The sequence below is a fragment of the Adelges cooleyi genome, unplaced genomic scaffold, assembly GCF_023614345.1.
Source record: "Adelges cooleyi isolate 19-005CV unplaced genomic scaffold, UGA_ACOO_1.1 ACOO_flye_CR_arks_rails_tigmint_CR_PRNA_30, whole genome shotgun sequence".
In the NCBI taxonomy this organism is placed as follows: Eukaryota; Metazoa; Arthropoda; class Insecta; order Hemiptera; family Adelgidae; genus Adelges; species Adelges cooleyi.
In genome coordinates this window covers 10,833,318-10,898,466 of record NW_026095971.1, presented here as the reverse complement: position 1 = coordinate 10,898,466, position 65,149 = coordinate 10,833,318, and the positions used below count along the sequence as shown (strand labels likewise).

Genomic DNA, 65,149 nt, shown 5'->3' with positions numbered 1-65,149 from the left:
TAAAACATTTAACCAAAACGCACTTAGTCGTTGATTTAAAATCCTACTTATTAGAAAAAACGTTACCTACTAACTCGAATCCTATAAGTACTTACTGGCCGAGAATGGTTTTTTATTTTCATATTTTACCTATTCTTTGTTTTTACATTTAAAATCGATAATCATTTGCGCTTTTGTTTAACGGTCTAAATTATGTTTTTATGTGTTCTTGTGAATGATGATAATAACCATATAATAAGTTTTCTTCGATATACTTAAAAAATAAATGATAAGTTATGATACCAGCACAGACAGCAGTACAGTGCAAATCTTTATATATTTCGAGTTAGGTCTACGGAAATGGTTTTAAAGGTTGATTGTCCAGGGACCTTTTAACTTCCAAGTTAACGCTTAATGTCAGATCAGTGTACATCATATATTGTATCCTATTTACAGGCCACAACTGACATATTACAATTTACACGTAAATTATTGGGAAATTTGGAAGCGTCGTTGTGATCGGTTTCCATTAACATTTGTCGTTTTCCTAATGCTGATAATAATCCGAATGTCGCATTAAATTTGTGCAGCGAGACCTTGACAGTTTGTTTGTGCTGTTGTTGTGTGACCATCACCTTGCTATGTCATGGCATGGCATCGCGAATGAACTGTAGACAACATACTATATTTTTCAACCGATCAAATGCAAAACTCGCATGTATAATAATAATATTATTGTTATCGATCATCGACTGTAGCAAATCGTATTACGCTGACTCTCATATTTTAGGTAGGTACCTACTACCTACCATGTATTATATTTTTCTTCAATTTACTATACTAGGCAGTAGGCTAAATATTATTTTATACAATGCACCGATTTCTGGGTCATAAAATGAAATAAAAATCAAACAATTACATATCATAAAAAATAGTAAATATCTGTTGGCGTGTTCGATCGATTCTGATGTGATAAAAGTCCAGAAATCGGACATTACTTAAGGAACCGGGTGTCGGCTTTCTAAAGGAGGTAAGAAACGAAAATCTTTTTAAAAAAAATATAAATATATATATATATATATATATATACAACATATATATTCATACATATATATATATATATTTTTAAAATAAATTTGAAATGTATACAATATGTTGTATACCTATTTAAAACTTAATTATTGCATTAGCTGGAGAGTAGAGGGTATAACTTTCAACGTAATTACTTGTTTATACGAGTGTTAGGTATTTTAGTAGCGAAAAAGATTACCAAAACTATAAATGAGAAATAATATATTATACGATGTACTGTAGGAACGGGGATGACACCTAGTAGAACTATTTTTTGTTTTATTCAAAACACTCCCTAGAGAACATATCGACATCCGATTATGTTATTAACTACTGTCCATTTTAAGTAGGTACTAACTAGTAGTTAGTACCTACCTAAGATTAAAAAAAAAAATAGAAATCTAGAACAAAAGCTGATTCAATTTTTCAACTTATATTAAAAACAATTAATTCATAACTAAATAAAAATAATAAATAAATAAATACTAATAAAAATATAAGTGATCAATAATTTTTAAATTAAATATAATTTTACCAATGGGTAGTCCATTTTATAATTTGTCTAAAATAGACCCTATTATTTATCTAGATAACGTTTTTTCGGAGTATAAAAATTAAAATGCAGTAATAATAATAACGATTACCTAATGGCTAATAGTAATCACAATAGACTTATTTCAACGTGTAAAGTCCTAGCACATTTTTTAAACGTTTAGTAAAAATAATTATATTTTAAATTTGAGGGTGGCCGGCCCTGGGCCAGAGTAGGTTTAAGGAGGGCCTGGCCTCCTTAAATTATATTATTATTGCCGACAATTAATCTTATTGCGATCCTATGTTAAATATGTCTCCTACATATTTGAAATATACACAAAATTATAATATTGCTATGTTGATGTCTTTATATACTTAACTAATCAGACGATTTTAACTTTTAACATGTCAATATTGGCAATAAATTATTAGCCTTCACCACAAGTGCGTTAAGTTCGCACTGACCAATAACGAATTCCTATTTTGTTTTGACAACCAAATGCTGAGACGGGTAATATGCGGCTAAACCTCTGTACAAGGTAATTTTGTCGCAAGCCTTTGGAATCTTCAAAATAATATTTTTCATAAACCATTTTTCATCGTGCAAATATTTGATACCCATTTTGTACTTGTATATCCGTTAACGACCCCAACAACATTATTTGACAAACGAACTATATTTTTGTACGCTGCGTACAACTATCTGCAGCTGGGAAAAACATAAATTACCTTATTACCTGCGTGCTTATTAATAAACATAATTGTTAGCCTGGTAGTTAACAAGTCAAAGGACGCTCAAACGATTCCTGCTATCGGTATTACACGCTGTAGTACAACATATGCCTGTTTTGTCAAAATCAAAAATATTAATAGGTAATGTTAGTGATTATTCAAATTTGTGTAAACAATTATTGATGACTATTAAGATTACTCATTAGTCATTATTATATAAGAAAACAAATTACATATGCTACTAAAACTTTGTTTTCCCCGTTTAAATTACAACATATGATTTGAAAAAAAACTAGTTACAATTACTTAAGAGATTTTTTTATAACTTGGAATTCAGCCATTATGACGTATTTTAATTATGCGTAAAATTGTACACTAAATGACAAATGATAAAGTACACTATACTTGTTATTTTAATGCAATTTACTTATTGATAACTGGTATATTTACAACACTAAGTTTTTTGTGGAATAATTAATTCAAAATGATATAAGCTCCACGATATCAGCTAATACACAAATTGTTGAAGTATTAAACTGGGGAATTGGTATACATGCTTAATAAACAAATAAAATGACGCAGTTCTGTTTTTATGAACGATTTTTACAATTTGTAAAAATGTAATTTGTACTGTTTTTATTGTTCATTATTAACCGACATTAATATTGTAATTATAAAAAATTGTGTTTTATTTTACTGTTTATTTGCTCCCGCGCATAGTATTCGCCTTAATAATGTATTATATCACTCGGCGCGATCATCATTGAATTATAGGACATTAGGGCAGTTTTAAAAATTATTAGCCTAGGCTTTTTGTGTTGATTTACTTAATTACAAAAACTAAATCGTTGACAAACATTTATGGTACTGGTTTAATAAATTATTCAATGTTAAAGGGGTTTTTAGACGATTGGGACTAGCAAGGTGGTAAGGTAAGGGAGAGTAACTAAACGTTAATTTGGAGTACAAGTGTGCTAAGCGTGCTATTGCTCTGAAATTATTAGAACATAAAATATATGTTTAGTTCTGTTATTTTTAAATGACTATCCCGTTGTAATGCTATTAGGTATGTCTGGTTCAGACATTTATCCGGCGCCTTTTTTTTGGGAGAGTCCAAAATAAAGAATAAAACCATGAGGTTTTTTTAAAAAAAAATTGAAAGCTATTGAACAAAATTCTGGAGGGGTCCGGACTCCATATACCCTCCCCCTCCGCAGATATGACCTTGGTTCTGATTACCTGTACATAATTTTTACTGTATTTGTAGAACTTATGTAAAGGCGATTTCAGCGTCGGTATACTCTTTTGATGCAATTAATATTAATAAACATTGCAAGTAGGCGTGCTCAACAAGCTTACAATTTACATACTACGGACACGTTAAGAAGGTACAGGTCTGCCGCCGCCGCGTAGCTTGTATCTGTATGCACAGTAGGCCGTGACGAACTATGAAGATGTTGCGGGGTGGAAACCAGACGCCGCCGACTCGACGAGGTACCTTCTTAAAGTGTCCGGAGCGCGGCTGTAGGTAAACTGGTTGCATATCGAGCTATGAAAAAGTGGCCACAAGAGTTCTATTCTAAAAATATGAAAAAGTGAGTGACTGCTAGCGCTCCTTGTGGACAAATCGTGGAAGTTATTATCTTTCACTGAATATCCTGTGAATAAATTGTGGATCCTTGGGATTGCTACCACTTTTCCCAAATTGCATAAATTACCAATGTCAATGACGAGTTTCTTATCAGTGAGCGGACTTCAAACTGATAAGGACAGCAGGTCACCGGATGTTGGCAGTTGGGCACTCACCACTCGCCCGGCTCCGCTAAACCAAAAAAGGTTTGCAGGCTACAGTCTATGATGAGGTTACAGGTTTAAAGTTTAGTTAAAAACACTAAAGTTAAAAAGATCTGATGAGAAACTTGTCATTGGAAAAAAGTGTATAATGGAAAAATGGTCCTTGATAACGCATGCAATTTGGGAAAAGTGTTGCTATCCCGGATTTTTCACTGTGAAACCGGCTGTCATCATAAACGCGACTGAATATAACAAGGATCATCAGGGAAAAATGATAAGTTCGACGATTTATCCACGAGGAGCGCTAACAGTCAATCACTTTTTCATATTTTTAAAAAAGAACTTTGTAGCCACCGATCGAATATTGCGGCGAGGTATAGGCCGATATGCAACCATTTTTTTACAGCCGTGGTCCGGAGTATAGCCGTGAACGTTTGCAACTACCTAGTCTGTGTCGTTTCGTGATTGTTGTTACTTGTTATTGTTACTCTTTCAGTCGACCGCGATAGATGTAGGTATAGGTCATCTGTCGTGTAGAAATGTATAAAAAAATACAAAATTGGACTACTTCCGCACTTAACTTGACTTTTTTTTTTTATTAAATTAATAATAAATATTTTTTTTAAATTTAACATTGTGATAAATTTACCAATGAGAAACGCACACCGTTGTTACCGTAGATAATCATAATATTATTATTACTGCAGTATTTGTTTATTTTATTCTAGGCCAAAGCGATGCCGTCTAAAAAAGGTAAGTCGCCGGTATCTCTTGTGTGACCATATATATATGAGGCAAAACGACAAACACGAAAGAACGTTTAAGCGTCCTCCTGCGAGATTGTTCTCAAATTTAAAAAAAATTTTTTTTAATATTTAGGCCATTGGACGTAAAAAGTATTTTTAGTGTTTTTCTCGACAATTCTTTATTATAATTTTTTTTATAGTATCTTCAGTCATAAAAAAAAATGATTAAAAATCAGTTTTTATGTAAAATATATTATCTCAGCTTTCTGAAAAAAATTAATTTAATTTAATTTTTCGAGTAACAGAAAGTCATAAAATTTAGTATATAATCTAAAAACTTGGTTTTTTCATGTTGCCAAAATTTGAGACTTTTTCTAATATTTTTTTCAGAAAGCTGAGATTATTTTACATTAGAAACTGATTTTTAATACATTTTTTTTGCCGATGATCCTATAAAAAAATGATAAAAATGACTAGTCAAGAAAAAAACTCAAAATACTTTTTACGACTATGACTAAAAAAATCGAAAAAAAATCAAAACAATTTGAGAATAATCTTTTCATGATAAAAATGCATTGTAATTTTCAAAAAAAAATTCGGGGGTCTCTTCAAACGTTCGTTCGTATTTGGTGTTTTGATTCATATACATTTATATTGCGCTTGATCTGCTTTTTAAATTCGATAAATAAAGCTAATTTAAATTTATAGAATAGTCCGTGATTAAAGAATATAGTCTATTTAGTAATTTTTAAATCTATAACTACTAAATTATAATCGTTACATATTTTTTGATTTGATAAACGTTTCTATTACTATCATCTTTTATTACGATTATATTTACTCTAGTAAAACGTAAGTTGTTTGCTTCTGTTGCAAAAATAAAAAAAGGTTTTAAATAATCTTTTAGCACTTGTGTATACATATTATGCATTGACGCTTTATACCTACTCATACTCTTTACCAGTTGTACTTTGTATTTTACTCACTTTTTCTGTGAAGTTGTATTTGGCGTACTCAACTAAATCTGTTATAGAAAAATAGAGAACAAGCAGTAGAAGTTTATAACTAAGTAAATATATAAAAAACATGTAAACGAAATTTAATTGAATATATTTACGGTTAAATTGTTTGCGTACAATGAGATTAAAAAATGCTTGTATTACTCGTAGTAAAAAGTACTGTGATATTTATTTGTCCAAATTCCAATGTTGCTCGTTGTTAGTTTTCCTTTATTATAATAAGTACACGCAATTTAAAAAAATAAAAAACACTATAGATAGGTATGGTTTTACAATTTTATCAAAGCAATAATATCTGTGCGGATTAGCCATGGTTATATACTTATGAGTTTTTACTATTTTTTAACAGCCTAATCTAGTGGATATTGTACTACCTTTAATATATGCACAAGCATTCAATGTGCTCGGAAATCTTGAATAGATGTCAAATTATAAGTAAAAACGTATGTTTTTCGACAATAATTGTTATGTTTATCGACTCAAATTTTTACTTCAATAGTGGTTTTGAGAGGTATTAACAATTAAATGCTAATTTTAGCTTTTGTTTCTGGTTAACAAACTCTAATATTGATAATGTATTGAATTATTCCTACTCTTGGTAGGTATTTTTTTGGGAATGTTATAATAGGTGTACCATAGCCACGAGATTTGAGAAGCTAGCTTTAAAATGCATGGTACTTAGCACTCCTGCGACTTGTGTCAATATTCATTAGAATAGTATTCCTAATCAGCTATTTTAGTCATATAGTAAAATCATTATTTTATTTCGTTGTATTACTTTAGCTTATTAAATATCATTTTTGTTTGATACCAATATTGTCAAACTGTAGAAAACGTATAACCCTTTAATTTAAAAAAAAATTCCTAGGTTAACATAATATTAAAATGTACTATGTATTATGGAATAAATTTGGTAAGAATTCTATGTACAAATTGTTTTTTATAACAAACTGCAATTGTTTTAACGTTATTAATTAATGTTATTAGACTTCATAACACTTCTGCATACATAATGGATTACGGATGTTATTAATAAAATTAAAGACCACGCAGACGGCAAATTATAAAATCTAAAAAAATTTGAAATTTAAAAAAGAATACAAAATTTAAAAGATATGCTATAAATTTGGAATTTTTTTGTATCATAAAACATTGTAATATATTATTTATTATTATTACTATACTTAAAAATTATAAAAATTATATAGAAATATATAAACGATATAGAAGTGACGATTATGGTAGTAAACTATAATAGGTAAATTCAAGTTTTACAACATAATTAATATTGTTGCCGTTAAGTTATATCGTACCTACATTTACATAAAGTTAAAAAATTGCAGATCGCTGCGACTATTTTCGTTATATTCACGTTTTGATATACACGGGAAACCTTTATAAACATTACCCACTAAATATTTGTACAGCTAATTTTGGGTTAAAAGTCCAATATTAACAAATAATTATGTTTTCTATACGCGTCAAACCTAATATAATTAGTATGGAAAATAACAAAAAAAAAAATTACTTATCAATTATCAGTATCTTATAAGATTAGTTGTTTACATTTGTTTTTAAACAAGTAATACTTGATTATCTAATCATAGGTCAGATACGTCACAGGTTTTATTTTGATAATCACATCAATTTATAATAATCATTCAAAAGTGAACACGTGATTTTAAGTTGTTATTAAACATATTGTAGGCTTTTGTATAATATTAGTGTCGATGTTAAAAAATTAATATTTTTCAAAGAATCTAATAATTGTGATTACATAACTATACTAATCAGCTAAAATTGTTTAACATGTACATACATATAGTACAAAAAACTATGTTCATATGTAGTAAAAAAAACTTAGAGAATATTAGGTATTATGTTATTTTGAAAACCGATTTATGATGTACCAACAAAAATGTTTTTATACAAACAGACATGAAAAAGTGTGAAGTAAAAACTTGGTGATGGATGGATTCTTACGCGTTCAATCGACGAAATAAAAAATATTTATTAATTAATTAATTTGTGTTGGTTTTAGGAAAGGCTGGCTTCGTACAGCAGAGGTATCTACTAAGTGTATTGGGTTTCATAGCATTAGCCATCAGCTATGTCCAACGGTTTTGTTTGAGCTTAGCAATCACAGAAATGGCCGATGGACACCATCACACTTTGTCAAATGTTTCCGGAATATGTGTAACTGAAACACTCAATCGTAACGTTACTGTACCCGAAAAAGTATGTAAAAATTGTATTGAATGCATAATTTAATAAAGAAAAAAAATAGGGGTATACTAAAACTAAAACGAGAAGTCATTTTCTGAAGTGTTTACGGAATCGATTTCAACATTTGTTGTTATAAAGTTTAATATTTTCCTAAGAGGCTAACATGTAGATTTTTTTTATTATTTTCAAAATCGTATAATACGAGTTTATATGTTTACTTTTTTCTAATATATCTAACTAACTTACGCCTATACTTTTTTATTTATTCGTATGGAATTGTCAGAGGGGGTAATAGAACTACACGACTACACTAAACTTGGCTAAATAAAAATCTACCTTTTAGCGGCCATTAAGAAAATAGGAAGCTTCACCCGACAAAAAAAAATTCCGTCTAATAGAAATGCATGCTGCACCCTTTGAACGGGCGAGACCATTAAGGTACTCAGTTGATTGTTCGTATTCAGCGTCGTATCCCCTTGAACGTGCAAGGCCATTGATGTGATGTACTTGGTTGATGGTCCGTATTTAGCGTCACATCTCCTTGAACTTACAAGGTCATTGATTTATTCCTGTAGAGCTAATGCCCATCGCGTGGATTCGGCCAATAAGTAGTTCGCTGCGTTCTATAAGGCCTGGCGCACACCAAAGCAGTGAGGTTGTAGTAAGTGGCCAAGAAGTGTATGAGAAAAAGCATATTCATGCCGCGAAGCACACCAAAGCAGTGCATCGAGACGCGTAAAAACGCTCGAAATTTTTTATCATAACCATTAACAATTTAACAACTATATAATAACGACAACCATATAAATCAAGATATATAATAATCGAAAATTGAGTTATAAATCGGGTTATAGTTTTCATAGACAGTAGGAATTCTTTATTATCTACTTAAAGTGCTAATTTATTATTCACGTGTATTATGCACTTCACAACACAGTAAGCGCTCTACGGTTCCTACGACCACCAAGAAACTAATATAATAAAACTGTTTTTAATAGTTAGCACATTGTAGGCCGTATAGTGCAATAACAATAACTCGTACACAAAAAAGTCAAAAGACTTTTTTGTAGATAAATATCTCTTCAATAATTTTTTATTTGAAACTTTTTATCGTTAAACCTAACCTCGAATAACCTTTGAAGCGCACATGGTATCGATGGGGACTTTCCATACGTTGTTTATAACGGCGTTATAAAAGTGTATGCCAAAATTCAGCTTGATATGGAAAGATTCCTTCGACATTTTGTAAAAAGCTATAAACTTTCTATCAATCTGAGACACTTCTTTTGCTGCCACAAACAGCCACATTTCCCCATTTGTACCCCATGCTCCCACTGTACCCTGCGGTATTGATAATAATCCATGATGTATTCCTCGTCCAAATCTGAATTCGACATAGTAAAAACCGTAAAACCAACTACATTGTTTTAAACAATTTGTTTGAGTAGATAACACCAACTGATACACAAACAGTCTTGTCAGTGTGCGGACACAAGTTTTGTTCTGGTTGTAAACTAGTTGTATAGTAAAACTGGTTTGCAACCTTCGTTCTAAAACAGTCGCACCGTGTTGGTGTAGGGTCTTATACTTATAGTTTTCATAGACAATAAAAATTCTTATTATCTACCGATGTTCTAATATTATAATTTCTTAAAATCTTAATTTATTATTTACGTTGGACAATAGTTACCGACTCGGTTAAAATGTTAGTGCATGCTGATCAGTAAATACAATAACTGGATAATTATAATAGTGACTTTTTCGACAGGCATACAGCGAGGGCATCGAGTTTAGTGGTACAGTATCGTGTTTTAGTGGAGTTGAGCACCGGTAAAATAGAGTGTCTTATGTCCACCATCGTTGTTTTCTAAGAATAATTCAGTGGCAAGGACCACAAACAACGGTTTTGAAAAATCTGGGTATTGAAGTATTATGTTTTTGAGAAATAATCCTTGAGATTTTATGAATACTTTTTGTTCCTCAGGGCCCCACTTGAATGGTTGTTGCCCACGGCCACGGGTCAAATCACTGAGGCGTACTACGGTATTTAAGCGGTCCATTTATATATGTTCAATGGTTATTTAGGAACCCAAGATGTTATTGACATCTTGTCAGGGGGTCCTGATAATCTGGCACTGCCCTCACTTTTTCAGGATCCATTTTGATCCCATTTGAATTGATAATATGCAAGATGAACTTTACTTCTTGCATACAAAATTGCGACGTCTCCAAGTTCACTGTTTTTTTGCGTGACATAGGCACGGTGTAAGGGCGTTGTCGAATATTTATATGCTCGTGCTCAAATATGGGCTGTATAAGTCCGGGTTCGGGATGTAGTAACACTTTATTTATAGAACCTTTTAGCTCGCTGTTGCTAATTGTCGCGCTTATAAGTCGCCAATATGAGTTTTTTACAGGGGGGTGTCTGAATCGTCTCCCGTGATCCGGCACCGATTGATTGTATTTGAACGAATGTTGGGTGGGTTGCCATTTTTCCTAAAGACGGCGTTATTACTTTTTCTTTGTTTATTATTGACACAAATAAGTGTGCACTTCTGAATTTGCACAGGGCATGATTGCTATCTAAGAAATCGGCCCCTATAATTCTGGCTTCTTTAAATTTTTCCTCTATTATGGGCACGTTGTTTTCGTTGTTTATTGAAGATATCACTTTCAAATTGGTAACGGAAGACTGAATTTTTGCTTCTACTATTGAATGACTTTCCTGCTGTTATTTAATAGCGTCTTCAATTTGTTTGTTTATTTGTTTTTTGTATTCTTCATAATTCGTATTTATGTTAGTTGTTGTTTTTTCGTTATTGGCTCTGGTTGTTTTCTCAAAACTGATTTGTTGTTGTTTGTTTTACTGGACTTCTTTCTTGATTGTCTCAAATGTTAGTGTGACACCGTGTACAATTTCTCGAGTTGTTTCGTAAGTACACATTAGTTGGTCAAAAAATCTTCCATATTTTTTTGCAACTGTTCTTTTGATATTGACATTGTGATTGTACGTGATTGATTGGCGTTGATTGTTTATGTGTATTCAAAATCGTGCCAGAATAGAGAATCTGAGGACAAATTTGGATTTACCGTGAAATATATTGATGATAGTACTACTATAATTCTTGTTCCAAAATCCAAAAATTATTATATCCACGATCGACTTATTACAATTTTATTTGATTTCCTCCGGGTAATTATTAAAGCTATTTGATCGATGCGGATACAATATAAGTTAACTGCGTTATTGAACATCAAAACGGGTTTAATAATGAAGATAATACTTAATTAGCAATTGTCTTTTACTATCCGACTGTCAAGGACGTTCGGTTTCAAACTGTTAGGGGCCTTATTTATGAAAATAGATACTGAAGACAACCTAGTCTTTAAATTAAATTAAGTCGTATTTAAATTTTATAATAACAATTAAAAGAAAAAGTTTCTTTCATACGAGTCTTAAAATCCGTGTTTAGTTGCTACCAAACAAATTATAATAACTGTAACGTATCGGTTTTGCTACTCTAACACGTTTACCTTCCCTAACTTTCAGGGGTATGGGGATATAATAGGGTAATTTTTTATATCCTAAAGCAGACAGGGCTGGGGTAAGGGGAGGTTTTGACAGTCGGACACTATAGTATAAACTGTCAACGGGGCTTCTCTACGCTTTTGAGGAGGATGGTCGAGGGTATGGGATTTGGGAAACATCATGCAACATAACGATAGTGGGGTTTCTTTAGGGCTGTGTGCCTTAAAAATCCAAGTTCCTCAGGCGTAACCGTCGGGTACGTCGGCCGTCCCGGATCGTTGCACTATCTGCCGAGCGCCTCGTCGATTACTCGTCCCGAAACGCTACCCATAACCGCCAATACGCGGTACTGATTTATAAGTCATTACCACCTTGAATCATACTAAATTCCTTTAAAAAATTGTCGTCGAAAAAAATCAATTCTCGTAGGCAAAAAGTTAAAAATATGAATGAATTGTATCTTAGCTTCTAGATAGTCATTTATCCTCGTTAAATTATAATTAATTAATTAAATAGAATTTTTTTAGTTATTATTTTATATTGCTTTATAAAAACTCGCCACTTGTACGACTACTTATTGTAGAAAAAAAAAATGTACAGATTGTACAATTTCTAAAATAAAAAATATAGAATATAGAATATCATCTTGTCTTTTTACTCGCTCAGCGCTTAATAATTTTTAACGCTGTGCGAAATTAAAAATATTGACGTACTAAATAATTATTAATAGTTGATGGTCATATCATGACCGACTTTGTAATTGAAAGTGCCGGCGGCGATGGCCTTCCGCCTTAGAATATAATATATTCTACCTATCATGTTTGACGGCTAAAAGTATATTGCAAAGACCATTTTTAACCTTTACTCTAATCTAATCTATTTAGTCCATGTGGACCGTGACCGAAAACTGACTTTTTTATTATTATTATTATTATTATGTTTAAAAATATATAATATTATTTAATCAAATTATTATAGACTATTATGATATAATATGAACGTTCCCATCACTTATTATTAAGAACATTGACTTTTAACTATAATACACATGCCATGATAATATTGATAAAATATTTATTATGCATATTGTAATTTATTGAAGAGAAAAGAAATTTTGTTAATTTACCGAATTCGCGTTTTGACTTATGAATGTTTAGGAGCGAGAAGATTTTAGTATAGTGAACCCAAAAAGTTTATTTTGTCAATATCTATAATATCTGTTAATCTCCGTGTCTTAAAAATAACCAGCTGTGTTTTAAAGGGGTTTGAGTAGGCAGTTTTAATTCATTCTGATTCGGAATTTCAAAAAAATGTATACTAATACGTTAAATCTTACGTTATGTTTTTTTAGGGAATTATGTTTTAGACACTTCATTTTTTTTTGGGAAATATTGTTTTTTTATTTTTATTATTTCCCTCGGCGGCAAAGGCCATTGGGTTACATTAAATTATATTTACATAAATTACAATACATTTGACTACATTAATTAAATATTGAAAAGCGAAACACTGTGTAGAAACAGTACATTTTTTATAAATAACTGCTTAATTAGGTTTGGGTAATAAAATTAATAAGCTTGTTGATGGTTTCGGGTTGAGGTCCGAGGGTGGAAATATTATGAATAGTATTAAAGTTATTTTTTGGAAAATGGTTTTCAAATAATTATTTTGGTAGATTCTTTTTTTTATACAGTTAGACGAATAAAAAAAGTTGGATAAATAATTAATAAATTAACTTACAAGACTTAGCTATAATGTTTTTGTTCGTTGAGTTTTAGATTGGTTGAGGATATAAATAAATATGCATATATATATATATATATATATATATATAAATATACAAAACAATATTTTTTGTTTTTATTACAGGAATTGGAATTCGATTGGGATGAAAAAACCCAAGGACTGGTGCTAAGTTCGTTCTTCTGGGGCTATGTGATGACTCAAATACCTGGTGGTATGCTAGCCGATAATTACGGAGGCAAAGTCACCGTAGCATTAGGTGTGATGTTAAGCAGTTTTGGAACTTTATTGACGCCTTATATTGCCAGATCGTACGGCCCCATTGCTCTAGTAGGGCTGCGATTGTGCATTGGACTTGCACAGGTAATCATTAATATGATTATTTTAATATATTACATCAAGCATCGAACATTTTTTTTAAGTTTAAATGTATAAAAGTGTTATGCAATTATTTAAAGATGTATATATTTCATACCTATTTACGGTACAGGCTGATGTACTTTAAAAAGTTATACTTTGTTTCCATAGAAAATTCGATAGCAAAAATTTAAACTGCGGACACTAAATCCTCATAAGACTTATGTAAATAAGAAGACTTAGCTTCCACCAATAGCTCAAAGGCTACATCACAAAGTTAACATTTTGTCTATAAACTTAAAATTTAAATTATAAAAAAATTAACAGCAAAATTTGAATTTAATTTATGACTGAAAAAAATGTCTTAAAAATTGTTATAAAAATTAAAAACCAAATGTTAAAAATACATAAATATTTTAGGCACATGAAGTAAATTTAATAATGGATTAATCACAGTATATTTTTGAAAATAAAAATTATAGTAATTGTTAAAAATATCTGTATCTTTAAAATAAGCCACTAAAATTACCATTATGATAAAAATTTGAAAAAAGTATGTGCCCCGGGTGAGGATCGAACTCACGACCTTAAGATTATGAGACTTACGCGCTGCCTACTGCGCTACCGAGGCTTACGTCAAAGGCTAATGAAACTTAACTTTATAGCTTTTAATGCAGGTTAAGTGAGGTAAAAGTGAATATAGAATTAATTGAAAACATTGCTGGCGTTTTTAAATTAATAAATAACGTCCTAAAATCTGAAAATTGTATTAAAAAGTATATATTTTTTTTTACATAAAATATATCGATAGATGGTAAATGGTATATGGGGCAGTCTACACCAAGTGTTCTTACATAAAAATTCGATAGTTGAACTTTTTTCATGTCCAAATAAAAAATAAAATCGCTTAGCATTGAAGAACAACGAGTTCCTAAGCATTTTTTTTCCTGTACTTTAGTCTTAAGTCTACGATATATCTATTATATCACTGGATAGCTTCCCTACTCGTAGTCTCCAAATCATTTATTTACATGTTAACATATTTGCTTATTGTATATTTTTCTTTAAGTACAGATTGTAAATGTTATTAAAATTAAAAAAAAATAATAAAGTATTTGAAATTACGTTAGATAAACCATTTTTTACCCTTAAATATACAATTTAAGAATTTAAATATCATAAAATAAGTCAATTTTAGAGTGGGATAGGAATTATAACTGAGTGAAAATAATAAATATAGCTTGACAACGCGAACCCCCTGAACTAAGACAGTCCGCATCAGTGTAGTGGCGTATTTACGGAGGTGATATTGGGGTTATATTCCTTCCCCCCCCCCGGGCCATATCAGTAAACAATAATATAACAGTCACACCTGATGAAGTACTCAATATTCTTTCACTGTTCTCAAGAAAATTAGACTTTGTTTTGTAGTTAAGAATCCATTTTACATGCAACATGTATTAAAATAATATGAATATATGTTTATATTGAATAGGTATGGCTGTTCAAATCTGTATATCCCCATCCGTGGAAAAATCCTAGATACGCTACTGCATCAGTGGGGGTTTCCATCTTTTCCAGTGGCGTAGCTGCCCCTGGGCGTATTCTATTTTAGGGCGAATTTGTACGGTTTAAAAAAAATGTCTTGCTTCTGGCCGCTTAAACTCTTGTTACGCCACTATTTTTTTCACGTGGTAATAATTACCATCTCACTTTAAAATTGACATAATTTATAGTACAATAGTCGAGCTTTTCATCTATCCACTTTCAAAAATATCAAAAAGGTCGAAAGAGCCGAAAATTGCAAAAGTATTTTTCAAAGTGATTTTTTTCGGGTAAATGGTTTGACGTAATTTCAAATTTTTTTATCGTTAAGTTCGGAAAAAATGCCAAGGAACTGGATATTCATCAATCCTAAGCGACTAATAATAAATTATTCGTGTAAAAATTAAAAAAAAACGAGCAGACATGAAAAAAGTTTTAGTAGTTTCCACTTGGCGTGGAATGTCCCGTACATTAAAACATATCACTTAAAAACTGTGCTTGTAAATACTCTTTTAAAAAAAAGTAAGGCGTGCTTAACTACTAATTGTGAATTTGTGGGCTATATAATATATAAATTCAAATTTTAATAACTTGGATACATTTCTAATGATAGGTGTATCATGATTTACGGTAGGTTTATTATACTTAAGAATTTATCGCAAACATTTCTTTTGGTGTAAATAAATAGGTGGTAGTACAATTTACAAAACTTTTAAAATCCTGCCCAATTTACAATTATCCTATTCTGACCCTACTTTCGGGAATGTGTATTTATTCATTCAATTATTTTCAATTTTGTATTAATACATTTACAATAGTCAATATTTTATTTGGCACACTTCTTTAAAAAATCTTTTGTATAGGTAGGGTAAAAATGTAAAATAGTGTACCTATATAGATCAACCGTTATTACACATTTAAATAATTAGATACTATTGTTTAACGTTAAGTATTTCACAATTAATCGATATATATATAAATGTATACTACATAGTATATTAAAATTGTATATTAAATACAGTTGTATGTACCATGTAGATAACGACATAACGTTGGTTAATTTTACGTTTTGTAAAAACTCTCTACATATTGTACGAGTATTGTATCCTATTTGTATTAATAGACAATTAATCTGTTTGTACTCAGGGACCTATATATCCATCGATGAATAGACTTCTAGCTTCTTGGGTGCCCATAGAAGAACGTGGTCGTTTGGGATCATTAGTTTTCGCTGGTATGTTCAGCTAATTTGAAAATTGCAATAGTTGTACCATTAGATTTACAGTGATAGGTTTATATGTATCTCATACGTAACCTGTAGAAAAAACTTAAGTTCTTAAAAATTAACCGATTTAAAAATATTATTTTACAATAATAATAGTAATTAACACGATTGACAAGATTTTAAAAATATTTAATTATTGTATTATAGTTATTATATTTGCGGTCGGTTTTTTCAGTCAAAACACCTCATTTTTATTCCATTGCACAGACCTAACCAGTGATCCGATAAGCAATCTAAAAACAGATTTGAATTCGCCATGAAGTTTACTTATGATCGGTCAGGGTACTTTTTTCAATTTTTAATTTTAACTCTTTATAAATTTGATTTTAAAATTATATAATATTCAGACGTGTTTTATACATAGTAGAAATAAGATATTAAAAAGTACCCTGACCGATAATAAGTTAACTTCATGACGAATTCAAATCTGTTTTCAAATTACTTGTCGGATGACTGGTTCAGCCTGTGCGATGGAACAAAAAATGTATTTTATATTAACTAAAATGGTTTTTACTCATAGACAAAATAATTTAAATTAAAAATAATACCATGAAGCTTTTACAAATTAACCGGTAAATTAATTGACATGATCGAAATTTATTAAAACCATTTTTGTCTTAAATAATGCCTATACAAAACTCCTTAAAAACCAACCGCATGCAATCCTGACACCACACCGGCCATTTCTAAGGAGTAAAGTGTAGACAATTTTTCGGAAAATCTTAATTTAGAGTTTGAATTATAATGCATACTTATTAATACAGTAATAAGGATAATTTTTTGATTGCCTTTTTTTGCCAGGCTATCACAGTCATGTCTATAGGATAAATTACAATTTTTTTCCCATCAAAACTGTTTTACGCGGATTAATTTTTCTCAGGCTTCAATCTTCATACATATTATTTATGATAAAATTATCTGTGTTCCATCATCCATATTTTTTCGGTATACCTAAGACAACGCTATATCATTTTTAAAAAAGTCAAAAAAGTCCTTTCTTAATTAATTAATTATTCATTAACTGGTTGAAATATTTAAAAAAGGGCCATGGTAGAACACAGACAATGTTGTTATCTATATTATGTAAAAATTTGGTTTCTTAGTTTTGATTATAGCCTTTGTAAAATTAATCCGCGCAAGGCGGGTTTTTTGAAGAAAACAGGTGTGTGACGTCCTCTTAATTATTATAACTATACGTTTTTACTAGACGGTGTATTTTTGTTCACATTTGAAATCTAATGACGGTTTTTGGTTTTAACTTTTAATATAGTACCTAACATAACATATTTTATATCTACTATAAATTTAAATTAAATTGTTTAAGTTTTTTATTATTTAATTGTACGTTATTTTAAGGAGCGCAAGTGGGAAATGTACTTTCAATGCAAATGGGAGGTTTCCTCATACGTTACACAAGTTCTTGGACCAGTGTTTTTTACGTGTTCGGTTCCCTTGGTGTGTTTTGGCTCACGTTTTGGATGTTTATAGTGTATAATCATCCGAACCAGCATCCGTTTATTGGCACCAAAGAAAAACTTTACTTGAGCAACACAATACAAACTAATGATCCTAGAGATGTGGTCAGTGTTCACTCGAGATTCGAGTAAAACTTTAAATCTGATCAATAATATTACAACGTAATGTTTTTACTATTTTAGGAAAAATTAATTATACCCTGGAAACGAATTTTTACATGTGGACCAGTATGGGCACTGATTATCATTCACATAGGACACGATTGGGGCCTTTTCGCCATGATTACCGATCTGCCCAAGTACATGAAGTCCGTGTTAGGCTTTTCAGTAGCCCAGGTGGGTTTTTATTTTTAGTTGTAACGCTTTGTAATGCTATTGTTTTAATGATTTACAGAACGGATTTTTGTCTGGATTACCATATATACTAATGTGGTTTGTTGCTATGAGCTCCGGATTTATCGTCGATTCTCTCATAGCGTCCAAACGCTTTTCAGTGACAATTATCCGAAAATTCTTTGTTACTATAGGTAATACATTTTTATCACACCCATAACATGATTAAAATATAAATGAGATCTACATGTTACTTTTTAGCCAGCGTTGGACCGGCTATTGGAATTGTGTCGGCTTCGTATTCTGGCTGTAACAAGATGTGGGCCGTATTTAGTTTTACATTGGGTATGGGATTGATGGGCACGTTTGTGCCAAGCCTAAAAGTCAACGCTCTAGATCTGAGTCCCAATTTTGCTGGAACCCTATTGGCAATCGTAGGCACCATTGGGTGTTTATCGGGAACAGTAGCTCCTTATATTGTTGGCTTAATGGTTCCAAACGTTAGTATTTTAAAATTAGAAAAATACATATGAAAAAATTTAACAAACAAACCATTGGGTTATTACAGAGTACAATGGAAGAATGGCGCAATGTGTTTTGGTTATCTGCGGCCATCCTTGTAGTCACTAATATAGTCTTTATAGAGCTGGGTTCAGCAAAAGTACAACCATGGAACGAAACCACAAAACGAAAATACAAAAATAACAGTTCCGAAAATGTCTCACCGATACTGAAACCATTATAGCGTTATGATAAATTTTTATATAAACTATATGAGTGTCAACATTTATAATTATATTATTTATTATATTAAAAATATAACATTGTTCCATAATTTTAATTATTCAATATTTTAACACACCATAAAATGAATTTAGAATAAAATCTATTCATAGACTGATGAAACTACTTAACAACAATAACACTTATCACTTACATACTTTGCAAGATTTATAAAATTCATAATTAAGGCAAAAGAATTAAATTTTACTTAAATATGATTATTTAAGTATAATAAATCGTGTTTAGTCTTGATGAGTATAATAATTAAAATTCAAAAATGTTTCATAAAGTTTAAATTGATGTATACAATAAAAGTTAAAATAGAGAAATTGGAATAGTTAATGAACACCGGCAACACCTTTAACAGCTATGTTGTTGGCATTTTCTCGTTTCACTTTTCTTCTTCTGTTAGGACATTCCTTACTGAATTGCACGTTTCGATCAAGATCTATTGTATACATAGTACCACAAATGAGTAAATCGAATTTCATGTTGCTGAGTTTAAAGTTTTGTTCAATTTCTTCCGATGTTCTTTTTTCATACTGCCACCAACCTAAAAATAAATGAATAATTATATCATGTTATTATCGTGAAACATATTTATTTAAATTTTAGAATATCTTTATAAATAAGGGTGGGTACATATACAATATTACATTTTGGTTGTTTTATATAGGTATTTAAAAATCAAAACCTAGTTTTTGAAAAAGCCGAATAATTTAGTATCACAAAATTTTTTTGTAGTTATATAAAAAATGTCCAGCTATTTATAATAGATATAAATCTATACATTTCACATACCATTTTTGCCTTCATAAAACCACTGATAACCATCATCAAGTGTTTCAATTTCTTGCCGTTCCAGTACGGTAGGATTTTTATCGAAATCAACAGGTATTGCCTGGCGGCATAACGGGCATTTTTTCGCCCTTCTAGATGCACCTTTAACACATAAGAAACAGAATACATGGCCACAAGGAATACGTGTAGGAATCACAGCCGTTCCTAAGCAAACTGGACAATCAATACATTCACTCTTGAGATCTTCTGCAGATTTCTTTTCTGAAATATAAAACAACTAGGTATTAATATAATTTTATTGAAACACTTAATTTTGTTTGTAATATATAATTTATATATATTAATATCTACAATTTTTCGTAGTGATAACCTATACAAAGTAATCACTAATCACTTATAATTGTTTAACGTTCAATTATTCATTATTTAGGCTAATACTATTAATAATTTATTATTTTTAGCTCCTTAGTAATGCAAAACTTCCTTACACTGAAAAGGTATACTGAAATAATAATTAAATAAGCTTAAATGGAGTAATTGATATGATGTGCGCTTATTCATGCAAAACTGGAGAATATTATTAGAGAACTTTGATAAGTATCGTCCAAATAAAAAAAAAATCTTGTAAAAAAATTTAAAATTTACATTTATAATGTAAATGATCAAGATTATTAAAAACATAGAAATTACCATTACAACTGATTATTTTGATATAATGAATGATAATATTCTTCATTTTTTATTATCCTAGTCTTATTTTAACAAAACCAATTTTTATCATGTATTCAACAAATATTACAGTCACATAAACAAGTTTTTAAAAACATTGCATGTAACTAATGGGTACGATGAAAATTAAAAGAAAATGGAATAGTCCGAATGTGCATAAATTATTTCAACAATGGGATATCTATTATAATATTTACATACAATTCTCATACAAAATGTTTACTGCTGATGATTGGAACACAAATACACAATATATATTATTACAAAAAAAAGAAGTTCAACACTAACCATTCTTCTTTGATTTTTTTGAATGAGGTTTTTTTTTAGTATCATTTTCTGATTGGTTTTTTGATATAGATTTTTTAACACCTCCGCTGCTTTCAGCTGAATTTGACGTAGCATTACTAACACTTGCCGATAAAGTTTTCTCCGATGTTTCAGTCTTATCTAACAAACGCAACAAATGTTTATCAATTATACGAAATACAAAATAAACAGGGGCCATTAAAATTTTTAGTTGGATATTTTTGGTACACATACCTTTCTCTATTGATTCGCCGTTATTAGAAATGTTGTCTTCCGACCGTTTTAGAGAAGCGGCCATAATCACAAATAGTCAGGAGACAATGCTTTGAAGATCGGAATTCGGATGATCCTTGTAGACTACAAGAACACTATCGTTAAAACGGTAATTCGTGTTTAAAAAAAAATACTATATTAATATGAGACGATGGCCAGCAATTTGTGTTATTGATCATTAATCGATAATGCTCGTTGCTGTCAACGGTGGAAAAGCTTTGTTTTCATATTGAATGTTGAATGTTGATAATAGCAAATTCTGTGGTACTGTCATTTGTTGTTGTGGTCGTCCGCCAGGTAGCGCTACAGTAGCCCTCACTGCACACAGTTGACGGTACAGTGTTGCTGGAATGAAGGAGTCAAATAAAATAATTGCCCCACAATACAACAAGATCGATGACACACTGAACATAATATGTAGGTCAAATAAAAGCAACACTATATCCATATCTTAATGTTTGCCTTGGCGCACATTGTAAGATATATCATATATCACATAAGGAAAACCAAAAATCACGATTACAGAAATAGTCGATTTACAATATTTAAATAACGTCACCTGTCGCTGCTTACCTACTGCAATCGCGATTGTCGTCGATATTTAATACTATATAGCTGCTCGTGTACCAGGCTTCGCGTAGGTTATTAAATACCGGTTAACGTAAGTGATACATTATAATTATTTATAGTAGACCCGGCTACGTATTGCTGTGGCTCAATTATAATATGTTGAATTAATATTATATTAAACTATTCAATACAGTCAAATTAATATTCACTAATAATTAATAAAGATAAAAACGTTTGAAATCAAATCACGGCGCCATCTATTGGATGCTGACCCAACCTAGATAACAAAAGATGTTAAAGTGTTGTGTCGATAAACTAACTTACACCGCCATTTGTTAGAAACTTATGAAACTTCCAAATAATTACAACCCTTAGTCCAATAATAAACATTTTTTACCATTTTGTATAATTATTTATTATTTACGTCCTTACTACACACTACACTGAATTATTTGTCATAATACGTAGTACCTACGCTAAAATAAAATCTCATTATTATTTTATTTACATCAAAGTTAAATACATTTTTTTCTTAAAATCTTATAAAAGATTAGTAATATTAGACACCCGTATGTTATGACTAAACCGTACTGTACCTACATATCTTTTGGAAATACTTTTGTTGGTTATTTTAAAATATAAAAACATTTCCAAATCGACCATTCATGATGTTCAGTAGATAAAAAAGTTGAATTTTATATAATTTAAAAATTACAATTAACATCAACAAAAAATGTTCTTCAATTTCTTGAATTTAACCTATCTGTAGTGTTATACCTAACACTACATATCGCAACTTAAAAAGGTTACAACACTACTTAATATTATACTCTACTCATTTTTTTTATTAAGGAAACTCAAATGAAATAACACAATTATTAAGATATTGAGCGCATGGCACTAAAACATTTTAGGCCTCAAATGTTTATTTATCGGTGATGGGCAATTTAAATTTTGAGTATTTTTTAACTTTTTGGAAAATAAGAAAGTCAGTTTCTTTAGTATAAAACTAGCGTTTTTAGTTTTAAACCATTTATAATATATCTATTTCTATCACTGGGTTAACCTTTATGTCATTTAGCCAGTAAAAATTTGTTTGAGAAATAAGCCATATTAGTACCATTATATCAATGTAAAATAGTTTACACAAATTTTATTTTTTTGTCGGATAAGTGGTTTTATCCGTTTTAGATATGTATAATACTGTTTTTATTTTGAATTTCTATACCATTATCTTATAGGAATTATTATACAAATTGAGTGTAGGAATAATGTTATTTATGTATAATGTTAATGTTACACACCTATACGCTGCATTTTGTATTTTATTAATATATTTCATCATCACATAGAAATTCTTGAAGAATACCTATGTAAGCCGTATGAGTTATAGTTGATTGCAGCTTGATAGAAATTAATGTTCAACTTCTTTGGCTATATCTTAACGATACCTGTCTTGTTTTTTCAGTATCAATACTAAATTTGCTCTCTACGATTTATAATAACATTTTTCGAAATATGATTTACACGGTTATATTAAATAGTTACATAGGACTCTGGACGATCCAAAACTGGTTTGTTTTACACGAGTTTGTCAACGTAAAATATTACTATATTATTATCATTTATCAAAATAATTGTTATTGAAAATACATGTTTTTTATTAGAATCACTTAGATGTTTTTTAAAGATTTGATTTTCAAAAAGATGTTGATTAGATATTTCGCGAAGATATAAGCAAATTAAAGTAGACTTGTATTAATTTCCATTACACAACACATTTTTGACTGATCGAAACCTAGTTTTAGAGAATGCTTTTAGTTATTTAGGTTTAAAATTTAGGACGGGTCACGGGAGGATGGAGTGCGGTTGAGTAATGCATGCACATAAAAATAACATTACTCGTTCTAAATTTTAAATTTTTAAACTATTAACCGGGTGAACAGGGTGTATCATGCTGCTTTGATAATTACATATAGAATAGGTAATCATAATATATTAAATTGTTAAAATTACGTATCAAATATTATATTTTGTATGCTTCACTTATTAAAACAATATTGATATATTATTATAATAAAATGAATAACCTAACCTAACCAATTTTGAGTTATTACCATTGTCAATTAGCATTTGAAATTATAATATGCGTGGAGGGAAGTACGACTGAATAAACGTGTAAGCGATTAAAAAAAAAACATTGAAGACTACCTCCCTTCTTCTTCCCCCTATACTTTTAAACGCCAATAACTCAAAAAATATTTAAGTAATAAAACTAATTATCGACAGTAATTAGTTAGATATAATTTGCATTATAATATAACTGTTCAATAAGCAAATTATATATGACATATGTTTGTTATTATTTTTTTTTAAAATAATTCGTTAAACATAAAAAACGACTTGTGTGGTTGTTTATCTTTTCGTTTAGCACATTTTCGCTAAGCTAATTTCAATATAGTATAAAAAAAATGGGCAAATATAAGTTAAATAATTAAAAAAGGTTAAATCGTTAAAATAGGGACACAGTTAAATGTATAGTTGGAATAACTAAAAATAGATAGTTATGGTAGGTTACACTAAGTAACTAAATGTTTAGTTGAACTAAAGATACAATTAGTTGGCCTGAGTCTAACTATTTATTAAGTTATTCCAACTATACATTTATTGTTTCCCTATATTAACCATGTAATTATAATAGTTCCAACTATAATTTTTTTTTGTGTAGCCATTTATTTTTTAATAAGTTATAAAACAAAGTTTGTTTAGTCATACAGTTAAATAAATGATTCATAATAAACAAACACTTTTTTTTTAAATTTATGGTGAGGTGGTGCGTAACATAATCAGACGTGTGATTATTTTGTTGAATTTTTCATGTTAATTGTCCCTCCGGCGAATTAAAAACCAAAAGAGCCTGATGGTGAAGAAGTAGGCGATTTCGACGAACGACAGTACGCTGCATCCAAGGAAAAAGGACACGGTGCCACCCAAAGAAACTGCAAACAGACGTCAAATAGTCATATTTTATATATTTACCTAATAGTGGTATAACTATAGCATGAAAATTGATTATACATATATTTTATACAGTAGGTATCAGAATGTTAGCTGTAAAAATATATCATGATGATAGTTGAAATTATAAATATTTTTGAAATGTTTGTATACAGTAATGTGACCATTTTTTAAAGCCATCTTCATATCTATCTCAGTAGCTATAATAAATGATGTAAGGCTTTAGAAAATTATTAAAGTTGTCACGGTTTAGTTTAATACATTTTTTTTATTCAGTATAAATTCTTGACATCCAGGTTTTTTAAATAAAAAAAACGTTTAAATAGGTTGAATTTTGCCGCCAGAAAAACATTGGCTTGTGGCTGCACTCATTTCGGAAGAAATTGTTGTAGCATAAAATAATGTCAAGCTATAATAACATAATAAGTTCTGCATGTATAAATGCATTTTAACTAATATGCTATGTCAAGAGCCACATAAACATCCTCATAACAAAACATAAGTACAATACAACAATTGATTAATGGCTTGATAAATTCCGAACAATAATTAAAGTGAGTATTACAATAATGTATACTATAATTCGGGTGCGTTTTAGGATGTTCCTTGAGGTGATGCGCTATTATTATTGCTATTGATTTATTTAGCATACTAAAAATATATATACACGCGGTATTAAGTACCCTTTGCGTGTCGTTTACAACTACATTACAGTTAACGGATTAGAGTATAAAAAAGTAAAGTAAAAAAAAAAAATTATTATATAATCGATGTAAGAAGGCGCGTATATACACCGATACACGTGAAAATAGATATTATTATTGTAGTAAATACTCGTACTCTTCTGAAGTCGTACCTATTAGTGGTTCCCGCGTTTATAAATTGTACTTGACAATGTACTTGATGAGTGTTATGTGTATTACTGAGAAATCAGCTCTGATCGGTCACCCCGTACCTGCGATCAATTATTGCCGTCAGATTTGTATGTTCACCTGGATTCACCATTTAACTTTAGATTTATGTGCCGCTCAACTCGTACACGTGTTCTAGCCGAGAATCGTGAAATTAGGTCTTACAATAATAATACACAGATGGTCCATGTATACTTCCTACACGCTGTACGTTTATTTAGATAGATTACCAGTTATAATAATGTGTACACGTAACAAGCTGAGCGTCAATGTTTGCCGTCGGGCGTTCATAATATTAGGAAAATTGTTTTCGGAATACAACATACTCGTACTTACAATGTCAATAATAATCGATAGTTTTTTTTCCAGATGTGTTGGTTTATTACTTCAACAATACTTGTAAGTTGTAGGCAGTGCTTTTTCAAATGATAATTATTATTGTTATACTATTCGGGTCTAGAGGTGTGAGACGATTTTAAGGGCCTTATAAACAAATGAGTCCATAAAAAAAACCAATACATAAACACTTTTTGAAAAGAATAAAAAGTAAATATTATGTCCCGACAAAAACAATTAAATAATTAAAAAATTGTAACCAACATTTGTGTATTTATTCGACATTTTTGTATTATCTGTTTCTTAAATAATTCGGTTATGTTGCTCCTAACCTTAACTATCAGAAAAGGATTGCAACTTGTTTTATCCAATTTCAATAATACAATTATTGTTTTAATTAAACGTTATGTATACCGTATAGGTACGTATTTACTTAGATTCAATCCCATCCGAATAATCCTTCAAATCTAGGTTCGAACATCCGAATACTTCAGGAATACGGATTTTAATCCCGCCACTATTGTACTAGACAATATGCTATACAAAAATAGTATAGCATAGCATAGTTTAGTAAAAATAGTAGGTACAGTTTTGTTAACAATTTGATTTTACAATGTTAAACTTCACATGTGTCGGGTCGAGAGCGTTACTGCGACAGTGATTTGACGCACTAACCGTGGTTCGAATTTCAGTCGCTGGACATTTCTCTAGCTGGGCGTGCAACCGTCTGAAGAGAGAAATGGCCACCGGCTGGTGCGGAAGGCAATGGGAAACCACTGCACTATACCCACTTCCCCAGAATGGCAACTCTCTTGCAACGACAAGGCCACCAGGCCTTTAGTAGTAGTAGAAGAAGAAGAAGAAACTTCACGTGTGGCATTATCGGTTGTGGACCAGTTGACTGTCCGTCATAGCATGACAATTGTAATATGCTATAGACAAAACTAATAACGCTTTAGATTATAACTTTTTATACATATCTATTGATCAAATATAGAACAAAAAAAATATGGGGCTCCCCATCTCCCCTAAATCCGGTCTGGGTTGTTATAGCTAACATTAATTCGATTTTTACCGCTGTCTCCATTAACTTCTAACGCCTACTATGAAATATAAATATATGATAGTAGTTATTGGATAATATAACTAAAATATTGCTATCGGTCTATTTTCTTAGGCGTTTATTACCATTGGATATTGTTTGTAGAGTACAAAATATATAAAATTATACTAATGTCATAAAGTTATATTGTAATTTGTTGGTGACATTCGAGTGAACTTTTATCATTATACAGCGTTAACCTAATATCCGGAGAATTGTCGTGTCAGACACGATTCCCAGAAACCCGACGTTCATAACTCGTGGCCACCATGCGATCGTTTTATGTAAATGGCAAACGTATTTATTGTACCGAGCAACTATGAGCATTGTATTTAAATATTTTTTTCCCCTATAGTTTTATGCGCCTTGCGTACGTCACTGCATTACCTACTGCACACCGCGTAATGTTTACACAAAAACATGCATGTAAACCGAATGGAGAAAAAAGGCATAGATACAAGTATACAATTGATATTCCGCAATATAATACAGTTATAAAACGCTAACAACTGCAAGTACTGCTGAAGCTGTGTGTACAGATAGGTATTGTTGGTGGTACAGCCCACAGGCATGTAGTACAAATCGGTTCTATTGTCGAAATAGTATTATCTCTTCTGGCAAATTTCCAAATCGACGTTCAACACAAAAAATCGACCACTCTATAATGTAAAATAATATGATAATATGTATCATTATAAGGAAATGTAATTATGTAACGTACATGGACGGGTAAATATATTTGTAAGATTTTACATGCAGAAATACATATAAATTATAATATAATTACAAAATTATAAAAAAACGTTGAAAAATAATTGAATTTAAAATATACAGTTAATAATTACTGTGTAAATCATTTTCTATTAATTAGGGGGCAATCATATTTTTCCTATAGATTGTTGTGTATTGAAACTTTTTTTTTCATGAATAAGTAATTAGAATCGCCTATCGGCGTGTCTCGACTGTTCCAGACAACATGATATATTTGCGTAAACGTCACGAAATGACAGATTAATTAAAACAAAACGGTGATTCATTATATTGTATTCAATAGGTACATTATTATTAGTAAATATTCATCTATAATGCAGGAAAAAAAATGGAGAGTTTTTGAGATCCGTGGCACCAGAAGATGCATTTAACAACTTAAGGGAATTGAAAGCGGTATGTTTTTTTAAACATTTTACACTAAAAAGTCTGATAACATTTTCACTACTCAGGTTGGTCCGATTTCAATGCTGTAAAGATATACGAGTTCTTTGGCTACTTTATTATATTATAGGTTGTATACGTTTTTAAATTTTTTTATGCTAATTGCGTTTTAATATATAAAATTTTCAAACTTGATTTTTTAATTACAAACAAAAATAAACTGAACTAGCCAGTCACACAGTTTTGTCACAGCAAAAACATTTTCTGAACTACCTAAATGGCCTACCAAATGACCTACCAAAAATTTGTATAGGTATCTATGTCAAAAATAATACCTTAAATCTTCTACAAATTAATACGAAAATAAATCGCCTAAGTGATTAAAACCACTCTTTTCTTAAAAAGCTCTATACAAAACTTCTTAAAAGCCTTCCGCTTACAATACCCTTAATATATCTTAGGTACCTAGTTGCCTTTTCCAATTACTTCTGATCAGTATTATTAAAATAGCTTAATGCTTAAAAACACCCTTAATTATTGTATACAACAAGTTTTGTGTCCATGAGAAATAGAAATGTTTTAAAAAAATGTACATTGTTCTTAGTGTTTCCTAAATGTACAGTACGGACAGTATATTAAAGCGGATAATTACATTGTTTTGACCTCCGTCGTTAGTAGCTGTAATAGCCAATAGGTAGGTATATTAGTTTATTGTACACTATAGAAAGCGCGATATTTATAATATTAACGGTTTATAGCATCGGTGTTTGTCGTGTACGACGTGGTGATAGAATAGAAAAGTTAACGTCAAAACTGAAGGGTAAGTATAGTACACGGCTAACAGTGACACGTCACCGAGTTCTACCGGTCGGCTTAGAGCTGCGTAAGAGAGCTGTACTGTTTAGCGGTCATTTACCGTACGAGTGCCCATAATAATATGATCCTAATACAAATTATTCCGTTTTTTTTTATATTTTCATAGCGGTCGCACTGTCATGTCGCCGCCGAGACTTAAGAGCTGGCCATCGTTTAGCTCAATCGTAAGCGGACTCGATTACTTACAGTGTGTGACAAACAATGAACATATATATAATGCTAAATGATTATGTTATTGGCTAACCCAGTAAATCTTCGAAGCTATAGATGACGTCGCGGCGCAACCGCGTCTTACTATATTTGTCAATGGCCCATCGGAAACGGATGTCCCACGGCACTGGATACGACCTGCGCATTCGTTACATACACTTTAAAGAATCGATCATACGATATAATATTTATGTGAGAAAATGCTTGTTTGTCGGCTTTTTCTCTCATAAATTCACCACAGAAAATGCACGCGGCGAATATTATTTATGGTGCCTACCAAGTACGCCGGGAATCTCTGTCCAAAAACAGTTTGGCGTCTTCGCACGTCATCAGACAATTGCATTCGACCGGCGTGCCGTCCGTATTTTGCAGGGTCAACAGCTTTTCCGTGTACGGCGACAAGCAGTACAGTCCTTTGAGATCGCACTCTTTGACGTTATCTGAGAACGTACAAAAAAGGGGGGGGGAAATGAAACTTAAACCCAATATTGCTCTTTCTTTCGTACCGACGACGGTTTACGGCCTAGTTACTACACCTTGGTTCATGTAAAAATGTGGCGCACACCCGCAGTACTTTAACGCCAATTTCCTCCTGCATAACATTCGACATATATTGTAACTGTAAACCGGCGTCGAAGTGTCCATGGGCTCGTTCATGAAACGGCATTGACGCTGCGACGGGCTAAGTCTTTTCAGCTCGGGAGCGGACGTCATCTCCCAAAAAGTGAATGTCGTGTCCCGTTCCATGTTCTCCATCACTACATAATACTTGTCCACTATGTCCGGCACTTCTTTGGCGTAATGCACATAGTACTGATCAACAGAGTAGAATACATATCAGTCATGAGCGAATGCACCACGTCGAATTATTTTACCAACCATAACAATTCGAGGCAAGCTCTCAGCTCTCGCGTAGCACAGCGAGTTGAAGAAATTACATGACGGTGGCGTATAGTTATTTCTTATTAGTGGGATTCCACTTGGAAAACATAGCAAGAATATTAGGTTAAACATTAAATAATTGTATTCAACAATTATACTCATAATTTATATGCGAGAGGTATGTAATTACATATAATTAAAAAAAAACTATAATTATATCATGTTTGTTAATAAATCAATACTAATGGTAATTATTAATCATTACGTTAACGAATTGAGAATATTAAAATATAATTATCTTACTTTGGTCGTAAGTAGTCGGTTATCGTACCACTAAATGTGTAGCATTCGCCCATTTCAGTTAGAACGGGGTAGAAAGAGATATTTTGGTAGTCGGCGTTAAATATGGTAGTCTTGAAACGAAGCTCAGCGTGGACCTAAGTATAGTGGTTTTAAACACAGTGGTCTATGATTGCTTTATGCAATTTGTATTTTTTCAATATTGCACTCAATCAGCGGCGCAATTAGTAATTTTATTTAGGAGCAGTTTAAACATCTAAAGTAGTAATAGTAATACCTTTCAGTCTTTAGATGTACATGTATAGTTAGGGTAGCCTTTGATTAAAATAAAATAAAAAGTTAGGATTGAGTTATAATCCCTCAACCCTATCTGGTTGCACCAATAACATGATTATAAGTAGTCACTAGTAAGTAAACGAATAGAATTTTCAAAATTCTAGTTACCTTTGAGGATAGATCTTTAATACTGATCTTATTTAGATCTGGGTCTTTGGCGTAGGGTTCCATTAAATGGGTGTTTTCATATGTTACGTTTACTGCTTCATTTATAAACTTCATGTAGTAGTCAAACTTATCTCCTGAACTTACGTTCCACTTCCTACGATAGGTGCAAATAATTTTAATAAATTAGTTTTTAGTATACCTATATTTAAACTGACTTGATTATGTACGCTTTGGCTAGATCTTCGTTCACAGGATTAGCGTAACAAAAGGTGGCGCTCGGAAATTGTATATACCAGTATCGGTAATTTTTTTGCACAGTTATCACTGTTGGATTTGTATTGTATCTGTTGTAACTATTGTACATCAAATTGTAAGACCCGTAAATCGACAAGACCACGCACAACAACCACAACCCTCTAAAAGTATTGTAATAATTATGTTTTCAAATGTTATGTGGAGTAAACAGTATACATAAAACGATGAAAAATTTAAGATCATAGTGTCCTACAAATATTTTTCACAAAAAAAAGAATTAAAAATATTGAATATTGAAACGTTGAGTGTTTTTCGTTATGTTTTTTTGCGTAGAAAAATCATTTGAACGAAAAATGATAAGTGCAAACTCATACCTAAGTACCTTTTACAAATTGGCTAAAAAAAATGTCGTAAAACAAATTTAAACTAATATTGCCTTTGTTTCATATTTTAATAAATAGCCGTACTTAGACATATCTCTTATCATTTCTTATTTTTTTTACAATCCGGAATTTGTATTTAACAAAATATAAAATATTAAAACTCCTAAATAGCATGTTCAGCAATAATATATTTTCAGAGACTTAAAAATATATTCTTTTTTTACTTTTGATGGGGAGCGAGATTTTTTTTTTTGTGTTGCTGAACTAACTACATTTCCTTTACTACCGAATAGATTCCTTCAAGTAACAAGTCTATAGATTAAAATATGTACATTAAAGGTACAATGTTAGCCAACAATTTTAAAAGTACTCCCTTCCCCTTCCATCTACAGAATCGAATCGAAGCGTTTTAATTATAAATCTCATTTATAATAATTTTTAAAGTCTACACTAGCCTCACTAGTCTCTATCTTACTATGCACCAATTCCACTGTGCTGGCTTTTTCCTCCTTACTTTTTAAGTGGGTACTTCGAAATTGATTGAATTTTTTTAAATAATAATACTTAAAATATAACTTTTAAATTTATAATTTTTTTTTTATTTATTAAAAAACGTACTGTTTAATAATTACAAAATAAGTTTTTTATTAATCACAATTTAATTTAAGTAATAGCTATTAGATATTAGCTAGTTATTATACAAACTAATAATAAATAATTTTGTTATTTATAGTGACTTAAGATGAAATTATAAACATCAAGCATTGATAACAACATAATATTTTCATTATAATAACATATTATATTTTAGTCGTTTTCATATCAATTGCAATGGGAATGATATATTGTGTAGGTACATATAATAAAAATTGTATATACTCACACCTCTACGAAATGTATATTGGACAGCCCTACGTGTCGTATGCCATGCAGAGTAGTCGTCTCGGAAAATTCTCTCAAGTACAATAGAGAGACCTTGACGGGTCTCCATAAGTCTTTTTTGACATAATCGTTATTGTTTATCTTCCTTCGTCGTATAATATGCATGTCTATGGCGGAACTATACTGACTGACAAGAAGAAATTCGCATTTTTCCCATATAGTAGTTGTCACGTAACCGACCACTAATGCATGATCCACCATTTCGTTTTTATTTGATCGACGGCGATATCACAAAGTAATGTGCTTTTACAGTATTATTATACTAATGGATAAATTATATCCACTATATCATTTTTTACCGGCTTCGTAAGCCAACGTTATTATTTACAAAGTTCCATTAATATAAAACATTTGATTTGAAGGTTATTACCATTGTACCTATTGTACTACTACGCAGTATAGTAAGCTATAATTAATTAATTTAATCCATTAAATCTCTAAGTGAAACAATTGTTGTTAGTAAATATTAATGATTACATAATATTTACTATAAATATTAGCTAATTAAGTAGGTATATGTTGTTGAATGAATGACAAATTTTTTTCTATAGTTATAATAATATGTAACACAAATAAAATAAAATGTTTTTTTAAATATGACTCATCACTCAAATAAAACATAATAAGTTATATTGGTTATCACATTATTTACACATGTCATTTTATCCTCAACTATGTACCTATGATACTTCTTTCTTTATATTAAACAATACAGATTACCTCGTGATATAATGTTAATATTATTGTGCATTTAAATCGGTACACTCAATAAAGACAAGTGACATTTTTGCGAGCTCACGTACATGGTATTTTTTATTATATTATAACGATATACATTTCTGGTATATAACATGCGTTCAATTAAAAAAAAAAAAAAAATTACTTGCCGCCTTATTACAAGCTTGCGTTTGTACTCATTTTCGCAAGCCCACGGAATGGTCGGCATATGTACACACTGAGATAGACAGAAGTGCATGTGTGTGTGTGTGTGTGTGTGAGGAAAAAATAAAAAAGACTTAGAAAGAGATGGAGATAGAGTTGGAGACGATCGAGGGCAATTCGTTTGTCGCGAGTTTTTCGCTAGCCGTTTGTGCGACTATGTGCATATTATACACTTATACTTATTATATTATATACACACATATATATATATATGTGTGTGTGTGTGTGTGTGTATAAACGATGCATTGTCGAGTCGTGCATTTACGTAAAAAATAATCAGTAGAGTCGTTTAAAGTGTACCGAAATACTGTGCGGTGGCGGCGCGGCGGCTCATGTGAAAAGAGCTCGACTCAGATCAGATGGTACGTGACGCTCGTTAGGGCCCGTGGGTTAATGTCTGTCGGTCGGCTTCTAGTCATACGCACGCAAGGGGGGCACCATGGCTAGACTCGGCGCTACTATTTGTATATTATTATTATGTACACGACCGCGGCGGTCGTTACAGTGATAATATAATAATGTAACCCCGAGAATGGAGTTAGGCACACGAAGTGAAACAAAAAACCCAAATGTCTTTTAATTGAAAACACCAATTCGTTAGTTTATTGCGTAACTTTAATAATTCTGATAGCCAACGACTAACAATAAGACGAGAAACGATTATTCATAAAAATCAAAACATAATATAATTGAGAATTCAGTTAACAGTCCTAATTTTCTGTAGCAACGATTAAGCGTCGTCATAAGGTAGGTGTAGGTTTTTAGAACTACACTTCCATCAATAAAATCTTTGAGAAATAAAAAACTTATTTTTTTTTAGAGATTTAGAATGTTGTTGTTATTATATTTCAAAAATTAGTATGGTGATTCGATTATGGCAAAAGTATGGTCACCCATCCGTTTACACGGAGTGGTTAGCACGGCATAACGTTTTTTGAATAGTCGGAAGCTGTAAACTGTCATAAGAGTATAAGACACTTTTATAACACAGAATATAAGCACAACTATTTTAATCGCCGATTCTTTTTTATTAAACCCAAAACTGTATGTATAGTTTTGTATTAATTTTTATATCTGTAGTCAAGTAGGGTGTTAGATAGACTGGTAAGGTGAATGGACACTTCTATGGATCATATACGCTTTAGCTATAATTTATACTCATTAAATAACAAAATTAAAGACTATCATTAGTCCATTCTTGTTTTGCAAAAATGTACAAATTGTATTTAAAAAAATAGTTACAGTCTACTTAAGCCTTACGGCTAAAATTATAAAACATGGAACATGCTTTAGTCTGCTGGCTCTTGAATAATGATTATTTCCGATCTATAATCTCCTTGTGATATATGATGATAGTATAATCTTAACTTTATGTTTTGGCCAAATGTTGTCTAGTATTTTTTTAACGTAGGTTTATTAACAACATCAACCTGGTCAGTTATTTTGGATAAATTTAACGATTCATTTGATTGTGCTCGTTGTGAAATTATTTTCATTTATAAGGATGAATATTTGGTTAACCATTTAAAAAAAATATCAATGAATGAATTTGTACCTTTTATGATTTACTTAAAACAATATTATTGTAAATCAATTTATCTATCATATAAAATATGGCTGTGAATAAGTAATAGTAATAAGTTTATACAACAATCAAATAATTTAGGTATTTGACGCACTGAATATAATTATTATTGTATAATAGTTGTCCAGGTATAAAATCTTAAAAGACTTGCCGTCTATAGAAATTTTATACACACATATCTGGGGCTTGGGTCAAAAAGAGCTAATCTCATTTTTTGGCCACAATGAGTTAGTCCACTAAATAGTAAATACAAAAATGTAAACATACTTTGTATACTTACTGTGAAAAAATGGCACTCTGAGGGTGATATTTAAATAACTTATGAAGAGTTTTGTAAAAAGTTAACATAAAGCATAATGAAAAAAGGAAAACTTAAAGTCCATATGCCCAAAGTTGCAAAAAGTGAGTTTGACCTTTTTTAACACAAGCCCCAGATATATATAATATAAAAAAGCAACCGCTAGACCACGTTCGTGACACTATTTCGTGTCGCAATTATTGTGTCGTTTTCGAGCTTGGGGGTTAAAGCTAAAGCATGTTCCATCTTTATACTGATGCGTCTATAGCTGATGCATTTTTTTTTGCAAAAAACTAATCATAAATTATGTTCTACGGAAAATGGCATAATACCTCGTACAGAAATCGGATTATAAATATTTATAATTCGTATTTTCTGTTTGAAAGAGAGGACATTGAAGTTCTTACAGTTATTAAATTTCGATTTCCAAAATTAAATTAAGTTTCTATATGCCCGTAATAAAATTTTTAGTAAGATTCATTTTTACAAACTAGTTTAATCCATTTTTTTGTCGCTTCCGAGTACTGGCATTTTAATAAAACAATTAAGTACAATGTAGTAAAGTTTTCTGTTTCAAACATAAATAAATGATTATTTCACGACGCTCATGTCCAAAAGTACCTGTTTTTGTTCCAGCGTACTGATTATACTGTATTTATCGAACTACCACAGAATAAATGAAATCAGAATGGAAACATTGATAATATAACATGGGTAATATAGGACGCATTATCTATGACCTTCGGCCATTTTCTCAGTGGTTGGTATTTTATCATTATATCTATATCTAATATATAAATATATAATACATATTTATAAATAAATTAAAAAAAAATAATATAAAATAATAAATAATAAATATATTATCATATTTTTTTCGGACCATGCAGAAAATGGCTGCCGTTTTTTGTTTACACTATAGCTTTCCGTTCTGATTTAATTTATTCTGTGGTACTACATCGAATGATTCCATAATAAATATTTTCTATGTTTTACATTTTAATAATACTGATATCATCCACGGGCTTTAATTATTTACAACATTTGTGTATCAAAATAAAAATTGTATTGTGCTTGCGGAATCGGTAAAAGCGTTAAACTATATTTTGTAATAACATGTAAACTATATTATTATAGAAGAAGAATAAAAAAAGGGCGGCGATGGTTATCGCGCTGCCGCTGTGCGAACGGGCTGTGGATCGAAAGCCGATCTCTTTGCTTCATGCCGACACAACCACTAGGATGATGTGACTGTGTGTTGTACGCCGTGGTTAAAGCTAATTTACGTGCCACGAACTGATGAATAGACCGTTTTCGTGAAACCAGAACGACCGCAAATTTCCGCTATTCTCATGTCGGCAAAACTAGAGTTCAACTACACACGCCAACGGGACATTTCTTCAGTATTCTGACAATAACAGAAGTTTTTAATTTGTATACAACCAAACGAGTATTTGCAGGATCCTGAATATTTGACGATAATCGCAAACAAAATGTAATAAATTCAAAATAACTGAGAAATGCGATGCAATGATTCACAAAACAAAACATTAACCTATTCTTTTAAACACGAATTTATTAATATACAGGGTAATTTAAAAAGAATGTACCGATTCCTTAATTAAATATTTTATTAAGGAAAAATAGCAAACAAATCGAACTTATAAATTATAATACAAACATTTTACTCACAGTCAAGTTTTATTTCACATGTTACAAGTGTTCAATATGGCCACCCCTTACAGCACGGACAACATCAAGATGATATGAGAATTCTTCCCCAACACTTTGAAGCATATCTATTGAATTGATCGTCGTTGTTATTTGGTGTTTTAAGTTATTCAGGTCAGTTGGTAATGGCGGAATAAAGACTTTATCCTATACAAACCCCCATAGAAAAAAAATCACAAACTGTGAGGTCAGGAGATCTAGGAGGGCAAGCCAAAGAGCAATGTCTTGGGCCCCTATCCGACCAATCCATCGCTGTGGCAGTTTTTAATTAAAAAATGCTCTAACTGATAGGCTACAGTGGCCAGTGGGGAATGAATTCATTTGAATCAGCTTCCATTAAAGGGAAGAGCCAGTTTCGTAACATATCCTCGTAGATTTGCCCTGTGACAGATTTTACCTCGAAGAAAAATGGGCCATAAACCTTGGTGCAGGATACAGCACAGAAAAAGTTTACCTTATGATACCGATGCATCTGGCGCGGTTACGTGACAACCATCTGAAACTTAGAAAACTAATCTTTCAAACAGCCACTCCATCATTCTGATTCATACATTTACTAACAAAATATTTGATCATGAAATTGGTTCATTCTTTTTGAAATTTTTTTTGGCATTACGCCAGGCTAAGTTCCAGCAAAGCCAATGTATCTTTACACGAACCAATTCACCCAGTTTTTCTTACCCACATATCTCGGTTTCCTCTTAAGATAAGCTTTTGAAATTTGAAACATAGATTAAGCTCGAGTAGCATAGGATACTGTACAAATTTGAGCCCTTAATAGTAACCCTTTTCAAAAGGGGAGAATTTTGAAGTTTTCATTTTTGTTACTGACGCACTCACTGACTCACTCACCATCAAAATTATAGAACACTTCCCGTATAGGTAGAAACGTGAAATTTGACACAAAGGCAGGTCTTATAGTGTAACTAAAGGAAAAATCTGAAAATTGCAATTTTCTCAAAATTATGAATAAATTACAATGTGGATATCACTACTTTGAACGGCTGACTTTTTTGGAAGGGGTCTAGGATTTGGCCCTTTTTCACTGTTAGGTTTTTGTTGGAGACATTCCTTTTTGCTGGCTTCAGCGTCTTGTTAATTTTTTATGAGGCATTGGTGGGAGCATTTTGAAAATTAGGAACAGAGAGCCGCTCGTTTGATTCACGCGGCCGCCTCGATAATTTTGCTTAATATAATGTTTCTTAAAAAATCGGCACTTGCTATTTTTTTTATACTTAGAACGAACGGACGAATTCTCCGACGAAGAATAACACGGGTATAGAGTATATAGAATTAATTAAATAATAATATTATTACGATTATTAAAATATTCTGTATTTAATGACCGATAAATGAAATAAAGTTCAATAAAATTACGAAAACATTATGTTTGATAAGAATTTACTGTCAATTACAAATAATTGCTTATTGAAATATTGTAACACTAAAAGAGAACGTTTGTTTCGACGGCGCGGGAATCTGTGATTAATTAACATACTTTTTTTTTACCATGTATATAAAAGTAAAACAAATTATCACCCAATTCATTTTGCCTAACAAAAGCAAAATAATTTAGTCAACAAACGTTCATTATAGATATGAATATTGTGGCCAAATTTACTGCGCAACACGAATAATATATGTTTCTTATTTTTCTTCAAATACTTTTGCTGCCTTTGTGTGCGTGTGAGTTTGAATAAATATTTATATTATTACATTTGACATGTACCTATTAATTAATTTATATTTTGTTTTTATGAATTTAAATGTTTGTATGTTAATGTTTTAAATATATTATGTATAAAACGTGTACACTCTGTAGCCTCTTAATAGCAGATAAATAACACACAAATACATAAAAATGATTAATTTTATAGCAATAAAATTGTATATAATATCATATAAGCTATATTTTTTATTAATTATAACCGGTAAAATTAAAACTGACTTACATAAACTTAAAAAAATTTAGTTATCTCATTTGATTTATGTGCGTCATATATTTCATTGTGTAAATCTTGATACCTATTAATTAAGTCAATCGAAGAATCTGTTAAGTTTATAATTATTTCCATAATTTCTCTGGCACAGAGTACATTATAGATATTTCAACATAAAATACTGATACAACATTCAACTTTAAATAATTAATTCTACTCGTATACCTAATAATATATTATTTTATCGTTTCGTTTTAATATTGTAATCATTTATTTTTTCTATTTCCATACAAATACGTTCAAATAATACCGCGAGATGTAAACAATTTTTTTAAATCTTATTAATATGATTGATTTGCAGTTAACTTATTATCAGTTACATATAATTGTTTTGTGTATATATGTACACCTTATGTATAATATGTCTTCTTGTACGTTAATAATTACTAATTATATAGTGTACAGTTTGAGTATTTTCATTGGTATTGTACATCTTATTGTTTGGATACCACTATACTTAAATGGTTTGAGTGCTTTAAGTGGTCTTCCCTGAATATCTCCGCTAATTAGTTGATTTTAAGCGTTGTGTTTACCAATTACCCGTCTTATCGACTAGACATTTGTTTATAGCAGTTATAAAATTAAAGCTATTTAGTTGTATGGTCTTTCATATCTGGCACCCCAAAGTCAACATTTCTCATATGTAGGTTTATCGCTATTATGTTAATTCATTTTTTTTTAATAATTCCTTTATAGTTAAAACGAAATTAAAAAAATTAAGCATTATACTCTCAAGTCTAATTATTGCTATCGTCCAGCATATTCTAAATTTATAAAAACAATTCCGCATGTATAGGACTTTGTACTTTGCTGTCTGGTGAGAATTTGTAAGTTTGTATTTTGGTTATATTAAAAAAACTTTAGGAAAAGAACAATTTCTCATCTGAATTGCATACATCCAAAGCTGCACCAAACAAAGTTTTATACTGTTAATAAAGATAATTGAAATGATACTATTTGTTGGGAATAGTTTTTTTTAAAGAAAAAAGGAATTTCTTCCTACTGGAAAAGGCATTATATCATGACAAAGTCGTTAGCGTTGTACAAGTCGTCACAAAAAAATAAGATGCTAAAAAAAAAAAACTTATACTAACTTAAACTGAATCGACTATAGTAGACCCTAGGCCAAAAGACGTTGGTGATGATCTTGATGTTTCTCTCCCTTTTTTCATTGTTTGAAATATATCGTCGGATAAATGTAACTGGCTCGGTTGAAAACATAAAAATATATTTTAGTACTCTTTGCCGCGCTATCACGATGTGATCCAGGCCGTTTGCTGTAAAAATAGTAAAAATAGTATAAGTACATTTTTTTTTTGATTACAAATAATGTTTATTTTGTATTATTTATTATTGACGATTATTTGATTTTATGTGCAATACAAATGATTAATTTAATTTATTTGTAAAAAATAGAACGTTTGTTTCGTTAATTAGTAAGTAGTAATAGAATCACGTTCCACCCCGCACGATTTTTTTGTAAAAGGGCGTTAGGATTATACTAGAGGATTGAAAACGGCAAAGACGTTCAACTAAAAATAAGTGGTTTTGTGTCACGCAAAAGAATCTGACAACAGATTGTAATTATCTTCTAAGGAATAACGTATTGACTTTTCCACGTTTTTCAACTTTAACTCAATGCTAACTAGGTTTCAATAAAAAAATGAAAATGTTTTAACAAAGAATTAGACTTAAACAAAAAACAAATATAAATAGCGGAAAAACATTCTCTAGAAAAGATGTTAATGAATTCAAAACTGTTTCCAGATTCCTTGGTGTATATTAGTTGATTCATATTTGCAAATTTGTTCTATAACACAGAATGGACCGTTTTGATACACATCTTAAACGTGACATCCGCTTATTAATAGAAAGTCATCTGCTTCTATGCCACGTCTTAGCACACTCGAGGTCGTCGTCGTTAACCACGTGTGAATATCGTTAATTATTCTAAATAAAAAAATAAAAAAATGCTCAACGCGTTTACTCGCAGGTGTGTGTGTGTGCCGTGTGGCTATACGTGTGATGGCTCGCGCGTTTTACTCAAACGTAATCTATCCGGCAACGATTGTTATCAGTAGGTTCGCGTTTAATTAATTACTATTGATCCCCTCGTCTCCAGCCAGTCGTTCGCCTCCGCCGTTTTCGTCATAGCAGTAACATCGGCTAACCGGTTGACGTACACGCGGATTTGTTAGGGAGGATGCGGTTAATTGCAATTTATACTCGTTCGCGAGACTTAACAGAAAACGTTTTGCGTGTGCTTCGTGTATGTGTGTGTGTGTGTGTGTGTGTTAGGTCGGATGACCGAGTCGCTAAGACAGAGATCCGAATCTAAGGGGCGCGCACGCGTCCTAATGAGACGGACACGCCATATTATTATTGTTGTTGTGATTTCCCGTCGTTTGCGTTGTATATTTGTTGTCATTACAGGCTGCTGTTTGTGGCGTTTATGTGTGTGTGTGGTGTCCACGGTGTAAACAACAAGTATATGCACGGTAGGAGTGTTGTATGGGAATGGCCATAGGCAAATCGCGTGGGCGTCGATGTGGCTACCGAACGGATAGCGTGCGCCCCCTATTGAATGTGAAGTGGCCGAAGTCGTCTCACCTGACCTAATAGAAATTAGCTATTAAAAAAACAACCACAAGGAGTCTCTAACCACCATAATATACTATTATACGGACGCGGAGTAGACTTTTCCGATTTCACCAAAATAATAATGAAAATGCGTCAATTCAAAATAAGTCATCATAGGGTGTAAACAATACAGACTTAAAAACCCGTGTTTATAGAGTTTATGTACATAGGGATACAGAATTGTAATGCCCCTTTTGCTTTACAATTGTATTATAACATATTCAAGTAGATATTAAAGTTGAAATTAACTGTAAAATGAATCAATCTAATTATTGGAAATCTGTTGCTATACAGTGTTTATTACCTTATAACTATTTACTTATATTTTGCATACTAAATATGAACGAAGATTTAGAAACTAAGATTAGGGTTTTTGTGTGTATAAAATAACAAAAAGTAGTTAGGAAAATAATTCAACCTGTGTAGTAAATGTATATTAAGCGGTAACCAAACAAATTAAATGTAGTAAGGCCAATAACTAATTTTTGGTAGCAATTAGGGCTACTATATACATTTTAAAATTAATTAAATATTACTACTTCTAAAATATTATTACAAGCCTCATTTGTAAATTACGAATTGCTTTAAAAGTCAAAACATTGGGTTTAGTGCCATCAATTTATTTCTGTCACATCATTTTTTTAGAACCGAATTCAAGCAAAAATTATTTAAACATTGTGCTTTCGTATACTACGCTAGCAGTTTATACCATTTTTTAAATATATATTTTAAGGTTTACAAGAACGTAATATACTGTTGTGAGCGTCCAAACACCTTATGTATAAAAACGATTAAGTTGATAGCTATAAAAGTATATTGTTATTAAAATATATAAAAATAATATCTTTACGACGATCAAGATACGTTTTAAATCAATGTATGGCTATTGAATAAAACTGCAATGGTGCTTTTTATTATAATATATCAATGCAATTGATACCAAGCTCCTGAATATTGTTATTGAATATTCATAATAATATATTATTATATGTATACAATATAATAATGTCTTGTTTTATTGCGTGTACAACGACCTGTACAGTGGATAAAATTAAATAGTATAGGTACATTTATGTATTTCAAACCATAAAACGTGTGAAAATGTACATCGTTTGCCGCAGTTAATATTATATACACTGCAGTATAGTAAGACGTAGAATCCAATTTTAAGTAGCCGTCCGAGCAGATGATTGTGCAACGAATAATGATTTATAGTGTACTTATTTTGTTTCTCAATATGTGAATCCGGCAAATCAAAATGTCATTATATACCGATAGGCATATTATCCTATGAGAAAAAATTCCGAGTAACGGTTCTTTTTTTTTGTATGTACATATTATGTGTGTTAAGATATTCAACGTTCGGTTGAATTTTTGTTTATATTTTAAGCTATGTCAAACGTCTCTGGAACTTGTGGCATAAAAAACCAAGTAATAGTAATAATGATATACAATAAAATATAACAACAGCTAAGAGCGCGCTCATTTAAAAGCCGGTAAGACTTGATTTTTGTCTTTAACATTGTCTTACACCGAACGACGTTGTATTGTACCTACGTCGGAAAACTGATGGTGATATTTCTTTTGGAAATAATTATTTTTAAACTTGTCGAATCACACTTAAGGGCCACGGCACATGAAGTCTGTGCGAAACGCCGATAATCGTTTGGGACGGCATAAAAGAACAATCGCGTATTACACAGTACACACACACCGTAAATAATACGTTTGAATTTTTATAAGTAAAATACCTAGTATGTGTTTTTTTATTTTTTTATTAATTTTATAGTCAGAGGTCAAGAATTCCCGCTCGAGATGTTTGGCCAGTGTATATTTTCATTTCAATGTTTTTTTTCAGCGTTCGAGTTTATAATCGACTCGCCCGCAGTAACCCCCACGCAAGTACGCGGGCAACACGAGCGTACCTAAAGTACACGTCCAGTTTGATGGCAAAATAAAAAATGACAAAGTATTTAATTTCTTTTTGTTAATTTCACTTATCTTTACGGGTTTTCAGTCGTTAAAACTCCGACGTTGGCACGAGAAACCGTCTGTGGAAACATCACCGTGTGGCGTGTACTACTTATAGCTGTATATTATCATGTTTTTTTAATGCATTATTATTATTTTATTTCTTTTTATATTATTATTAGTTTTTTTTTATTAAATTGTTATGCATCTATACATTGTACGTATATATTATGTGGTTTAACTGAGCAATAAAGCTATAACTCGATAAATTGTATGTCTGACGACTGACTATAATATGTATAGTATAATGTATATATTCGGCGTAATTTATTAAAAAATTGGCTTAACAAATCTTTGATCGACTCAAACTATGTGTTTTGAATTTATAATACAAATTATCCAGAGGCAGTCTTGCTTGATCTGGCGTTGGGTTGGCTGGATTGAATAAAATTAGTTTGGGTCCGTGGTGAAATTTTTAATTAGAAACTGGACAGTTTTTTTAAATAAAAACCTGACCGGGACGGATTTTTTTAAATTAAAACCATTGTTGCACCTCGTTTTTGTACCTCTTAAGTCTGCTTTTAAGGTTATCCAGTTAAGATTAATTACTTTTATAAATCAATAATGGTTCTAGGTCTTTACAGCGACACTTTTATCGTCATGCCAAACATAACTTCGTCAATATCGAGACGACAATATGCCACTACTACAGCTGTATAATATTATAATATAGCTATAGTTTATTATAACCATACTTCACAGTTCACCATACCTAATTCTTAAAATATTTTATAAGAAAATAATGACTTAGTGAAGTTTTTAAACCTTTCCTTAACGAGAGCTAGTTAACACCAAGAAATATGGTCCTCATACGGCCAACCTCAATATTTATACTAGCTAATAAGTTATATTATAGGTATTACTATTAATATATGTTATGTAATTTACGGGTAGGAAAATTATGAGATATTTTATTACCTGTTTTCATGGTATATTTAAAAGGCTTTAAAAGTATAAAAATATAACTTAATATACTGCTGGAATGCACTAACATTTAACTATAATATGTGTATTGTCAGTGTACTACATTTTTTAGCGTTAAAAAAAAAAATACAAAGTATATTTCTATGTTGGATACGGGTACTTATCTTCCTTCATCAAAGTTTGATACATTATGTTAGTTTACTTGTGCTACCTGCGAACACAAAAAGTTTGTACTAAAAAGTAATAACTCTTGGGGCGGTTTTATCAATTCCTAATTTTATTTTGTTTTAATTACCTTTTTATTTTTGTTTCCAGTGGAGACATGAAATAGTACACATTTTGTAAGTCTTAAGAAAGTGTCATAGTTTTTGACTTTGTCAATAGAAAAAAAAGATATAGCTGCATTTTACTGGATCTCCAATTAAAATCAAGATTTTTTTTCCATTTAATTTAAAATTCTGGTATTTTTCTTTAAATACTATAATACTGAAAATTAAAAACCATTTAAAAGTACACCAAAAATAAACTTTAGACATTTTCGACGCTGTGACAGTACAAATTTGAAATTTTGTTTATTTAAGTTTGAACCTACCCTGCTATTCAAATTGTAACAACTTACATCAGCTTTTTTAAACAAATATATATATAATAATAGATAATAGGTAGACAAATAAAATTACGAATAATTTAAATATTAAAGTAATTAGGTACTATGATGACTTGGAAGACTTAAATACATTTGTATGGGTAAAAGAAATATGTCAAACCATTCTAATGTACTCTAGGTATATAATACTTTTTACAAGTGACAATTACATTTATTTAAAACGTATACAATTAAATCAAGTCACGAGTATAGAGAAAAAAGTTTCGATTTGTCATTTAACGGTAGTATTATTGGTTTATCTTTTTCCAGTAAAACATGCATGTGCTTAATTCATACATGATATACCTAGGATTGTGCGGCTAATAAATTATTAAATTGTTTAATAAAACAAACCGTGAATCATTTCATTCAGTTAATTAATGTATCGTCTATAGCATAATGTATAACATATTTTAGTTGCACGCAATGTGATGTGTAGAAAATACTATTGTTAACTGTTAAGCGCGGTCGGCTAAACATCTAATTATAATATTTTCACGCTAATAATATAAGTACCAAGTTGTAAAAAATCGCCAATGATAGTGCGGGCAGGCGGAATCTACTAGTCACGTCCCGTATGAATAGTATAGTAGTAGGGACACGCCGTAGCCAATAGAATCAATTCATCAATGGCCGACGCTACAAGCAGAATATTGTGTTCTATCTATGAATTTATGGACCATATGTGCAAGAGGTGTGTACCTAATAAAACGGTTTGGAGCGTATAAAATTAATAATTGTTGCATACTTCACGTACCTATAGGCTATACAGTTAGTAGGCGAGTCTGGACGCCTATCTAACAACGAGGAACCTATCTAATATTTACTACTATTTGACAGCAGCTTGTAATTAATTTTATTTTTAAACGTTCAAAGAATGCTAAATTCTAAATTTTATTTTTTTATATGCAAGTATTCATCGATAATCATATTGCAAATTAGTAACAGGTAACTACAATAAGTTATCATTCCAATAATGAACTTTCTGATAGCAAAAAAAAAGAGTCTTCAAAATCACATGAAATGTGTTCTTTAATTATTATAAATATTCAAAATTTCGATGGTTAGGTAAGTATTAGTTATGTTATATTAGTTAAAGCAACGAGCATTTGTAATTTAAATTATTTTATTTAATACTAACAGTATTTTTCTAGTCTTGGTTACTTTTTTATTACGACGAATTGTCAATAAACATGTTAAGTAAATATACCGATAGTATAGTTTAATATTTTCAAAAATAATAGTGATACAAATTTAAGTAGGTACTATATACACTTGTAAAATCAATTTTATTACTATTAATTAAAAAATTCAAGTTATCAAATTATTGTGGAATGAACGATAAAGTGTAGGTACTTTCATCGGGTAGGTTTACAAAGTATTACTGAGTATAATAAAAAAATCATGACAATAGGTATATAATTAATGTGCACTATGTACACGCATAACCACCAAAAATCTTCTCAATACCAAAAAATACAAGTCGTTTATAGAAGGTTTCGTTAACCCAAAACATGGAAATACCAGGAAATACTTTGGTATTTTTTTTTGTACAAATAATTTATAAATTAATTGGTTCATTATTAAAATTTGAGCGGACCACTAAATGTTTACAGGTTCATTTGATTAATCTCAACGAACATTCATATAACCTGACATTATAATTACAAGCTCACGATGCTTGGTGCCGCGGTATTAATTATTTGTCTAATTCATTGTCAAATTAGGACAGCTGATAATAATAATAAAAAAAAAAACATAATCGATTAAAGCGTGAATTTGAAACTGGAGATGCGGTCGAAACGAGAGAATCGGCGGGGATAGGCGAAAGAAGATGAGTTTACAGGCAATAGCTCAGGCCACGAAGAAGATGCGGCGTCGGGCGGGTGGGAAACGGAACACGTCCGAAGAAGAAGCGCGCGGCCGTGCTCAAAGAAGGAGACGAAACCGGTCTGGTACGGTTCTGGTAACCGTCTCGACAGTCCACACGTGCCCGCACGGCTCAGTTCCATTATCACCGGCGTTACCGTCGCGGCCACAACGTCATCGCCGCCCGTCGGTACACACAGCACACGAGCGCGAAAAGAACGAATTGACAAGAGAAAATCAATTATATTATAATATAAATCAATCGCGAAATTGACGACTGTCGTAGGTCTACTTGCCCCGAAAAAAAGAATCGCTTTATCTGGAAATTTCGCGTTCGAATAACTAACAGCAGTTCCGCAATGTGGGCCCGACGACGGTCAGGCGCGGACGGCTACTGACGGGCGACGGTAGCCGGCGATCGCGTACCGCCGTCGCGCAACTTTGGAACGTCGCGTGCCCAATGAAGATCAGCGATGTGCCGTCATGAATACGGGGCCTGGTCAGGGTGCAGCCCATGGGCCCTCGTCTGTTCCCAACTGGTGGGCCGCCGACCCTCATCACCATTCGTCTTCGTCCACCTCGGATGTCGTAAGTACCTCTGACAGAGTGATAGCACATGTAAAAAAATACTATACAAAAACGTATAATAGCATTTCAAAAAATACCATTTGGCACACTCGTGATAAAATAAGTAGAAAAATTACAGAGATGGGTATTTTTTTAGCAACATTTCTGTATGCTGGCCAATATAATATGTATGAATGTACGAACCGTTCAGTGGTTAGAACTTAGAAGTTATCCATCCGGCAGCAAACAACGGGTTTCTGTAGTTCTTGTGGGCAGCAGTTTTTTTCATAATAGCAAATACTACTGGCAATACAATAAAATGCACTTGAAAATAATACACAAATCACAACACTATAATGATCAACAAGATTCAATTATTAACTAGGTAAATTAATAAAAACTTGCTGCAGAACATTAAATTTAATTAGTTTAATATATTACTTATAACATTTCTACTTCACACACCATAGTATCATTTTACCATACTTATCATTTAAAAATAATAACTATAATTAATTGTTTTTCATAAGATTTACCGTTTCGAACTAATCTACTATTTCCATCAAGGCTTTTACTTTCCTATTTTTAATAATAACCCAATATGGTATCATTTATTGTTAAACTCAAACAATATTTGTGTGACTTGATTTTTTTTTCAAAAATCTGTACAATATTTATGTAAACAAACGTTTTGAAATTGAGTGAATTAATGAGCTACTAGCACGCATTGTATAAATTGAATTTATTTATTATTTAAAACGCGATTAAACAAACTCAAACAGAATAATGAGAAATACAATAGAACAACAATTATTTAAGATATAACTGATAGGCATAATTCGTGGAAATCAAGATCCGAAGCATAATAATGTCTTTTGAGATAATATTATAAAAATGTTAGTTTTAGCAAATAAAATGTCTCGGACCGTTTAATGCTACTACAATAGTCAGTCAAGCAAAAAAAACGCTCGGCGGCGGCCCAAGAGAAGTAAACACGTGCACAACTGTGTAGTGTAATGTAATCGATTGAATTCGATTAAACTTGTACCTGTTTTTTTTACATACATATAATATATTATAATTACACGCGATTTCCTATAATTTATTCAACTAAAGAGCGTTAAGTTGTCATATTTCACTCGCATATACACAGGCGGAGATTGGGGGTGCTTGGGGGACTTAGCCCCCAAAGTTATTAAAAGACCCCCAAATTATTTGATCATTTATCAAAGTAATTTGTTATAATGTATTTACTTTAAAAATAATTTAAAAGTATTGTATTATAATAATGCTAGCCCCCCCAAAAAATTAATCAAATCTCCGCCTATGCGCATAAAGGAACAGCCTCATCTGGTTGAAATATTCTGGCTACGTTAGGTGACGAATCTAAAATACATTACAAAACCTCTATAAGTTATCATTGTTGATGTTAATATGAATAACATTAACATAAAAACAGCATTAGTTCTACTATATAAGCCGATGAGTATAATTTTTTTTTACGAATTTTTTGACGTTTGCCGTTTGCGTATAGTGTTCTGGTTTTTGAACGACCAAGTGTCTGCTTTTGGATATGGTTTTTCTGCACCGGCATAACAATTTTAAGACAGCGGATATAAGCAGTACAGAGTACTTGACAATAGTTACTCTGAAAAACTTTGACCGAAACAATTATTTGTGAATAAATAAGTATTACGGATTACCCATTAGATAAATTATAGGTTTTAGTTTTTAGTATTATACGTACAATAGTATCACACATCCACTCACCTCTTTCTAGGTCTATACTTCTTAATCTCTACCAGTTTCACTATTTTAGGTTCTTCTTTTTTTGAGTGTACCGCAACCACTTTGATTATTTTAATTAAATTTATCTCACATTGCACTACTTAAATACGCAGAAAAAACATTTATTGAATAACGACCCGACGTGAAAAATAAATTTATGAAAAGGACAGCGATCGTTCTTATTCGACCACTTAAATAGGCTATACACATGCATTACGAAAAAATCTCTCACGACTTGTCTGCTTACAATAACTTTTTTTTTTTTTTGGAAAGAGGAAGCTTTTCTACAGGCTGTATTGGACTTCGATTTTCAAAATGCTATTTCGAAACGCTGTAATATAAGTTTAAATATGTCCAATTTGCACAAGTTTTACTCTATTTTTTCCCTTGGTTTTCAGTAACGTAATCAAAAATAGAAGTCCAATGTGCCCTGGAGGAAGTCTCTTTCTTTCCAAACAAAAAAATATTGTTTTCTGATTATTATACGAGGTGTGAGCGTTTTTTTTTTTTTTGTAACGCATGTTTTCACCACTAAAAATAACTATAACTTAAATATTATTGTACAACTGTATCTAAATAGGTCATACAAATAAAGCTAAAAATAAGTGAACATGATCGAAATCCAAACTTATAGTATATTATGCTTTCAACAAGAATATTAACTACAATATTAATAAAAATACCGTATGTAAATTTACACTATCATAAGAGTTCAAAAGTATAATTTAAAAAAATATGTTTTTCTTTGGAGAAAAACTAAACCATTATTGTCTAGTTTTTTTAATTTTTTTTTTTTTTGTATTACGGCTTCAGCGACTTGACTATTAACCAGATATTGGTTAGTTAATTACAATTAGTGATGGGAATCGGAAAATCCAGATTTTCACAAAAAAACGCTATTTAAGCTACTTAAAAATCATATAAGTGTTAAATAATTTTACAATATAAAGCTCTATATCTAAGTAACATTTTTTTGATAAATATGTAAAAATAAAACAAAACACCAAAGAGATAAACTGCTTTTGAATTTCGGATTTGTTGAAATCCAAAAATCCGGAATCCGAAATCCGAAAGCATTTTATATACAAAGTTCAGAGTTTTTTTTAAAAATTGTTATCAACAAATTTTACTTAGGTACACATCTTTATATTGTAATAGTATTTAACAATTATATGATTTTCAAATGACTTAAAAAGCGTTTTTTTGAAAAATCCGGATTTTCGGATTCCCATCACTAATTACAATACATTTTAAGCTAGTTTTACATTATACATTTAAAACCCGTTTACATGTTTATCTTTTTTAAATAATAGAAAAATTTGGGAAAATTCTCAGTACTTAGTATGGTTTTGAGGCTTGTGTTGTCACAAAAAATATTTCTCTCCTCTGACCAACAATGACATTTGAGAATGATATGCTTGATTGTAAGATCTGAGTCGCATACTTCACATCTAGGTTGTGGTTATTTGGTCATGAGGCGGAGATGAGTAATACAGGAGTGTCCTATTCGTATTTGTGTTTGGTCTTTTCTAGACATGTTATTGTACATTTTGTTGTATGATATTATAGGGTTAATCTGGTAGAGTTTGTTGGAGGTTTCTTTTTCCCAGAGGGATTGGAAAGTATCTCTTGCCTTTATTTTATTGATCTTTGCATGTCTTTGATAGATGTAGTTTCACACAGGAGAGCACTGTTCCGTGCCGCAACTTCGTCAATCCGTCGAGTGTGCACGTTACCGGGTATTCCGCTGTGCGCTGGTAACCAGATGAAGGTAGCTGGTCTAGACTCTAGCGAGTAATTGTGCGGTTTTCAGGAGGATACTTTTTATTAATTGTCTAGTTTTGTTTGCACGCGCCCAGTCGAATATTAGCTGAAGTGGTTTTTTAAATACGTTAAATATTTTAAGTATTTCTATAAACATCGGTTATTATTGCTTAGTCATAATTACTTTCATAAAATACTAATCGTAGACAGAGCTGTTGTTAAACTACAGTATATGTATATTTAAATGTTAAATTTTTAACAAAACGGATAATAATTTAAAAAAAACTCGCATCTAAATTTTGTATAGGGCGTTTTGTTTGTTAATATTCATAGGGTTACCAAGTACTATAGTAGTAGTATATATTCGTATAATAATTTAATACTATATATTTTACCAGTAAAAATGTTGGATAATATTTTGATATAAAATCAAATATTTTACAACTTATCTAACACGTAATCAATATTAGGTACATATAAATTATTTTATAATATTTTCCACCAAACATAAAAAACATTTAAAAAATAAGAATATTTTTAAATGGCTTATTAAATTAAGGATAGTTATTGAAAATAATTGTATTTTATAATTTGGGTATACAAATACAAATATGAGTTTTAAATAAAGAGGTAGGTAGGTTATCATTAATTGGACATTTTAGATTATAGTTTTAATAATTGCTTTAATGAAATGCTTAAGAAAATTATGTATTGACTAGTTTTAAATTATAGAATAATATCAACGAGATTGAAATTGATAATATTATAATTATGTTTACCTACAGGCTACATTTCAAGTATATTGTAGATTACGTATTAAACTAGTATTTTTTTATTCTTTATCTTAATTCATTAAAATTATATTAACTCCCTACAAATAACGTATGACTTGACCATAGTTATTAATAATCATTATATTATAAACTATATAATTTATGGAAAAAAAATATGTAATTTCCCACAATATTTAAACGCGTTTAAAACGTTTAAAATATATATATCACAAAATCGTTTTAAACGAGTTTAAATACTGTGGGAAATTACATTTTTCCATGAGTTATATAATTAATAATATAATGATTATTAATAACTGTGGTCAAGTAATACGTTATTCGCACTAGCGGGAGTTAATATAATTTGTCCATGAGTTATAATTTATATATGCAAATAATCTGGCGAGGTGATTTTGAGTTGAACGAATTCATATAGTGCGACGATATTTAAACGATTTACGGAAATAATAAGCGGATGTCAGAAATCCATTAGTGTAACGACTTTAGGTAAAAAGTTAGACGTGAATGTCGCAGGACTGATGCAATGCGTGATGGTAAAAAAATCATGAATATTATATAATATTAAACATTATTATTAATACAATTACGGACTGGGCTTTTTAATAATTATTATAATGATACAACTATCGTCGGTCTTATATTTGTTTTGAAAAAAATATATAAAAATAAAAGACCATTTCGTTCTTACATAATTTTTTTTTCCCTGGTGAAACTAATTATTATAATGGCATGCTCGACCACAAAGAGAACCGCGACCGCCGATGAAAACGTCCGTCTGTCGTCGCGTATCACATTATGTGAACGAAATCATTATGATTTACTTGAAATCCGTAACTGTCTGTGTACATGTTGTGTATTACAACGGACGTCCGATATTATCATCATATCATTAAGATATTAATAATAAATATAATATACACAAATATTCATAGTCTATGTATGGCGCAGATCTATGTGTGTGTAAGTATATAAACGAGACGAATATTCTATAAATATAAAATATATTATATTACATGTATCCGTCAACATATTTTAATGTCTACGTTTCCATTATAAAAACCACGGGATTAATGGTGAAAATAAAATAATGACGATATAAAAATGATTACAAAACGAGGCCAGAGTTGAATCCTATTTAATATTATGCGGAGGAATAAAAATATTGCAGTGTGTGTGTATTAAAAAAGAGCCGCCGCCACCGCACAACTAGAACATAAACCGAGCGCGTACACAACAATAATAATGATAATAAAAATAATATAACGATATAATATAGCCCCCGCCATCATAATATATCGTATACAAATAAAGTCATAACAAGAGGTTAGAGTGTATTAACATAATCCAATAATGGATTTACAAATAGTCTCCGGGAGAGCGGACGATGCCCGTTGCCGAGCCGCCGCCGACGATATCAAAGACAGGTAGCTGATTATCATAATACAAGAGTTGGGTATTTTGTATTATTCTCTCAAAGATTTGATATTGCCTTACCAGCGGCACAAACGGTTTAATAACGAAACAGTGGTAATAATGACAACAACGTGATAGTAGTATTTTTTTGTTGTAGACAAAAATATTGTATGGGATATAGCGAAAAAAAAATGAATAGACGGATTTGTATAGACAAAACGATTATTTGCGTTCTGTGATATTTTAGTGTATAAATTGTAAGATAAATGCAATAGTAACTGCATTCTAGCGCAAAAACGTGCAGTAGATATACACAACTAGGTAAACATTATATTATGCTATTGTAAGTCCAATTGTTGTTGTTAACTTAACAAAAAAAAAATATGTATAAAAAAAATAAACACAATTTTACTCTCGTACACATCGTCATACTCACTACATAATTATATCATTTACATATATTATATTTATATTCTACTAGCTACAGCTATTGTTGAATGTTAGAATGGTGACCGATGATGCGGTATTATTTTTCATACATGTGTGTGCTTAATATACCAAGTGACTACCGCTAGGTTTAATTTACGTGTAGTATGAACCAGAGGGCCCCCCATGTTGTCGCCAACCGAGACTGTGGAATGTCACAGGCAAGTTGCCCAAATTATATATCATCTAAGTCAAACCTTAACTATATGATTTGATAGATTTGTTTTACGACATAATAACAGAATGTTTATTTTGTACGATCGGATAAATTGTTATTAACACTAATAATTCCGCAGTGTTCTTTGATTTGATTATGCTAATTATCTAATTTATGAAAAAAATGGAGTTCATTAAAATATTAAATTATATAAAAGAAAAAAACTAAACACACATCTATCAATGACTATTTCTGTCAATCGATCGATACTATATATATATATATATATATATAGGTAATATAACCTGACTAAAAGTCAAAACTCTTGATAATTCGGACTCATTTAGTTTATATGAACCTCAAAATTTAAATTTTATTGTTAAATAGAACATTTTACACAAATTAAGACTAAAACGCCAATTTTCAAAGGTGACCAAACTGATTTGAAAAAGCATATGCGTGTTATAATCGTGTATATTTTTACTTCTTTATAGTTTTATAATAAATCTGACTAATTTTAAAAATTAACGTTTTAGCAGATAAGTACGCTTCCACAAAAAAAAAAAATTAAATCCATTTAGAAGTTACGCCAGTTAATATTAATTTTTACAACAATGATTTTTTTATCAAACTCGCTATAATTTAGATAAAAATAATTTAATAGATTAAGAATAAATGAAGAAATTAATTTACCCTTAATTTAACATATTTAAGTTGCCTAGATAAATATATGCCAAATGCAATATTTGACTCTTAATAATAATAACAGTTATGATGATTAATTACATCTTAATAAATAATCCTTTCCGTTCCCTTTAATTACTTTTTAGTACTACCTCTTAAAAGTAAAATTACTCAAAATATAATTTTCAAAAGGTTTTATTTATTTTTGAAAAAGAGATACCAGAAAGTTATTAATGTTAATTAAGTTAACATGCAGTAATAGCTTTTACATATATAGCCTATATAGGCTATATAGGTATATTGTATAGGCTTGTGATTAATTATTAGAAATGAATAAACATACATCATTCAGAAACGTGACGAAAAGTTTAACTTAAGGACCAACCATTATCCTTGGTGAGCTCAAGTAACAACACTGTCGACGGTGACGCCTCTAATCTATGTGGCGCCGAATGATTAAGCACGTGCTAATTAGCATATGTATCTGTAACAGGAAGAATGCATTCCGGTCGTCTGACACCTAACGTGGTTTTTAAAAAACTTGTATATGCATTCAACCACTCTCCTTATGTCCTAATATTTACAAAGATAACGTCCAATGATTAGTGATTACCCATTAGGTAAAAGTATAATGCCATGTTTTACTAAACACGATTAACACTGAAGTATAATATATTACAATAAACAAGTATGTTGTGTCTTTAAGCAACATGTCTTTAACTTGACATATTCAACTAATAGTGTATTATTTTTAACATATTTTCCAGAACAAAAAAAATGAATACTTAAATCGTCAATTACTACTCTTATAATAATATTTAGAGGACATTTGCATAAGTTAACTGCCTTTAGATTTGTTCTAATATCAAGTTATAAAAGTCATTATTAGTTATTTAATAATTTTATAAACGTCCGAATATTTTAATTCATTCTTATAATACTTTTTTCGATAAAAAAATATAACTTAAACCGATACTTTGAGTAATAATTCGTCCGTAAAATGGAGAAAGTCTTTTATTTCAAGTTTCTAATACTTACTATTATAATTCTCGCATAAAGACTATTCATAATCACTATCTCTATCCGAATTCTAAACATTATCCTATTAGTTTTGATCTTATTTCTAATATACTTATTCTAAACTTAATCCTAATTCTTTTTTTCATATTAAAACAGGAACATTGTACATAATGTCTTTTTACACTTATACGATATGGAAATTTTGTCTTCAACTTGAAACTAATAAAATTAAATTCAAGCAATTACAAAATACATACAGGTACCTAGATATTAGTATAATATCTATGTTTTAAAATAGCGAAATTTTATGGCAACTATTTTCATGACCTTTCTCACTTCAACATGACCAACGTTATACAGCACCCTATTTATTTTACTCAAAACTGGTTTAGGTACATATTATAAAATAATAAAATTGGTTTTAATTTTATGGATCCTATTTCTGATATTATACGAAATACGAATATTTTTAAATAAAACTGTGGAAAAAAAAATGTATTTATTTATGAAAATTATAAAGGAACATCAGCGTAAAATTGCTTTTAAAAATTTATTTTTTACGCATAGATAACTAAACATTTCATATAATATAGGTACAAATATGCGTATAACTGTATATATTATAAGTGTTACCGATATATGACCCCGTACACAACGTGTAGGTACTATAGAAGATGAGCATTTTTATAGAGTTGTATATTGAGAGATGTTTACATCAGTGTCTAGCGAGAAAGTAGATCCGAGACACGGGCTCTCGAACCTGCCCAAGTTGATCGTGCAATAACAAATTACTGTAAGGTCAATAGGTTTAAAATATAAGTTAAATTGTACACACCGCAAAAAGTAACATTTTTATATGGTACTATATATTGGACCGGTATTTCGTTTAAACGATGTGCGGCCGGGATGCATATAATAATAACACATTCATACTTATAATTTGTATAATGTATATTATATTATATATATATGTATATATATATATATATATATATATATATATATATGTATGAGTTTTTACGTTTGGCATCGTTTACACTTTCGGACAACGCGAAAGTCGATGCATTACGGAGGAGTGGCCAGATCATGTTTGTTCGATTTATTATATTTTCTATATTATACACATAAACGATATAATATATAAATATATATATATATATATATATATATATATTTATATACCTTATGCGTTTATTATTATAATGATCTGCAGCAGATTCGCCTTATCAGTGTAACCATCAAAATGTCATAGCACCGAGGTGTGTGTGTGTGTAACTTGAACCGCAACGCGCTGTACATAATATAAATACGGTAGTTATTATCGATTTATACAATTTTCCCATCTCGCGGGTTACAAATGACTTTACCCATTTACACGGTACCGAACCCGCTCATAAATCGTCTGATGCGCACAGAGCTTTATATAATTTCACGCGTTACCTATAAGTAATACTCGACACGTGCACATAAAAGTATAAATAACGTTTAGTATAAAAGCCAACACCCGCGTATCTCGTACTAATCGAAATCCTTAACGGTTTAAAATTCGAATGGCCGGCGGCGCGAAATGGCGACCTTATGTATAAAATCCATTGGCGACATTTGAACCTATAATATTATGCTTGAGCCGGCCACGAGAGTACTGGCAGCGGCCAGACCTTTAACTTTGCTCTTAACATTCCTATCTTTCATACATACGACTATAAGCTGTTTTTGAATTGCATTTGCCCAGCAGCAGTATTTTTTGTCTGTCCGATGACAAGCAATTGCCACGATATTATTTTAACACTACATACACCGTTAGTTATAAACACTTATACATTTTGTATATACACATTAAGTCGTCTTAATATGGGTTTTTGGCGAATTTTTATTATTAAAAGCCTTTAAATCGGTTTTAAATAATTTAAAAAAATAATTTTAATTTGTTAAGACTTTTATTTGAATTCTTTTGTTGCATTGGCCGAGAAAGATACTTGACATAAATTCAGTTATGACCCTAATTGATTTTTCTAATTGTGTTCTCTATAAATATATTTTTTTAATGTTTAAAACAATAGTGAAGTAAGATTTAGTCGGCCTAATTTACTTTTAAAATTATTTGCAATGCTTACTTTATTTTAATTAAAAAAATAACACATATATATATATATATATTTAAAATAATTATTGAAAATGGAAAATGCATAATATATAATAATGTATAATACTTATTTATTTATTAACACAATTAATATTTAGTTATAAGAAAAAATATAATTTTCAATTTTTATTTTAAATGCAATACCTTTGTTTTTCATTTAAACAATAAAATGGAGGGGAGATTCAAATAAAAATAAAGTATTTTTTTTTTTCTAATTTGGGAACTTTTAGAAATGCATGAAATCAAAAATAACGACTAAACTAATATATATTTTACTGAATTTTTTTTCATGTTACGTAGCAAAGAGTACTAATTAATCTAGCCCGATTCTATAACTGTTTACAGATGAGTCAGCTATGCCGTGTATGCGGAGAACCTGCCGCCGGTTTTCATTTTGGAGCATTTACCTGTGAGGGTTGTAAGGTAACTAGTTTAAACTATATTTATTTAACCCGAATAAATATCGAATAATGTATTTTGTTTCGATGGAATTGGATGCTGCTTAACTAAGTAATAGCTTTAGCCAATAGCCAATTGTAAAACTTACGTAAACGACACTCGATACAATTCAGTAATTACTAGAAGTTAAGTAATAACGAACTTAGTTACTTTGTTTGAATGTAAGTCATACAATAATTTGGAGGTTTTTTTATGACCTTTCATCCAGAATCTAATACTCAAGTCTCCTTAAGGGAAAATAGTATATTAAATTCATTATCATTTAGAAATTACAAATTATACGAAACCTCTCTACCCAATGTTCTTTATATCCGACCATTGGCGTAAGACATTTATTTTGAGTTAAATTTTGAATTTCTTAAATTTTTGATAGAACACTTTTCCTAATCTAGCACCGCCGCCTTCGGGTATTATAAAATCCAGTGTAACTGCAGGATTTTAGGTGTGCCGTACCGTTGGTGTAGCACAAAGCTATATGTATGTTACAGGATGAGAATAAATGTTAAGGCCTCGAAAGACTTTAACGCTGATGCTGCGGTGACGGTCGAACAATACATATTTTTGACGACACCGTTGCGCAAAACTTATTATGTAGCAATAACTTATTATTGAATACAGTCAATCTATATTGACGATTGGATATGCCATGTTTGCGCTCGCACATCTGTAGACCGCTATTCGCAATAAAACTGAATGAGTAACGCACGTACGGTTTTTAATTTGTGTGAAACAAAAAAAAAAACCTATATATATATATTATTAATATTACTTTATTTTACATCCAACGTGTGTATTATTATTATTATTATTACAGTATAAGAAATCATATTGCACAACCGCCGTAGGTAAAGTGGTCTCGGCGTATTGTACACAACAATAATTAATTACCCACGCCGACCGGACGATCAAATGCAATACATTTTACGATTAAAGATGATGATGATAATAATAATAATAATACAATCACGTACTTTTCAATGTGACGGTTCGACAACGAATAATAATTTATGTACGAGTATGTTGTGTGTATGTAATTTTAAATACCGTAACCTCGTTGCTCGTGTCCATCTTCAAAAATAGACATCAGCTACTACAAACACACACTATCAGTTCGATTGTTGTGCAACAGCAGTATTATTACCATTATGTTATTAATATGTAGTTGCGTAAGCCGCAGTAATGACAATTATACTATATTTTAATAATAGACATTCGACCACGATCGGCAATTCTGAATCAATTTTGTCGATAACATTAGTTTAGTACCGAAAATTCCGATTAAATCTTTAATGTGTTTGTCGAATTACTATACAATATGGGCTACAATTTTTTTTTCGAGAGGCTGACCGAGTGAAATCTTCTCTACCGATACGCTTAAATATTTTTCGTAATTATTTTTTCACTGTTTTGGCCTACACCGATTCTGTGATGAGAACAAGATAGAGTGACAGCTACAATGGACTAATAGAAGAAATTGGAGCGGACTGGAAGCTGGCTTATGATAGGAAGCGATGAAAGAAAGTAATTTTTAATTTTGATAGCCAAGAGTCTAAACGGCCCATAGTTTAAAAAAATCCACAGTAAAATATAGCATAAAAATGTTTTAAATTAGGTTAGACTTGTTTACAATCGTCCTACGTGGCACTCTGCCTATTTTTGGATAAAAACTATTAAATACAGTTTTTTTTATTATCCGGTGTTAGTTTAGTCTATACTTATTGTATCCAGCTTAATACACCACGGTTCTTCCATTGAGTTCAGCTGACATGTCCACTGTCGTTTCCCAAAGAAAATATGTACCTGCGTTCGCGACAAGATAAGACGTACATAATTTCAGTTGGACGTGTTTTTATAATTTGTTTTCTATTTTTTATTATTTTATACACGCCCTCGTTCCACCCACCACGTAGATTTAAAAAAAAAGTTTATATGAAAGTCTTGAATTAACCGTTTCATAATTGTGTACAGCTGTGACACACGTGTACGCAATACTATTCAGTACACAATACAATAATAATGCTCAAATGTGAAGCATCCGTCTTGTACCTAACCTGATCGCTAGTATGTATAGTTCGGGGTTTTCGCGACAATGATTAACGATCGTAAGTAATCATTAATGCTTACTTCAGCTTAGCCATAGGTCTAAATCAACAGAAATCATCTGTACAATGTACATATTATGTAATAATTATTCACGGTCAAATTTCTTCATTTTTATTAATGCTAAAGCAAAATCACTCTATAAGACCTTCGTCGTAGGTACAGCGTACAAATGGTGATTGATTGTTACGACCGGCACTTTTTGAGATGCTTCTAGAAAATGATGTGACCATTTCTCAGTAAGAAAATATCTAACTGTCCTGCTAATATGATAATGTGAAAATACTTATAATTGTGACAAAACAAAGTAAGAAATGAGGAACGGGTGCGGAGGGGGTTTGGAGAGATGGGCTGATTAAGTTGTTTGTGTAGGACCATAAGACATATTCATGAACTAATTTGTTTCATTCAAGGGAAAGATTCCATTAAATTATTGTGCTACATTGTATAGTTAAACGCTTATAAGTCAGTAAAATGTCTAATATGGAGGTATATCCAAATATTTTAGCTGTTAACTCTTCTATATAGTTCACTATATTTAAGTATTGAGCAACTTATAACTTGTAATCTTAGTATTTGCCAATCGATAACAGAAATTCAGGATTAGTTATAGCATAGTTTAAATGATACTTTTAGTAATAACTAGTAAAAGCGCATCTGATCAACTGCGGTCGTCTTTTTCTCTACACGGAAGAAAATATACGGTTGGATCTTCAATTGTTATAAAAGGCAAACAAAACATTATTGTTGGAATAACTAAATAAATAGTTGCTTTAACTAAACATTTAGTTTGTCTAATTATTTATTTAGTTATTCCAACTATAAATGTATTTCATATGTCAACCATATCCAACTATATATTTTTCGGGTGGCTTGCTCGACATTTCCTTGAAAATGTCATACAATTTTGCGTCCTTTAAGTATATGTAGCACTTCACAGCGGGTGCAGCCGAAATAAGACTTTAACAAGATGTTACATAACAAATGTATTTAAATCACTTAAACGTATTTTACAAAAATCGGCACGTTTTTGTATATATTTTGTAATAGTAACACTTTCTTGTACACACTACAATGTGAAATAACAGCAAATGTTTGTCAAATGTGTCTATACTATATTTTATGTTTCAGTCGTTCTTCGGTCGGACCTACAACAATTTGAGTTCAATATCCGAGTGCAAGAACAACGGCGAGTGCGTTATTAACAAGAAGAACCGGACGTCGTGCAAAGCGTGTCGGCTCCGCAAATGTCTGGTGGTCGGCATGTCCAAAAGCGGTTCCAGATACGGACGTCGCTCTAACTGGTTCAAAATCCACTGTCTGCTCCAGGAACAGCAGCAGCACCATCATCACATTCAGCACCAGCAGCCACCGCAAGCTGTACACCTACCGCCAGTTGGCGGAGGCGGCGGTCGGTCTTCGGCCGAATCAAGACGAACGCCGCCACTGCCATGGGACGTAAAACACCACATGGACGTCGACAACAATAATTCGGTGCCCGCCGATCTAGACAAATCTAGCGGCCGTTTGTCCGCGGCTGCCGCAGCTGCAGCTGCCATGCACGCTGTTCGGCCCGAACTTCTACAATGGCACTCGCCGTTTTTCCCGGCGTTCCCGTTCCCACCGCCGTCGCCGTTTTTCATGGCGGCTGCCGCTGCACTTCAGCCCCGGCAGCTCGTCAACAGGCCGCATTCGACGAGCCCCAATTCTTCTTCCGTCGAAGAACACGGCGGCCCGCCGTCGCCGAAAGTCGCCGCTTTCGATTTGCCTCCCGTCCAAGATTCACCGATGGACCTGTCGGTGTCCGCTACCGGCGGAAGCGGCTGCGGCGACACCGCTAGGTCACCGCCGTCATCACCAGAGAGTCCAGGACGAAGTGGCGGCACCGACGATAGTCATCGGACGCCCGTGGACGACTCGTACCAAACGTCTGACGACGAACACGTGCCGAACGATACCGCGAAAATTGTTCCCCTGGACTTGACGTTCAGTCGGTCGTAACTGCGTTAAAATTTAAAATTTGTGTCCAAAAAGCTATTATAAAAATATTAAATTTTTTTATACCAAATGTGTCAGCCCATAAGTTGACTGATCGCAAAAAGTGTTATTACGATTATTGATTTTAATGTCAACGTTATGACTCTCCTTAAACAAACTCTTAAATACGTTTATGTTTGGCAGATCTATTTATAAATGTATTTATAATTTAAATAAATAAATTAATGTATAATAAATGTAACATAATATCATTATTATTAAATTAATAAAATTAACTAATGAGCCTTTGTGGTTGTGTATTTGTTTACAAAAATCCCGAAATATTACTATAATAACTGCTATTATATTGTGCGCCTTCAACTAATTTTGTTATTGGATGCTTTCTTCCCTCACACCAACAACAACGGGTTTTATTGATCTAAGTCCGATAGTAAATTTAACGTCTAGATTCGATTTTTTAACGATGGACTATAATCATATTATAATTTATTAGATTATTCATTTTTTTGTTATAACATGTTTTAATAGTTGTGCATAATATAAACAATACACAGTTAGTATTGGCGATACGAATAATTGATGTCAGATTGTACTAAGAAATTCCATAACAAAAATACCTCATATTATAATAATTTATTCTTCTTCTTCGTCTTCTTGATAATACATAATATTATTATAGGTATGCGGTAGATGCAAATAGGGAAATTATTTTTCCGACCGCTTGACGTCTGGTCAGTCTAATAATTATTATAAACAAGTACCAACTAACGTGGCTCTATACTTGCCGCGTTGTATTTATAAATAATATTATTATTATTATTATTATTGCTACGAAGAAATAACTGGCACGTGTGTATATATTTGCATACGATAATAGCGATAAGTGAGAGGGACAACCGGCCTGGACCGGCGACCACTTATTCATCGACCGATATTGTTCCTTTCTTCGGCGCAGTTCTGTTTTAATACCTAATAAGTAACAACTGTAAGCTCGCTACAAGGAGTATATTCATTTTATAATAATTTTCGTTATTATTATTATTATTGTATATATAAATTATTATAAATACCTATAGAAGACTGGGCCGGTAGTGTAATTCAGCTTAAACGGATCGTACGCCAGTTATTTATGGGTCACGCATAAATATTATTTACCCGTAAACGTATATTGAACCAAAGCGGCCGGCAGAAGCGTCGGATATACATACACCCGTGGTGTTATATACTACATGATATTATATTACATTATCTATACTTTTAGGATATTTTTTTCTTACCGCGGTATTAACAAAATGGAGGGGAAATGCGGTGAAATTACTGCATAGATTATAAATAAATGAAGATGACATTTAATCATAATTTTAAAGTTATATTAATACCAGTCTTATACTTATTATTTATGTTTTTCCAATTTGTACTTGATATTTAAATCATAAACAACACTTATAAAATAAGTGTTAGTGATGGTGAACAACAAAATATATACAAAAGTTTGCACACCTATACAATCTATTACATTACAAACTTTCGATATAGGTAAGAAAATTAACTGACATTTTAATTAATTACCAATTTAATACCTAATACAAATATTGTGTTAAATTTGTAATGCCAGTTTGAACTAATATCGAAGAAAACTAATATGTTTCATTTTTTGCAATAAACTAGTACCTACGCTTCATTACCGCAGTCGAAAATTAATATATTTCTTTTTTTACCGCAAAAAAAAATAAAAGTATTTCACATTCAAACATTAAACACTTGTATTCAACCAAACATTCTTATTATAATTACCATAATTGAATGAAAACGAATGAAACATAATAGTTTTTGGAGTAACAAACCCAGAACAAATATAAAAATATAAACTTTGTGTATATCTTTTAATGTATGTTAAAATAAAAAATTATAATACATTATATACTTTTTAATTATTTTTTTTTTTTAATGACTTAAAAACTACTTACATAATACTCATCAAGAAACATTGCCTTATACACTTATATATACTTGCTAATTTTTCCCATGTACATTTTTAATTCTTTCACCACCCCCTCCACAGATATACAGTGATCGGGTATGATAAGGGTGGACAACGTCAGTTTTGCATCTATTGGTGTGTATAGCATTACACGCGTTGAGACGTACTAACTCCTTAGAAGAACACAGTATTTTGAAAAGTTCTCTATAAACGGTTGCAAATGTACTGACAGCTAATTCTAATAATACGCCATGTCAGGAGTAATGGGTGGAGATAATAATTATTTTGAATCTCATATGATATTCAAGTGCACGTACTGAATGGGATTTCGCCGAATTATTAGCATATTAGACGAGTTTCCGGTGTTCGCACATCCCACATGTCGTTAACTACTCAATACATTATTATATTATATTTCATTTTTACCGGTCAGCAGTTTTAATTACAAATAAAATGAGGTACAAAATAAAACTAGTTTGGATTTGGTC

The 65,149-nt window shown here is 31.1% G+C and overlaps 4 protein-coding genes and 1 non-coding gene across 6 annotated transcripts; 2 read left to right on the top strand and 3 right to left on the bottom strand.

The window, feature by feature from the left end:
- Positions 1-4,513: 4,513 nt before the first annotated feature.
- LOC126838547 (putative inorganic phosphate cotransporter) lies at positions 4,514-19,204 on the top strand. The gene is made up of 10 exons (XM_050573051.1): positions 4,514-4,621; positions 4,839-4,863; positions 7,917-8,113; positions 13,500-13,736; positions 16,422-16,509; positions 17,917-18,140; positions 18,219-18,371; positions 18,430-18,562; positions 18,630-18,868; positions 18,937-19,204. The coding sequence occupies exons 2-10, from the start codon at positions 4,848-4,850 to the stop codon at positions 19,111-19,113; spliced, it is 1,464 nt and encodes a 487-aa protein (XP_050429008.1). The 5' UTR covers positions 4,514-4,621; positions 4,839-4,847; the 3' UTR covers positions 19,114-19,204.
- On the bottom strand, positions 14,289-14,361 carry Trnam-cau (transfer RNA methionine (anticodon CAU)). Its single transcript has one exon. It is a non-coding gene; the product is annotated as a tRNA-Met (tRNA).
- A 7-nt stretch (positions 19,205-19,211) lies between the features above and the next one.
- Positions 19,212-21,534, bottom strand: LOC126838548 (E3 ubiquitin-protein ligase rnf146-like). The gene is made up of 4 exons (XM_050573052.1): positions 21,222-21,534; positions 20,970-21,128; positions 19,953-20,213; positions 19,212-19,704 (listed from the first exon to the last, which is right to left on the bottom strand). The coding sequence occupies exons 1-4, from the start codon at positions 21,283-21,285 to the stop codon at positions 19,490-19,492; spliced, it is 699 nt and encodes a 232-aa protein (XP_050429009.1). The 5' UTR covers positions 21,286-21,534; the 3' UTR covers positions 19,212-19,489.
- Positions 21,535-24,710: 3,176 nt separating this feature from the next.
- On the bottom strand, positions 24,711-32,746 carry LOC126839358 (sodium channel protein Nach-like). Its single transcript, XM_050574647.1, has 9 exons — positions 32,583-32,746; positions 31,277-31,477; positions 31,062-31,215; positions 30,621-30,754; positions 30,315-30,414; positions 29,972-30,248; positions 29,713-29,875; positions 29,470-29,573; positions 24,711-24,829 (listed from the first exon to the last, which is right to left on the bottom strand). Exons 1-9 carry the CDS (start codon positions 32,744-32,746, stop codon positions 24,711-24,713), a joined length of 1,416 nt encoding a protein of 471 aa, XP_050430604.1.
- A 14,662-nt stretch (positions 32,747-47,408) lies between these two features.
- LOC126838913 (zygotic gap protein knirps-like) lies at positions 47,409-62,984 on the top strand. Of its 2 annotated transcripts, XM_050573698.1 has the most exons (4): positions 47,788-47,895; positions 48,032-48,259; positions 58,469-58,546; positions 61,814-62,984. In XM_050573698.1, exons 3-4 carry the CDS (start codon positions 58,469-58,471, stop codon positions 62,681-62,683), a joined length of 948 nt encoding a protein of 315 aa, XP_050429655.1. In that variant the 5' UTR covers positions 47,788-47,895; positions 48,032-48,259; the 3' UTR covers positions 62,684-62,984. The 2 variants fall into 2 exon arrangements, with proteins under 2 accessions (XP_050429654.1, XP_050429655.1); XM_050573697.1 differs by lacking the exon at positions 48,032-48,259 and having other exon boundaries at positions 47,409-47,895; positions 61,814-62,974.
- Positions 62,985-65,149: the final 2,165 nt, after the last annotated feature.

Coding starts and splice junctions, on each gene's coding strand:
- LOC126838547 (XM_050573051.1), top strand. Junction 8,114..13,499: donor ACGTTACTGTACCCGAAAAA/GTATGTAAAAAT, acceptor TTTTTATTACAG/GAATTGGAATTCGATTGGGA. Junction 16,510..17,916: donor GGGATCATTAGTTTTCGCTG/GTATGTTCAGCT, acceptor CGTTATTTTAAG/GAGCGCAAGTGGGAAATGTA.
- LOC126838548 (XM_050573052.1), bottom strand. CDS start 21,285: ATGGCCGCTTCTCTAAAACGGTCGGAAGACAACATTTCTAATAACGGC. Junction 20,214..20,969: donor AAAAAAATCAAAGAAGAATG/GTTAGTGTTGAA, acceptor TTTATATTTCAG/AAAAGAAATCTGCAGAAGAT. Junction 19,705..19,952: donor GTTTTATGAAGGCAAAAATG/GTATGTGAAATG, acceptor ATTTATTTTTAG/GTTGGTGGCAGTATGAAAAA.
- LOC126839358 (XM_050574647.1), bottom strand. CDS start 32,746: ATGCATATTATACGACGAAGGAAGATAAACAATAACGATTATGTCAAA. Junction 30,755..31,061: donor TTAAAGATCTATCCTCAAAG/GTAACTAGAATT, acceptor CACTATACTTAG/GTCCACGCTGAGCTTCGTTT. Junction 24,830..29,469: donor TAGCTTCGAAGATTTACTGG/GTTAGCCAATAA, acceptor GTCTGTTTGCAG/TTTCTTTGGGTGGCACCGTG.
- LOC126838913 (XM_050573697.1), top strand. CDS start 47,791: ATGAATACGGGGCCTGGTCAGGGTGCAGCCCATGGGCCCTCGTCTGTT. Junction 47,896..58,468: donor CTTCGTCCACCTCGGATGTC/GTAAGTACCTCT, acceptor AACTGTTTACAG/ATGAGTCAGCTATGCCGTGT. Junction 58,547..61,813: donor TTACCTGTGAGGGTTGTAAG/GTAACTAGTTTA, acceptor TTTATGTTTCAG/TCGTTCTTCGGTCGGACCTA.